This window comes from Rhinoraja longicauda, unplaced genomic scaffold (assembly GCF_053455715.1).
Source record: "Rhinoraja longicauda isolate Sanriku21f unplaced genomic scaffold, sRhiLon1.1 Scf000465, whole genome shotgun sequence".
Taxonomy (NCBI): domain Eukaryota; kingdom Metazoa; phylum Chordata; class Chondrichthyes; order Rajiformes; family Arhynchobatidae; genus Rhinoraja; species Rhinoraja longicauda.
Window position 1 is genome coordinate 23,723 of NW_027601682.1, and position 63,778 is coordinate 87,500.

The following is a 63,778-nucleotide window of genomic DNA, read 5'->3' on the forward strand; positions in this document are numbered from 1 at the left end:
TTCCAAACTAGAACATAGAAACATAGAAAATAGGTGCAGGAGTAGGCCATTCGGCCCTTCGAGCCTGCACCGCCATTCAATATGATCATGGCTGATCATCCAGCTCAGTATCCCGTACCTGCCTTCTCTCCATACCCCCTGATCCCTTTAGCCACAAGGGCCACATCTAACTCCCTCTTAAATATAGCCAATGAACTGGCCTCAACTACCTTCTGTGGCAGAGAATTCCACAGACTCACCACTCTCTGTGTGAAGAGCCCCAGCTATTTCAGTCCAGTAAATAGCCCTCAGTGTGCTGGGAATGGATAAGAACATAGAACCAGTGTTAGCGGGTTATCAATGACTCTTGGGCCGAAGGGTCTGTTTCCATGCTGTATCTCGAAAACTAAAACTAAAAAAACAATAATTACCTGTCCATTTATCTCTTCTTTTCTCAGCATTCAAAAACCCAAACATTCGTTCTAGATGAAGCAGTGATTCACTTACATTTTTTCCATCTAGTGCACTGCATTCAGCGTTCACAGCAGGTTCATCCACCCATTGCAAAAGTAAGCACAGACTGGGTGATCTCTGAAGACCATTGAGTCTGTGGGACCTCTAGTTGCCTGTCCCTTTAACTGTCGCCTTGTCCTTCTGTTACCCTGTTACTCACTCCCCATTTGCCCCCCACTCTATAGCTCATTCCCTTTGCCCACTGCCACTCTGACCCTTCTGCCTGTGGCCTCCAGCAGTGTAACAAAAGCTTTAGGATCACCACCTCATGTGCCATCTTGGGTAAGTTGCAGCCTTGTCAGGGCTCAGTGTCAAATTGTCCAACTCTACATTGCTACTCAGACTAGCATTCCTTCTCACCTCTTCATTCTGCTGTCCATTCCAAATCGCCCCTCATTTAGACGTTAACCCCCCCCTCTTTGCCCCTACTATTGTTCACTCCTCATTTCCCCTCAATATCATTCACTCCCCATCTCCCTGCAACATTGTTCCTCATCCCATCTTTCAGCTCCCATTGCTCCTCACCCTGTTATTCACTCCCCATTGCCCCATATAGGTTCAGAAGTGATAGGAGCGGAATTAGGCCATTCGGCCCATCAAATCTACTCTGCCGTTCAATCATGGCAGTTCTATCTTTCCCTCTGAACCCTGTTCCCCTGTCTTCTCCCCAAAACCCCTGACACCCATATTAATCACTACTGTTCACTCCCCATTGCCTCACCTTAATACTTCCTCTCCATTCCAGCACCAACAGATATTCTATACTTCCCCACTGTCCTATTCTTCATCAGTTTACTTTTCATTGCCCTATACTCTGTTGTTTCTCTTCTCTTTGCCCCGCAGTTAGTCCGATCAATAAACTCCCAATGTCTCTCAATCTGCAAGGTAACTTCCTATTTCCGTTAATTAGTCATGCCACTCCAATTTCCCTCAAATTCTACTGCCCCATGCCCCACCACTCCAGGGTCCATTTGCCTGGAATAAACATCTTTCTTCCTGCCTCAGAACTGGGCATTAATAATCTGCAGCTCATAATCAACAAGGCTTACCTTGGCAATCGTGAACATCTGCTGGTATGATTGATGGAAGAAGAAATGTCAATGGGAATTTATTACCAGCATGTTTGCTTCACTTACACACTGTGGGCAGGCTCTATTCTATTCATTATTGCCACACTAATTATCTTGCTTTCAAGAAATGCAGAAGGAAGCATTCTATCAGCATGGCGTGTAAATGTACGAGCCAAATCTCACAGGTCGTTCAGTTTAGTTTAGAAATACAGTGCAGAAACAGGCCTTTTGGCCCACTGAATCCGCACCAACCAGCGATCCCCACACATTAACACTATCCTACACACACTGGGGCCAATTTACACTTATACCAAGCCAATTAACCCACAAACCTGTACGTCTTTGGAGTGTGGGAGGAAACCGGAGCATCCGGAGAAAACCCACGCAGTCCCGGGGAGAACGTACAAACTCCGTAGAGATAGCAACTGTAGTCGGGATCGAATTCGGGTCCCTGGCGCTGTAAGCGCTGTAAGCGCTGTAAGGCGGCAACTCTACCGCTGTGCCACCGTACCGCTCCTATGAGCGATGGTGACACTGAACAGACGTCAGCTACATTGCAGGGAGGATATGGGGCAGGCTGTGTTTGGGGTGAGGAGGGGGGGGAAAGCAAGGCGATGGATGAACTGAGGGAAGGGTCGATAAAGACAGAGGCGGAAAAAAATGAAATATTTAGGCATGAAAGAGTGGAAGTTCAAAAAGGTGTTTCAGAAAAAAGGCCAAGAAATATCACTGCTGCTTCACAGTTCTTTCCAACAACTCTTACCAACTTCTACAGAGGCACTGTAGAAAGTATACTATCGCAGCTTGGTTTGAGAACAGCTCTGCTCAAGATTACAAGAAATTGCAGGGAAATGTGGATGCCAACTTGTTCATCACACAGACCAGCCTGCCCACCAGTCTTCCAACCTACCTCACTGTGGGCACTGGACTTTTTATCTGGAACTGTAACACCACAATGCGGTAAAACTACAGTCTGCACTCTGATATTTTTCTCATTGTACCACCTATTGTACGTATGTACAGTTTGATTGTGCTCATGTACAATATGATTTGATTTGACTCGATATCAAGCAAACAATAACTTCACTGTATTTTGGTCCACATGACAATAATAAACCAATATGAATACCAATAAAAACAGTAAAGCCTTTACCAAAAGTACGTGCTTTTCGAGTCAAGGTAATACAATATAAATCAGGGAATAAGAGGTATATGTTTGAATGGTAATACAATGATCAAGGGGAACATCAACCTATATCCAGACTGGGAAAATCTAATTAGCCGTAATAATGAGTAGGTCAAATTTCTGGCATGTGTAACAATTCTCATATTCCAGATTTGTATTGTATAAACAATAAGGGAATAGATCATTTTAATATCGTGCAATAAATTAAGGTTAATTAATAACCTGGTAGTCAAGGAGCCCATTAAGAATAAGTGATCAAAATACAATAAATTTATTTATAAAGATTGAAACTGATATAGTTGAATCTGAAACCAGGGTGTCAGAGGCATGTGGCATGGATTGGCTACAGTTGACTGGGTAACTGCATTAAAAGATATGGCCATTAAGGGACTAACACAGCTAACGTTAAAGTATTAAAGCAATAATATATAGCTCACTTGTTTTATAATGGAAGGTTACAAAATAGTTTACAAATCAGATTATTCGGTAGGAAATGTAATTCTTCTGCTTATGAGAGAGGGAGAAAACAAGGAACTAGAGCCCAATTGGCCATGATTCTGCTTCTTGACATTCCAGGCAATGATCACTTCTCTGTTGCCTTTATCCCATTTTTTTGTTTTTCAGGATCATCTCCCTTCCTTTTCCATTTGCCATCTCCTCTGAAAGTTTGGTTTCCTGGAATTCCCAATCTCAATTAGCTTGCAATCACATCAATTTAACAGTTATTTCGATTTAGTTTAATTTAGTTTGGAGATACAGTGTGGAAACAGGCCCTTCGGCCCATCGAATCCACGCCGACCAGCGATCACTAACACTATCCTACACATGAATGATGAATGAATGAATGAATACTTTATTGTCACACGTGACAGGTCACAGTGAAATGTTTGCTTGCATACCCAAAGTATGCAAATAGTCGCCCATGAAGTGCGCTTATATCTGCGCCAGGTCCCCCTTGGTTCTCCCCCCCACTCCCCCTCCCCACGCTGGGTCCCCATTGTTCTTCCCCCTCCCTCAAGGTGGTCCCCCCAAACCGGGTCCCCATTGTTCTTCCCTCATCACAGCATCCCCCCATGTCGGGTCCTCCTTAATTACTTCGGGACAGTAGGGACAATTTACAATTTTTACCGAAGCAAATTAACCTACAATCCTATACGTCTTTGGAGTGTGGGAGGAAACAGGAGCATCCAGAGAAAACCCACACAGTCATGGGGAGAACGTACAAACTCTGTACAGACAGCACCTGTAGTCAGGATCAAACCTGGGTCTCTGGTGTTGTAAGGCAGCAACTCTACTGCTGCGCCACTGTGCATATCTACTAATTTCTATTGAGTCATTCATTCATCTATTGTGCCATGAATACTATATGTAGTCATGTAAAGTGTCTTCCATTATATCTTCTTCCCATTTTCTCCTACTCTGACTTAATAATCATACGGTACATGGCGTGGTTAAGTTAAGGGTTAAAGAATGCAGAAGCCATTCACATGCTGGTACTTTTAATGATTATGATAAAGATCTTTGGTTTTGCAATTACTTGGAGACATTACTTGGAGAAATTCTGCAGAACTGATACCAGGTGTAAATATTTCTTTCTTCCTTGATGTATTTCCCCCCCCCAATATTGAAACTGTTGGCACAATCATGTTCTTTAGAAAGACTGTTTACAATGGCAAGCCAGTCCAAACCAGTGTAGTGTGGTCATTAAGATAGCAGAGACAAGTGGGAATGAGCAATTGGTTGTAACATTGGAAGACTGCAGGGTACAGGAGGATTTAAAAGGTCAAACACATTCTTTAATGGCTGTGACATTTTGACTCGTAAAATCAATGAAATCAAGTTTATCTGCTGGACATTCCTTTGGATGTTAATTTGTCTTGGGATTGAGGGATGAAGCTCAACATATGGATTTAAGATTAATACATTTATTCCTAATAGGCATTCCCCAGGAATGAAGGATAACTTTCTTCCATGCTGGTTAGTATACCAGAGGGGATCTTTCACAGACTGTGGAATAAAGTCATGAGGCCAGGTGGGTGAGTAATTTGAAGTGGTGTAGTCTTTTTGCCATTTATCATGGTTCATACATATTCCCGATGCCTGACTTTGAGCTTAAAACCAATCTAAAAGTTTCCTTTTCACTTTAGAGGGCAGGAGTCTAGTTTAGTTTAGAGATCCAGGCCCATCAGCCCACTGAGTCTGTGCCGACCAGCCATCACCTATACACCTATACACTAGTTCTATCCCACATACTCAGGGCAATCTACGGAAGCCAATTCACCTACAAACCTGCACATCCTGGAATGTGGGAGGAATGTGGAATGCGGCACGGTAGCGCAGCGGTAGAGTTGCTGCTTTACAGCGAATGCAGCGCCGGAGACTCAGGTTCGATCCTGACTACGGGTGCTGCACTGTAAGGAGTTTGTACGTTCTCCCCGTGACCTGCGTGGGTTTTCTCCGAGATCTTCGGTTTCCTCCCACACTCCAAAGACGTACAGGTATGTAGGTTAATTGGCTGGGTAAATGTAAAAATTGTCCCTAGTGGGTGTAGGATAGTGTTAATGTACGGGGATCGCTGGGCGGCATGGACTTGGTGGGCCGAAAAGGCCTGTTTCCGGCTGTATATATATGATATGATATGATATGATAACCCATGTGGTCACAGAAAGAACGTACAAACTCCGTACAGACAGCACCCGTAGTCAGGGTTGGACCTGGGTATCTGGCGCGGTAGGGAAGCAACTCTACCACTGCACCCCCTGAGTCAGTAGGATGTTGCTTTTTTTCCGCCAAGGATGCTTTGACTCATCCTTGAGTTTTTCCCAGTTTAGAACAGTACATTTGCTTTGGGAGTCTGGTGTTGGGCATGCAAATGACTGGATGCCCAGCAGAGCCGACTGATTACAATTAGGCTCTCAGTGCTGGGGCTGCTGGCCTGGGAGACGACCCCCAATGGCAGTTTTGAGGATTTTGTGAAGATGCCACTGGTCGCATCGTTCCAGTGCCTTGAAGCATCTCATGTAGGAAGTCCAGGTTGAGAAACATCTGAGGTTGAGAGGGATCATGGCTACACACCACCCAATGAGATTTTATTAGGTTTGAGATTTTGATATTTAGACATCCCGAAACGTCACCTACTCCTTTTCTCCAGAGATGCTGCCTGACCCATTGAGTTACTCCAGCACTTTGTGTTTATCTTCGGTGTAAACTAGCATCTGCAGTTCCTTCCTACATATCCTTTTCCTCAATTGACCAAATGAGGAACTGGCCCTTTGAGGATGTTGGGGAATTTCAAAGACTGTTGGGAAGTTAGGAAAGAGGAGAATGGACTGCAGACCATGTTACCGGAGTCCAAGAGTATCCAGAGACCAGTGCTGTGAATACTCGGCAACTATGGCATGTTGTTTGCACAGAATTTAGGTTGTAATAAACATGATATTTTACACAACAGAATGTTCTGGATTACCTCAGCGGGTCAGACAGCATCTGGGGAAGGAGTGGATAGGCAATGTTTTTAGGTCGGGACCCTTCTTCAGGGACTGAGTTACTGCAGCTGGAGTCTCCAAGACCAACATCCACTGACCCATTCACCTCATTAAAAAAGCCATTAAAAAAGTCATCTTGTAACATGTTACGCTGACAATATAAAGAAGGGGACGGCACGTTGGCACAGCAGCAGAGTTGCTACCTTACAGCTTGCAGCTCCGGAGACCCGGGTTCGATCCCGACTACGGGTGCTGCCTGTACGGAGTTTGTACATTCCCCCCCCGTGACCGCGTGGGTTTCCTCTGAGATCTTTGGTTTCCTCCCACACTCCAAAGACGTGCAGGTTTGTAGGTTAATCGGCTTGGTGTAAGTGTAAATTGTCCCTAGTGTGTGTGGGATAGCGTTAATGTGCTGGGATCGCTGGTCGGCGCGGACTCGGTGGGCCGAAGGGCCTGTTTCTGTGCTGTATCTTTAAACTAAACTAAACTAAAAATAGAAAAGACATGCTGCAAATCCAATCCAGGACTGAGCAGGAGCCAGCGCTGCTGTCGCAGCTGCGGCTTGCCTGCAGTCCGTCTGTCTTTTGTGTTTTTTGTTGTTTTTGTATGAATTGTAGTTTTAATATGGTGTAGTGTTTGTATGTTATGTGGGGGGGAGGGGGTGGGAGGGAACGGGAACTGTAAAAAATTCTCTCTCCCGAACGGAGACACGACCTTTGTTTCTGTGTCGTGTTTCCGTTCCCGTTGCGGCCTACCACCGGCCATGCACCTGGGACCACCTGGGGCTCTGGTTCGCAGAGCCCGCGGCCCGGACTCACCACCTGCGGCGCTGGCTGCCTGCGGATGCTGCGGGAGCGGCTGCGACTCGTCTCCAGAGGCTCCGGCGCGGGCCGCGTGGATGTCAGAAGCCCACAGGCCCCTGGGTGGGGGCCGACATCGGGAGCTCCGGCAGCGGCAGAGGCAGCTTGTTCGCCCGCCCCGAATCGCGGGGCTTGGGTCGGCCCGCCGCGGACCTTTCACCGTCCGGCGCGGCCTGGAATAGGCCGTGGACCTTTCACCGTCTGGCGCGGCGCTCCAATGTCGGGAGCCCCGACGTGGCAAGTTCAACAGCCTGACCTCGGGAGAAGACGGCAGGGAAGAGAAAAGACATTTTGGCCTTCCATCACAGTGAGAAGCAACTGGAGGAGACTCACTGTGATGGATGTTTCTTTTGTTTGGTGTTAGTGTGTGATTGTATGTGTTATTGCATTTTTATTGATTATTCTTATTGGTCTTAGTGTTTCAACTGCGGGTAATGTTTCATTTCACTACACATTTATGTGTATGTGACAAATAAACGACTATTGACTATTGAGGGAGTGCTCTACTGTTAGAGATGCTGCCTTTTGAATAAAACTTTAAATTGAATCCTCATCTGTGTTCTCAGTGGGACATGAAAGATTCCCCAACATTCATCTGAACCTATTCTTCCATTGACTGCAAGTCCTCTCGTGGGAAGCATTAAGAACATGACTCACAAACCACTGTTTTTAATGCTCTTGCCCTCGAGACTGATTGATTCATAAATAGAAGTAATAGGACGAGAGAAAAAGAAATACAAGCAGCCCCTGTTCAATATTCTGGTCGTGCAAATTAAATTTAAGATTATATATCCACAAAGTTATTTCTACTGCAAGATATAAACGCTATCTGCTTTGTATTCAAGTGGAAAGATTTTATCTTTGACCTATTCCATACTCTGGCAATTGATTGAGCAAATGCACAGTTCATTTATGTTTGAGCTTGGTCTTCATTCCAGACCTTCCTTTGTGAGACGAACTATATTGATTTCAAACACCTTGTAGTACCTAGGATTCATTGTCAATACAATCTATGACAATAGACAATAGACAATAGGTGCAGGAGTAGGCCATTTGGCCCTTTGAGCCAGCACCGCCATTCAATGTGATCATGGCTGATCATTCTCAATCAGTACCCCGTTCCTGCCTTCTCCCCATACCCCCTGACTCCGCTATCCTTAAGAGCTCTATCTAGCTCTCTCTTGAATGCATTCAGAGAATTGGCCTCCACTGCCTTCTGAGGCAGAGAATTCCACAGATTCACAACTCTCTGACTGAAAAGGTTTTTCCTCCTCTCAGTTCTAAATGGCCTACCCCTTATTCTTAAACTGTGGCCCCTTGTTCTGGACTCCCCCAACATTGGGAACATGTTTCCTGCCTCTAACGTGTCCAACCCCTTAATAATCTTATACGTTTCGATAAGATCTCCTCTCATCCTTCTAAAATATAACAAAAGTTTCCAGCTCGCTGGAAGTTTCTAATTCCCCTGAGCCAAATGCACTTGAGTCATGAAGGACCTGCCATCAAATTCCCATCAATTGATCCAGTAATTTGGATTTTGCACAGGTCCTGGGAATGAGAAGTAGCCAACAAGGTAACACAGATGGGAGGGTTAGTGATGAGTTGATGTTTCAAAATGTATAATCGGTGTATTAGATATGTTGAATGTTCAGCAATTAATGGAGAGGTGGAATCAAACACTCCTTGAATAGATATCCACTGTCCTCATCTGTTTCAAAGAAACCTCCATTTCTCAAGAAAAATACATTGACCTGTCTCAATGACTATTGACCAGCTAAAACAATAAACATAACAAAGTGTTTCGGGCAATCTAGACCTCTTACAATTTTCAGAGTGGTAAATTAGATCTACAAAGGACATCGTCTCTCCTGCACTGCATTCAGATCTGACTACCTTTGCAAAAAAACCAGCTTTGTCAGGATGCTTTTCATTGACCCACTCAATACCGAACAAGCTCATCCCTAAACCTCTGGACTTTGACCTTGGAGCCTCCATCTGCAACTGGCTTCTGCATCCTGACCAGCAGATCTCCATTTGAATTGGATGTAACATTCCCCCCACCTTGGTCCTCAACACTGTTGCCCTTAGGGTTGTGAGCCTAGTCCCTTGTTCTGCACCCGGTACATTTGTGACTGGGTGGCAAATCTCAAAAGTTGCCGACGATACCACCATTGTCACCTGGATCAACAACAATGAGATGAAGCACGGGAAAGAGGTTGGGAACCCTGTGTCACGGTGTCAGAACAACAACCTAGACCACAAGGTAGACACAAAGATGTTGGAGTAACACAGCGGGTCAGGCAGCATCCCAGGAGAGAAGGAATGGGTGACATTTCGGGTCAGTCTGAAGAAGGGTCTCGACCCGAAACGTCACCCATTCCTTCTCTCCTGAGATGCTGCCTGACCCGCTGAGTTACTCCAGCATTTTGTGTCTACCTTCAATTTAAACCAGCATCTGCAGTTATTTTCCTACAAACCTAGACCACAGCGAAGATAGACGCAAAATGCTGGAGTAACTCAGCGGGTCAGGCAGCATCTCTGGAGAGAAGGAATGGGTGACGTTTTGGGTCGAGACCCTTCTTCAGACGATGTCTCGACTCGAAAAGTCATCCCATTCCTTCTCTCCAGAGATGCTGCCTGTCCTGCTGAGTTACACCAGCTTTTTGTGTCTAACTTCGGTTTAAACCAGCATCTGCAGTTTCTTCTTGAATGAGGAGGAGATAAGACTTTGCCTTCCATCACAGTGAGGGTATGCCTAGAGCAATCACTGTGATGGCTGTTTGTGTAAAAATTGTATCTGTGTGTCCTGTGCTTTTTGTTGTCTACTGCCGGACCCTGACGTGAGAGGACGCTGGCGTTGTTTATTCGCCGCTTTTCCGTCAGGATAGTTTGTCTGTTTGTTTTTATGTTAATTGTTTTTGTAAAGCGCTTTGAGCACCCAATAAGGCCCTATATAAAATAAATGAATTATTATTATTATTATTATACAGTGCAGGTATCTCTTTCATAGCCTTCTGCTGCTGCCATGTTCCCTTACTATTAACTCTACCTAATTTGGTTATTCTGTCATTGTACTTTAATAATTACTTCAGATTGCTGTTTAATCTTGCACCATTTTGCTGCTTTGCACTCATAATTGTAATATTTAATTTAGTTTAGTTTGGAGATACAGTGTGGAAACAAGCCCTTCGGCCCACCAAGTCCGCAATGACCAGCGATCCCCGTACGTTAACACTACCCTACGCACACTAGGGACAATTAATTAAAAAAAAATACCAAGCCAATTAACCTACAAACCTGTACGTCTTTGGAGTACGGGAGGATACCGAAGATCTTGGACAAAACACACACAGGTCACGGGGAGAACGTACAATCTCCGTACAGACAGCAACGGTGGTCAGGATCAAACCCGGGTCTCTCGCGCTGTAAGGCAGTAGCTCTAATGCTATACCAACATGCCGCCTTACCTATTGTAGTACTTATCATTACTGTATGTATGTTATTTACTCTGTGAGCTTCAAAGCAACAAGAAATTTTTAATTGCACCCTGGTGTATATGACAATAAACTAAGATGATTCTGAGTAAAATGCAAAAAAGTGCTCGAGGTACTGAACAGGTCAGGCAGCATCTGTGGAGGAAATAGACAGGTGACCATTCCCTCCACAGATGCTGCCTAACCTTTTGAGTTCCTCCAGCACTTTGCATTTTGCTCAAGATTCCATCATCTGCAGTTCCTTGTATCTCTAATGTGAATCTGGATTTCATTCTAAACAAATGTATTTATCTGCATTATTTAAACATCCACGTTTGGAATGACTGATGCCACAGGCTTAGATCTGCCAAGATGAACGTTGAGCATCTCCCTCGTGGTGAGTTATCTATCCAGCCAAGCTTTACCTCCTGTTAATTGCAACCGCACAGAATAAGCAGAATAAAATCATCCACGATGCTGCAGAATCATTTTCATTTGAACTAGTAGGTTTCTATAGACAAATTCCCACAAAGACGTGTAATGATTTCTTAGCTTCTAATTCACATAATAGATAAGGGCACCAAAAATAAAAGATATACAAAATTATAAAATGTCAGTGTTTAATCTTCACATGAGTATACAACTCACTTCACATATGCAAACCCTTTTGCCAAAGCCCTAGTTCTCATTTGTCTTCATCATCCCCCAACCTAATTTTGAATGCATACACAGTCTCAGCCTGAAGCACTAATGGTTGGCTGGTATTGTTTTCCGGGTAGCCTATGTTTTATTTGGTGAATGTGCGATCACAGATACCTTCAACTGTCCAGATCAAATCATCCTGTCACACCCAAGGTCACTTCCTGACCTATTTATCGATCCAGGATTTATATAGACTCGTGGATCAGCGTTTACTGAAATGATGTGCTGACAATCCTTGCAAACTGCATGATCAATGGGAAATCATTAACAACAAAGCATCTCCAGCTTTGACCACACAGTCCAGAGATATTCCTCAAAAAATGAGACAGATCAAGACTTCAATAGACAATAGACAATAGACAATAGGTGCAGGAGGAGGCCATTCGGCCCTTCGAGCCAGCACCGCCATTCAATGTGATCATGGCTGATCATTCTCAATCAGTACCCTGTTCCTGCCTTCTCCCCATACCCCCCAACATCGGTGGTGCAGCGGTAGAGTTGCTGCCTTACAACGCCAGAGACCTGGGCTTGATCCTGACCACGAGTGCTGTCTGTACAGAGTTTGCACGTTCTCCCTGTGGCCGCGTGGGTTTTCTCCGGGTGCTCCGGCTTCCTCACACACTCCAAAGACATACAGGTTTGTAGGCTTAACTGGCTTGGTATAAATGTAAGTTGTCCTTAGAGTGTGTAGGATAGTGTTTGTGTGCGGGGATCGCTGGTCGGTGCGGACTCGGTGGGCCGAAGGGCCTGTTTCTGCATTGTAGATTAATAACAGATTTATTTTTTCTAAGCATCTACTGATGATGGAATGAAACTGACTGTGTGTGGAGTGAATGCTAATGGCCTGGGCTTCTCCTACCCTTGGGTGAATGGCTGATGTCTTCAGCCACATGCCTCTGCTCGGGAGATTTAAATTAAACAGCAGCTTGGAGAAACTTTAATCTGAACATGTTTCAACTTCCAGGGGAATAGATGAATGGGCAGATCTATTCTGAAAATCAATGGTGAGTGAAATTGGATGATGGTAAGACAAGACTATTGACCAATCCAGTTGGTGTCCTGCTGAGACAGCAACCATAATGTAGAGCCACAGAGTCACTGGGCAATGAGAATAGTTTGCATTATTCATAACACATCAAATGTCTCCAGACGTTTTCATTCAGTTCGTTTTTTGATTTGGTGGCACATCAGTTTTAAAAGTCTCGACCAATTTTTCCAATTCCTCAGATAGACACAAAACGCTGGAGTAATTCAGCGGGTCAGACAGCATCTCTGGAGAGAAGGAACAGGTGACATTTCGGGCCGAGACCCTTCTTCAGAACCAGCATTTGTAGTTTTTTCCGACACATCTCGTCTTTTCCAATTCCCCTGTCAACTCACCCTTTCCCATCTCTATAGCATCTTCCATCACTAGAATCATCCAAGATCTCTGTCATCCCACAACCCCCCGTCTGCCCTCATTTTTTGCCTCAAACCCAGCAGTATCTCAGGAGGAATTGTGTATCTCTGGGCCTCAAGAGCTCTGGAATTGCTTCTGCAAACCCTTTTGTTGCTCTGCTCTGTGTCCTTCTTTAAGGCACTCTCTAAAACCTACCTCTTTGACCAAGCTTTAGATTATATCATATCATATCATATATATACAGCCGGAAACAGGCCTTTTCGGCCCTCCAAGTCCGTGCCGCCCAGCGATCCCCGCACATTAACACTATCCTACACCCACTAGAGACAATTTTTACATTTACCCAGCCAATTAACCTACATACCTGTACGTCTTTGGAGTGTGGGAGGAAACCGAAGATCTCGGAGAAAACCCACGCAGGTCACGGGGAGAACGTACAAACTCCTTACAGTGCAGCACCCGTAGTCAGGATCGAACCTGAGTCTCCGGCGCTGCATTCGCTGTAAAGCAGCAACTCTACCGCTGCGCTACCGTGCCGCCCTATTATCCGACATCCGTTCCTGCGGAGCCCTCTGGGATTAATTTGCGATGCAATTTGCAATTTATTCTTCTCAGTGGTTCCTTGGACAAATTAAATTTCAAAGTCTGAAGAAGGGTCCCGACCCAAAACGTCACCTGCCCTTTTTCTCCAGCGATGTTGCCAAACACATTGAGTTACTCCAGCACTTTGTGACTATCTTAAATTTTCACTGATTGGACTGAGTGCCTGTCTCTTTGCAAAGCACAAATAATACAGAAAAAGACACAAAGTGCTGGAGTAACTCAACGGGTCAGGCAGCACCTCTGGAGAACAGGGGGTAAGTGATGTTCTAAGTCGGGACCCTTCTCCTCAAGGAACATAGAAACATAGAAAATAGGTGCAGGAGTAGGCCATTCGGCCCTTCGAGCCTGCACCGCCATTCAATGTGATCATGGCTGATCATCCAACTCAGTATCCCGTACCTGCCTTCTCTCCATACCCCCTGTTCCCTTTAGCCACATCTAACTCCCTCTTAAATATAGCCAATTAACTGGCCTCAACTACCTTCTGTGGCAGAGATTTCCACAGATTCACCACTCTCTTTGTGAAAAAAAGCTTTCTCATCTCGGTCCTAAAAGACTTCCCCCTTATCCTTAAACTGTGACCCCTTGTTCTGGACTTCCCCAACATCGGGAACAATCTTCCTGCATCTAGCCTGTCCAACCCCTTAAGAATTTTGTAAGTTTCTATAAGATCCCCCCTCAATCTTCTAAATTCCAGCGAGTACAAGCCGAGTCTATCCAGTCTTTCTTCATATGAAAGTCCTGCCATCCCAGGAATCAATCTGGTGAACCTTCTCTGTACTCCCTCTATGGCAAGAATGTCTTTCCTCAGATTAGGAGACCAAAACTGTACGCAATACTCCAGGTGTGGTCTCACCAATGCCCTGTACAACTGCAGCAGAACCTCCCTGCTCCTATACTCAAATCCCCTCGCTATGAATGCCAACATACCATTCGCTTTCTTCACTGCCTGCTGCACCTGCATGCCTACTTTCAAGGACTGGTGTACCACGACACCCAGGTCTCGTTGCATCTCCCCTTCTCCTAATCGGCCACCATTCAGGTAATAGTCTGCTTTCCTGTTCTTGCCACCAAAGTGGATAACCTCACATTTATCCACATTATACTGCATCTGCCATGCATTTTCCCACTCACCTAACCTATCCAAGTCACGTTGCAGCCTCCTAGCATCCTCCTCACAGCTAACACTGCACCCCAGCTTCGTGTCATCCGCAATCTACAGTACTTTGAAGAAGTTCTCCTCCACCTACAGTTCATTGTTTCTACAAATAATAGAAACATAGAAACATAGAAAATCAGCGCAGGAGTTGGCCATTCATCCCTTCGAGCCAGCACCGCCATTCAATATGATCATGGTTGCTCATTCAAAATCAGTACCCCGTTCCTGCTTTCTCCCCGTATCCCCTGATTCCATGAGCACTGAGAGCCATATCTAAATCTGTCTTGAAAACACCCAGTGAATTGGCCTCCACTGCCTTCTGTGGAAGAGAATTCCACAGATTCCCAACTCGCTGGATGAAAAGGTTTTTTCCTCATCTCAGTCCCAAATGTAATACCCCTGATTCTTAATGCAGGTGAGGAAAGCCCGGGTAAGTTCATGGATTGCACTAGAACTCTCTCATTCTGAGGGCATAAGAATGTGAGCAAATTTAAAAGAAAAGGGGCAATTGAAGTTTTAATGACGTGGAAAATAAATGAAAAAAACCTCCAGTATCCAAGCAATTATGTTTGCTCCTTTTGGTCTCAGCCCAGTGTGTTTTGACAAGTCCTGATGTTGTTGCATCCAGTGCCGCAGGGCTCAGCTTCACTCTATTTAGTGTTTATAGTCTAATGGACCAATCCTTTCAGTGTCCTGAGGTGGTCAGAAGTATGCACATTTCATTCTGAAAGGAAATTAAATCCCTCTGGCAGTTAGAAATTCAGAGCACGGGGCGGATTCAGCCATGCCTGCACAAGGCGATAGAGATTCCAGTTCTGGAGAGCAGAATAACTAACACTGTACCAGCGAGGAGGGAATATCATTAGACTTAAAGCAGCAGTATATGCTAAAGCTGCAATGTGCATTGGGTGCGCACAACAGAAGGAAAAGGAATAAAAGCTAATGCCTTGGTAATAAAGACAGTGTTAACAGGCAATGTTTGCAAATCTAAAACCCCCAAGTGACTTGCCTTTCACGAAAATCAAGGACTGCACGTCCTTAAACACTAATTCACAGCAGGCTCACAACCCATGAGGCAGGGAAGGGAGATGAGACAAGGGAATTCTAAAAATTGACTTGATGATACAAGTAAACACTCAATGCGTCTGGAGCTATAATTTTAAAATAATATCTTTCTGCTTGTTTTAAATGGACTAAGGCTCCAGCAGTGAATTTTCAATGTGCCTGAGTCTTCTCAATACTAACTCCCTCACTCGCTGTGAGCGGGTACATGGGATGAACAGGCTCCGACAGAAATTAAAAGAGAGAACACTTAGGGAAATGTAGGGCAGCAACAAGACATTGCAGATGCCGGAATCTTGAGCAAAAAATCAATGCTGGAGGAATGTTGAAATGTACAGAACAGTGAAAGGCTCGGATAGAGTGGATGTGGAGAGGATGTTTCCACTAGTGGGAGAGTCTAGGACTAGAGGTCACAGCCTCAGAATTAAAGGGCATTCTTTAAGGAAGGAGATGAGGAGAAATCTCTTTAGTCAGAGGGTGGTGAATCTGCGGAATTCTTTCTACAGAAGGCTGTGAAGGTCAAGTTAGTGGATATTTTTAAGGCAGGGATAGATATTGATTAGTGCGGGTGTCAAAGGTTATGGGGAGAGGGCAGGAGAATGGGGATAGGAGGGAGTGATAGATCAGCCATGATTGAATGACGGAGTAGACCTGATGGGCCGAATGGCCTCATTCTGCTCCTATCACTTATGATATTATGATCCGCTGAACACATCTTAGTTGTGGCAAGTAGCATCTATGGAAGGAAATGGACAGATGTTTTGGGCTGGGACTCTTCTTCAGACTGGCTGAATCTAAGGCAGTTAGCTTTTATCCCCCTCCCTTCACATTCCCCTATCATTGAACTTCTCTCCTCCCTTTTTTTGTCTCACATCCCTCCTTCCTTGCCCATCAGACTCCATCATCCTCATCCCCTAGCTACTCCACCAAACATCTGCCCAGCCTCTGCTGTTATCCCCACCACTCTCTCCCCCACCTGACTCTCTTCACCAATCCATCCCTCTCCACCTGGGTACCCCTCTCGCGCCAACACTTGTCACACCCCTCCCTCCTCACCTTCGAACTGTTACTCTCCCCTCCACTCTTTCAATACAGAGGAGAAGTCTCAACCCAAACCGTTGATTGTCCAGTTACTTCCACGCTTGCTGCCTCATCCGCTGAGTTGCATCAGCAGATTATTTGTTGACAATGTCCTTACAAGCATGTCTCCACAGATTCCCAACTCGCTGGATGAAAAGGTTTTTCCTCATCTCAGTCCTAAATGTAATACCCCTGATTCTTAATACAGGTGAGGAAAGCCCGGGTCTGTGGTAAGTTCATGAATTGCACTAGAACTCTCTCATTCTGAGGGCATAAAAATGTGAGCAAATTTAAAAGAAAAGGGGCAATTGAAGTTTTAATGACGTGGAAAATAAATGAAAAAAAACTCCAGTATCCAAGCAATTATGTTTGCTCCTTTATCCCAATGTCCATGTCATCTTTTGTCAACCACTTCCTTGTGTTCATTTACACGCACTCAAAATGAATTAACGTCAGTACATGTATGACACAGAAAATAACTCTGAAGACTTGAGATGCATGGAATACTGTCTGAATTGGTGTCTGACCACATTATCTTGCACCGGGCCCATAGCAGAAGCGTCCATGTCACGGGGCTGGAAACTGGAAGTGTCCTGAGCGAATTCTGCTACCACCACCATCTATGGCAGCGGCTGACTAGCAGTCTGTCCGTCTTTTTTTTGTTGAGTGTCGGTGTTGGGATGATTTTTATATATATTTTTTTGGTTGTGTATGTGTGGGAGGGGGTGGTGGTGTGTGGGGGGTGGGTGTGGGTGGGTGGGTGGGTGTGGGGAACTTTTCTCTTCCTCACGGCGCGGGGTGCGGCTCGGCTGCGGGGCCTAACATCCCCCGGTGCGGCTCGGCCGCTGGACTTTACATCCCGGTGCGGCTTGGCCGCTGGACTTACATCGCCCGGTGCAGCTCGGCTGCGGGGCTTTACATCGCCCGGTGCAGCTCGGCTGTGGGGCTTAACACCGCCCGGTGCAGCTCGGCTGCGGGGCTTAACACCGCCCGGTGCAACTCGGCTGCGGGACTTAACACCGCCCGGTGTGGCTCGGCTGCGGGACTTTTCACCGCTGGTGCGGCTCGGCTGCGGGACTTAACACCGCCCGGTGCGGCTCGGCTGCGGGACTTTTCACCGCTGGTGCGGCTCGGCCGCGGGACTTAGCTGCGCAAGGCTTGGTCGCGGGCCTTTCATCGCCCGGTTCGGCCGCGAGACGTTTCAGCGCCCGGTGCGGGGACTGTGCGGGTCGGTCGGGGACGAGCTGTCTGTCCGTGGGCGTGGGGAAGAGAGTGGAAGTTTTGTTGCCTCCATCACAGTGAGGGGGTGTTTGGAGTCACTGTGATGGACGTTTGTGTTGGGGTTATGTGTCTTGTGTTCTTTTTTTTTTCTATGACTGCTATGTAGTTTCGTTCGGTACTTCGGTACCGAACGACAAATAAAGCTCTGTTATTGTACAAGTGATGGCTCCCACTGATTGTCGCCGGAACCTTTTGTCCTTTTCAGGACGGACGATGACAGCGATGTAACATTTGAAACATGGACGATGGACACAAAAGAAGAAGATCTTGCACTCATTTGAGAGATCATACAATTGGGTTTCCTTCGACAGGGCCAGCAGAGGGATATACACAAAGTGCTGGAGTAACTCAGTGGCACAGGCAGCATCTCTAGAGAGAAGAAATGGTTGAGGTTTCGGGTCGAGACCCTAAACATCACCCATTCCTTCTCTCCAGAGATGCTGCCTGACCCCGCTGAGTTACTCCAGCATTTTGTGTCTGTCTTTAATTTAAACCAGCATCTGCAGTTCTTTCCTACACAGAGAAATCTGAACAAGTTTTAAAAGAAGCCTGGAAGAAACACATGTTCCTACGCTGCATTATTTGGTGGCTGACTTGTTATTTTTTGTAATGCAAAACTCTACACTCTGCTAGTGGCTTTACTCCAGTAGTGCATCATTGCATTCATACCTGATAGAGCTTGGTACAGTCAAACTCAGAGAACAAAATGGCAGCAATTGAAGCAAAAAAACAATGTTTTGAGGAAGAGATGTGTTGAGTCTTCAGACCAGTGAACAAGAATGATACTCATATTCAGTAAAGTCATCCAATTCAGTCGTCTGAGAAGATACTTATTTTATATCAGAAACTATGCCAGAAAGGTCTGTGCAGATCATATATTGAAAGCAAGGCCATATTGAAGCAAAGTATGAAGACAAACTAATTCCCGATAGACACAAAATTCTGGAGTAACTCAGCGGGACAGGCAGCATCTCTGGAGAGAAGGAATGGCTGACGTTTCGGGTCGATACCGTTCTTCAGACCCGAAACGTTACCCATTCCTTCTCTCCAGAGATGCTGCCTGTCCCGCTGAGTTAATCCGGCATTTTGTGCCTCTCTTCGATTTAAGCCAGCATCTGCCGTTCTTTCCTAAACATACCTAACTAATTCCTGACGTTGATATGGAGTCAACAATAGTTCAATAGTCACAGAGCAGGAGTGAGTGAAGCCGAGGTGTTGAACGCTCCCATGTGTAAGAATGGGGACAAGCTTGCTACTAAGGAGGTTATAGTGACTGTCAAGCCCATTCAACCGTTTGAACTCATAAAGACTGATTACAGCTGGGAAACGTTAAGGAAATGAGCCATTTGATCAGAGGATAGAGTGATGCCATCATGTGTGAATATTAGACAAGCTTAAGAGTTTAGGCGTTAGAGATACAGCTCAGAAACAGGCCCTTCCAGCCCACCAAATCCACACCCACCATGCACTAACACTATCGTACACACTAGGGACAATTTTACTATTTTACCGAAGCCAATTAACCTACAAATCTGTACGTCTTTGGAGTGTGGGAGGAATATCAAGAGAAAGCCCACATGGTCATAGACAGAACGTGCATACTCCAAGCAGACAGCACGCAGAGAATTGCCGTTTTGATAGAGTTACTGGGTCTCTGCCTCTGTAAGGCAGCAACTCTACCGCTGCGCCACAGTGCTGCCCAGCATGACATGCAGTGAGTTCCTTGCTGATAGAGTTTGAATATACATTCTTTCTCGAGATTTCTGTAGCCTGTCAACGTTATTGAAGGAGGTTAGCATAACTCCAACAGTATTTAATGTGTAGGAAGGAACTGCAGATGCTGGTTTAAACCGAAGATAGACACAAAACGTCACCCATTCCTTCTCTCCAGAGATGCCGTCTGTCCCGCTGAATTACTCCAGCATTTTGTGTCTATCCAACAGTATCGAAGCCTCACTTCAAGAAACATTACAAAATCCTCTGAGTATTTCATATAGCTCCAATCTATTGCCTCTCGTACTTCAAAATTCCAAAGAATACAGGCCCACACTACTCAAATATCCTCCCATTTCCCTTTCACCCCAGTAGTGCACCCAATATTACATTTACTTGAAGACAAACCTTCCTTGGGCAAAGAAAAATGACCCAACATGGCGTCAACTTAGGGTACAGTCACAAAGGGCTCCTTTATAATTGCAGCAAGACTTCCTTAATTTAATAACCACAAAGGGAAAGACACCATTTGGTTTGCTGATTGGTTGCAGTGGCTGCAGGCTAACTTTGAGTAATTCATGTATTGGAACCCAAAATCTGTCTGAATATCACATTCCAGCAACGACATGTATTTCAAGTTGAAGGTTGATATCACGGCAATGTTTTGGACCTATGCAAAACACTGTTACTGAATGATTTTCAGAAGCACTTAAATTAAAATCTGGCCCTGGGCCAAATATGCTTCCCTCAGCTCAATAATCCAACTCAGGCAAAATGCCAACACTAACCCAAATAAATCAATGACACTTGACACTTTGACATTAGAGCCATTCAGAAAGGCTTTACTTTAAATGGTCTGGGACTAGTGTCGCAGTGCATCGAATAACTAGAATGAATGCAGGGCTTTAAACTAAATAGTGGATGTAAGGGTTTAGGTAAAGAGAAATTTAGGATATTAAAGAGAAAGGATAACATTTCGGAACTGAACAGCACTATGGTTAAATGAACGGGAGTTGTTCAGGCCAGAGCAAAGGAATAAGAGTGTGTTAGTAACCAGGGTCAAAGGAGTGACAATGGTGTAAAATCAAAATTAAAGGCTTCTTAAAACTTTGTGTCTGAATGCATGAAGCATTCCAACATAATAAGTAAATTAGTAGCACAAATAGTGATGAAGGATTGTAATATCACAGCCATTACAAAGGCATTACAAAGGTGAGGTGACCAAGGTGGCTGGGAGATGAATATTTCAGGATACCAGGCATTTTAGGACAATTGGGATAAAGGAAAACCAGGTGGGCTACCTCTGTTAGAAAAGGATCATGGGGAGACATGCGAAAATCTGAAAAAGGAATGAGTTTGGAAAGAGATAAGAAACAACAAAGGAATCGATGGAAGTAGATCCCATATGATGGCAATGCCTCCAGGCAAAGTATAATTCAAAAGGTGGGGGTTGTTACAAAGGTAATGCACGGGCGACTTTAATCTTCACATAGATTGTGCACATCACATTGGTTAAGGTAGCCTAGGGCAGGGGCCTCCAAACTTTTCAGCATGAGGGCCACATTATATATTTGGTACATTTTTGTGAGCCGTAGGAAAAAATAAAGAAATGTCAGTTTTATAAAATTAATGAGGCACCAAATAAATAATATTCAATTTTTTAAAAAAGAAGCTTGAAATATTGGAATATATATATACGGTAGATATACAATTATTTATAAAACAGAAAAAATACAGTGACCACCAGTGGGCATGCAGTCAGTATAGAAATATATGATATAATGACAGAGTGAACACATGTGTGTCACTTTCGCAGTGATTCACCGGTGGGCACTCCGCTAAGAAATCATTACAATTTAAGATTATTATTAAGTCAGCAGCTGTATACAAGCCCTCAACTTGATAGCCTACCTGACGTGTAAATTCAGAAACTACCGCCGACACCGGCCCTGAAGACTGGAGAACCGAGGAGGAGGGAGCCGCTGGCGATGACGGACACGATGAGTGGGCCTGTAGGAGAGGGGTGAGGCCTCCAGCGCCTGCAAGGTCGGCTGCAGAAGGCGTTTCCCCCCGGGACACACAGGCGGTCGGTCGGGCGAGGGGAGGGACGTCGATCGCCGGACCGAGCCAGTTGAGGGCGACGGAGGAGGCCCTGCAGCAGCCTGGGGCTCGCCTGGATCGGGAGCCGCTCCAGTACATCCAGCGGGCGGACCCGACTTTGGACTTTTTGTAAACGGCGCCAAAATATGGTGGTGACTTGTGCACGTGTGATAATTCCATTGTGCAGTGCACACGTGACAATAAACCACCATTCATAAAGGCCGCTAAAAAAAAAAGTTCCCACGCTACTACAGAACCCGCAGCACGGAACGTGCTTGCTGCGGGCCCGATAAAATCTTGTGGCGGGCCCGCGGGCCACAGTTTGGAGACCACAAGCATAGGGGATGAGTTCATGGAATACATTCAACACAGTGTTACAGGGCAGTATATTGTAGACCCAGTCAGCGATCTGGCTATTTTTTAGTTGTGTGCAATCAATGAGCTTGCAGTAACCAGTCCTCTGGGCAAAAGTGATCATAATATGATACAGATTGAAAAACTTATGTTGGAAGAAGTTAAAGGAGACATTTCATCACAAAGAATAGTGGAATTTTGAGTATTGAGAGAATATTTCCACACCAACAAAGGCTGATTAAAAGAAAATTGATGAAGGGGTGAAAATATAATATGAGAACAATAGGTGAAAATATAATATGGGAAAGAACTGGCAAGCAATATGAAAACAGTCGAGCTTTGACAAGGAATAAAGTAGCAAAAGTAAGCACTGTTCCTTTGGAAGTTGATCTGGGAATTAGCAACAGTGGGGGAAGGAAATGTCAGAGATGTTAAACTAACATGTTGCACCTGTGAACAAATTAAAAGTATGCCCAAAAGTGTAGAGAAATAGAGGGCAAAAGAGAGAGTGGAACTTAATATAATCTTAATACCAAGGGGAAATTGCTAAGCAGACTAATCGGTCTCAAGATTAAAAATCTCATGAATCTGATCAGTCTCATATGGCTCCAGAAGAAAACACCGTGGGTAGGTTCATTGATATTTCATAGTCCCTGAGATTCTGAGAAGGTGCCTGTGGATTTGAAAACAGAGCTAAAAAAGACACAGGTTGCTGGAGTCACTCAGCAACTCAGGCGGAATCTCTGATACTTTGGTAGAGGAAACAGAGGGTGTGGATTATTGAATGCTAATACATGGTCTTGATTTCGTGTGCAAGAAAAACATAAAGTTACGGGGCAGGTACAAGAAGTAATTGGGAAGGTAAATGCAATGGTGCTCATTATTGCCTGATGGGGTGCAAAATTAGGGATGTCTTATCACAACTTTACAGAGCATTGGTGAAACGACTAATGGTATACATTTGCTTACTAATGTAGTTGGGAGGGGGCCATTTGGCCCAGCAGGGCCATACAAGTTTCCGGCAGAGCAACTCATCAGTCGAATTCTCCACGTTATTTCCCCATTGAGTCAAAACTTATTCTCTCTCACATTCTAAATGATGGTTAGTTAACATTTGTTTTGTTACCATGGAGATGCCTTTGGCCTAGGAAAATCTACTGTTCAAATAGATGAGGAAAGCTTCCATCACATCCACCAGGGAGCTGATTAATGAGTCTGTTGGATCTGAGGAGGGTGCCCATGCACAGAGCTGAAGTCCACAAGCTCATAATGCTGGTCAGAGTACAGCCCCGAGCCTTGCATCTCAGACCCACATGCGCCCCAGCCTTCTCAACACCACCTCTCCCGGACAATCCTGGCACATTGCCTCAGTGGCCCACATGTCGAGCCATGTGGCAATGAGATCACTTGAACCATTTCACTGCTGTGGGAGTATCAAAGGTGGATTAAGCTCGTTGCTCTGTCCTTGGCACAGCTCAGCTGCGGGGAGGGCAGGAGTTTGCACTAGTAGTGTTGTCAATCACGCATCTCTGTCTCTCAATATTTGGCATGTAATGCTAAACACCATGCCTTTTAGTATTGCATCCCCTGGGCCTGTATTCGCAGGAGTTTAGAAGGTTGAGGGGGGACCTCTTTGAAACTTACCAAATAGTGAAAGGCCTGGATAAAGTGAATGTGCAGAGGATGTTTCCACTAGTGGGAGAGTTTAGGACCTGAGGCCATCGCCTTAGAATAAAAGCGAGTACCTTTAGAAAGGATTTTATTCACAAAATGCTGGAGTAACTCAGCAGGTCAGGCAGCATCTCAGGAGAGAAGGAATAGGCGACATTTCGGGTCGAGACCCTTCTTCAGACCTTTAGAAAGGAGGTGAGGAGGGATTTCTTTAGTCAGAGGGTGATGAATCTGTGTAATTTATTGCCACAGAAGGCTGTGAAGGCCAAGCCAATGGATATTTTTAAGGCGGAGATTGACAGCTTCTTGATTAGTACGGGTGTCAGGGACTATGGGGAGAAGGCACGGTAGCGCAGCGGTAGAGTTGCTGCTTTACAGCGAATGCAGCGCCGGAGACTCAGGTTCGATCCTGACTACGGGTGCTGCACTGTAAGGAGTTTGTACGTTCTCCCCGTGACCTGCGTGGGTTTACTCCGAGATCTTCGGTTTCCTCCCACACTCCAAAGACGTACAGGTATGTAGGTTAATTGGCTGGGTAAATGTAAAAAAAAAAAAAATTTGTCCCTAGTGGGTGTAGGATAGTGTTAATGTACGGGGATCACTGGGCGGCACGGACTTGGAGGGCCGAAAAGGCCTGTTTCCGGCTGTATATATATGATATGATATGATATGATAAGGCAGGAGAATGGGGTTGAGAGGTAAAGATAGATCAGCCACGATTGAATGGCAGAGTAGATTTGATGGGCTGAATGGCCTAATTCTGCAACTATAACTTATGAACTTATAAGCTCCCGTTCCTGAGAGTGCATCTTGAGTACGAAGCATGGAACCAATGTGTTCAAGGTTGAGGTAAAAGAAATTGTAAGAAGGGAAATCAAGGGCCATGGGAGACAAGATGAACATAAAATACTGGAGTAACTCAGTGGGGCAGGCAGCATCTCTGGAGAGAAAGAATGGGTGACGTTTCGGGTCGAGACACTTCTTCAGACTGGTCTCGGGAGACATGGCAAGAAAATGGAGCTGAGGCCAGCTGTCAGTTTAGCCTTAGATTTTATGGAATCACCAGGCTCCAGCAGCCTGCGAGACCACTCCTCCTCCTACTTCTTACCTTCTTATTACCCAGTGACAAGTTGAGTTACAGCAGAACACTACTCACTGAAGGTAGAAGTGTATGAATTATTTAACACTCGCAAAAGACCCAGGATGTAATATTCCACAGATGGGTAGTTTATCACAAAACTAGAGGTTATCTCCTTGCAGTAAAGTGCTCTCCCCTTCCTTTGAATGTCACAGTGCCTGGAACTTAGAAGGATTATTTGAGTGAGCAGACTCTGCCTGGAGCATTCCCTACGGCATGATATATCACACTCCAACAGCCGACCAGAGCAGACATCCCCCTGACATGCCAGTAAATCAGGGGAACATCGTGCATTCAATTCTGACAAAGGTAAATTTAACCATGATTAATTTAATCTGAAACCAGATTTGAATTCACTTGCAAAGGTTCTCTGAGATAATGTCCCCACCATAGTCCTATATTGAAAAAAAATTCTGCCCAACGGTGGCGCAGCGGTAGAGTTGCTGCCTTACAACGCCAGAGACCCAGGTTCGATCCTGATTGCAGGTGCTATCTGTACCGAGTTTGTATGTCCTCCCTGTGACCTGCATGGGTTTTCTCAGGGGTCTCCGGTTTCCTCCCACACTCCAAAGACACACAGGTTTGCAGGTTAATTGGCTTGGATAAGTGTAAATTGTCCCTAGTGTTTGAAGGATAGCGTAGGTGTGCGGGGACTGCTGGTCGGCGCGGACTCGGTGGGTCATAAAGGCCTGTTCTTTAAACAAAACTAAACTGACTCCGAGTACATTTACTCAGGATTCCTGGTGTTCCTGAGAGGCTAAGTTTCTAAGTGTTTCTCCTACAAATATGAGAAAGGAAACGATGTTAGGTTGATATTTTCAAATCTTACACATGCTACAAATTTGTTCAGTATCTTTCCATGGGCAAAGTTGTTGAATACTTGAATGAGAAAGTAGTTTTGATTAAAGATGTTACAGAGAGACAGGGACGCAGCTGAAGTTAAGACCTGGGCATTAATCATGCGCTGGAGATAGTGATGGATGACGATTTGTAAATGACAAGGCAGATGCTGCAAATGTTAAACTTGAGACTGCAATAATCTTCCTCCTGATGAGTCAGATTAATCAGGAAGCATTAAACGAGACAAAGTGAGAGCACAGCTTCTACTGAGAGAGATTAAGCAAGACATTTCTTAAAATGGAAACACCCCAATGGCTTGTCTATTTCTGTCCTGAGGCTTCCGCTGGTATCACTTACTGGATGGAGTTGTCCATTCTGGACACGGTCAGAAACGCAGCCAGGTTGGCAGTGTAGGAGGAACACACGATGAGAGTGAAGAGCCACCAGCTACCCATCACAATCCGCATGGCAAACGAGTTCATGGGTGAGTCTCCACCTGCAACCAGAACATTCATTGAAGCGTTGAGATGGTAAGAACATGTCAAATAGAAGCAAAAGCAGGCTGTGTGGTCCCTCGAGCCTGCCCCTTCACTCAATGAGATCAGAGCTGATCCTGTTATTTACTGTTCAATCTCCCCATTCCTTAACTCCCTCACCTGCCAAAAACCTATCAATCCCGGCCTCCGATATCATCACTGATGGAGCATCCCCAGCCTGGGATCAAAAATTCTAAAGATTTAAAACCTCTGAGTCAAGATATTTCTCCTCATCTCAACTCGTATTGCCGTTCCATTTATTCCATATCTGCCAATCTTACCCACACTGCCTTTATCACTTGAAATTTTCTCCAACTGCCTTTACCACATTGTATTTTCCTCACAACGCACCACCTGATCTGAATGTCACAGCTCACTGTTTACCTGATGCGGGCTGACCTTGGGAGAGGCTTCACACCCTCCTCACCAGTTCATTAATTAAACTGGTACCAGCCTCTGTTGCACTTATGGAAAAATAGCATGCGTCCCTGAAATAGACCTGTTTATTCCCACTCCCCGAGTTAGTCTTTTAATTAATCCTCTATTTATTTATTGACAATGTATTTCTGTAATTCCATGAGTCTTTATTCTATGTGACTAACATTTGTGAAATATCTTCTCAAATGCCTTTTATAATATTCAGATTTACAACATCTTCTGCTTCCCATTATCCACCCAGTTAGCAACATCCTCGTAAAGCTTAATTGTATTTGGCAAACTTGATTTTATTAAACAAAAGTCACCTTGGTTCTTAACAATCCTACTAGGATTTGATAAATGCCCTGTTACCACATCCTTTACATTGAATTCTAGCATTTTGTTGCCAGCCAATTTCAGGCAAGCTGGTCTATTGTTCCCACTGTTGTCAAACTACTGAATGGTCTTCCTATAAATTAGGGTGAGATCTCGATCTTCCAACCTACCTTATTGCAGACTTCAGCTTTTAATCCATTAATTTTAACATTTTTTGCCTCACAGATTTCATTTATCTGAACGTTTCTCTTATCATTAGTTTATCATTATTTCTTCTCTGTTATTTACATTAGTCAGCCAAGTAATATTGGGGAATGATATAGATTTCATGAAGGATTTATACATTTATTTTATCTCTGCTTCCTGATCAGAATTTCTGATTCCTTGCTCACTGCCTTCAACTTTTTAAGCACTTTTTATAGTTATTGAAATAGACCTTTCTTCCCAAGATTGATCTTGTGAAGGAGTTGTGTTGATTAGTAACATTCATTAAATATATAAATGAAATGATCTATGAGATACTACTGTTCAGTAGGAAAGAAATGAAAATTCATACTTTGTAGTCCATTAGTGGTATCAACAAACACAATTGATGTATACCAGTACTGTGCACTTGGCGATCGTTTCACTGAACACCTCCGCTCAGTCCGCCTATATCTACCTGATCTCCTGGTTGTTAAACACTTTAACTCCCCCTCCCATTCCCACACCGACCTTTCTGTCCTGGGCCTCCTCCACTGTCAGAGTGAGGCCCAGTGCAAATTGGAGGAACAGCACCTCATATTTCGCTTGGGCAGCTTACACCCCAGAGCTATGAATATTGACGTCTCTAACTTCAAGTAACCCTTGCTTTCCCTCTCTCGCCATTCCCCCTCCTTCGTAGTTCTCCCACCAGTCTGACTGTCCCCCTGTTTAAATGTTATTTTTGTATGCTTCATTGTCACCTTCTTCTAGCTAACAATGATCTATTCTACATCTTCCTTGAGCTGCATCCCATTTGATGTCTCGTTTTCACACCTTACACTCCCTTATCTCTGTGTCTACCTCTCCCCTGACTCTCAGTCTGAAGAAGGGTCTTGCCCCGAAACGTCACCTATTCCTTTTCTCCAGAGATGCTGTCTGTCCGACCCACTGTTACTCTAACTTTATGTGTCTATCTTCGGTTTAAACCAGCATCTGCAGTTCCTTCCTACACATTATTGTCCACCTGTATTATGAATCAGATTATTGTAACAACAATGTTCACTAGGAGTGTGAAACAGTAGTGAGCCAGCAGTGCACTAATACCAACAGGGTTTGTCAGTGTCACACAACAATGGTGGCGCAGCGGCAGAGTTGCTGCCTTACAGCGCCAGGGACCCGTGTTCAATCCTGACTATGGGTACTGTCTGTACACAGTTTGTACGTTCTCCTGTGATCGGTGTGGGTTTTCTCCGGGTACTCCGGTTTCCTCCCACCTTGTATACACTGGACTTTAGAAGGTTGAGAGGGGATCTTATCGAAACATATAAGATTATTAAGGGGTTGGACACCTTAGAGGCAGGAAACATGTTCCCAAAGTTGGGGGAGTCCAGAACCAGGGGCCACAGTTTAAAAATAAGGGGTAGGCCATTTAGAACGGAGATGAGGAAAAACCTTTTTCAGTCAGAGAGTTGTAAATCTGTGGAATTCTCTGCCTCAGAAGGCAGTGGAGGCCAATTCTCTGAATGCATTCGAGAGAGAGCTAGATAGAGCTCTTAAGAATAGCGGAGTCAGGGGGTGTGGGGAGAAGGCAGGAACGGGGTACTGATTGAGAATGATCAGCCATGATCACATTGAATGGTGGTGCTGGCTCAAAGGGCTGAATGGCCTACTCCTGCACCTATTGCTTATTGTCTATTGTCTACTCCAATGTTTGTAGGCTAATCGGCTTCGGTAAAATTGTAAATTGTCCTTGGTAGGCAGGAGAGTGTTACTGTGCATGGATCGGTGGTCAGTGTGGATTCAGTGGGCCGAAGGGCCTGTTTCCTCACTTTATCTCGAAACTAAAACAAAACTAAATGAAACAAAAGGGTTACCATTATAGTGTGTGAGCAGTGTGCGTGCACTAACAGTGGACACCAAATCATGCTCCAGCAGTGCGTGCCAGTATAGTGTACCAGCAGCATATACAAAGATCATGCACAAGCAGTGTACAGAGTACAGAATGTCAGCCCCGTTACACACCGGTAGTTTTTCTATTAAACTGTATTTAATTCAAAGGCAATTCCATTTTGTGGATACTGCAGAACTATCATGAAACTGATACAATGGAAATTAGATGCAGATTTAAGTTTTCTGAATAATTTAAAGAAATAATTCTTTCCTTCTGTGGCTCCAGCCACAATACACAAATTAAATACATTAGTAACATTATCACTAATTTACATCCACCAATTAGGATAATTGCAAAATCGACTTATCTTTACAATTCAAAGTCTGGCAGATCCGCTTTTTGCAAAAAAAATGACTTCTATTATGTTAATAAGATGCATTAATGTAAATTAGAGTTGGCTTCTCCCTGTCACTGTCTTGGGATCGTGAATTTGAACAGGTCTCAACCTGCTCTGATCAATGAAACTTTCAACGTTGAGTAATTGAATAACCTAGAATTCATTGGGGCACAGATTAACTCCCTGGGTACAATTAAATTTAGCCTGCAAAGTAAAATAATACTTCTACAAATGCATTTATAACACGAGTTTCATGGAAAAGGCTTTTTTTAGCCATGGAAATAGTTTTTATTGACTTGCATTAGATGTACCATCACTGTTGTCTGGGTGATGCCTGATAGAAAAATCTGTCTCCACACCACATTGTGGCAAAGGTCACAATTTCAATTCTCTTTGAAAAATACTGATAGATCAGTTTTCACCATCTTCTCAAGGAGAGTGTTTCAGATCTCAGCAACTTTCTAAAGGGGAAGAAGTTTTCTTGACCTCCTTTCGTTCTTTTGTCAATGATTTTCAATATCTGGCCTCTGGTTGTTAAACCATTTGCCAGAGGTGATCTGGTTTTCTTTATTTGAGATCAAAATCCCATCGAAACGTTAATCAAAAAAATCGACCTATCTAGCCTGTTGTACCACAACAGGTGAAATGGGCACCAGGTAATTAGCAACCCCGCTGTTTCGTTTCTTTCTTTGTGAATATCAATAAAGTGTAAAGGTCAATGTTAAAGGTGATGATCTTCAGTTTATCTTCAATTTTCAAGGTGAAGGGGAAAAGATTTAATACGAATCTGAGGGGTAACTTTTTCACACAAAGGGTGGTGGGTGTATGGAAAAAGCTGCCAGAGGAGGTCGTTGAGGCTAGGACTATCCCAACATGTGAGAAACAGTTAGACAGGTACATGGATAGGACAAGTTTGGAGGGATATGGACCAAGCACAGGCAGGTGGGACTAGAGTAGCTTGGACATGTTGGCCGGTGTTGGGAGGTTGGGCCGAAGGACCTGTTTCCACACTGTATCACTCTATGACTCTACTGTTGAACGGTACTTCTTAATGTTGCTGCAAACAGCACTGTGACACCTTTGTGCCTTAGTACTTGGCAACTTGATTTCTCCCTATCTGCTGGGGGAGCTCAGTGTTCAAGGGCGGGATTACGATTCTCGGGACACTGCATACATATCTGAAAATAAAACTGTTTCTCATTGTTCCAAAAGTCTTCAATAAAAGATCTGCTTTGAGCGAGCGAGGATCTGAAAGTAGCAGTCAGCTTCTAAATTCATACCTTGCATTCTCCATAAATTAATCAGGAGCTGAGAGAGCAGACTGCCGAATGTTTGATGCCTTGGGACACCACTGTATTACTTGGTAACCAGCCTGATGTGAACTTAGTGGACTGCAATGGCTCTGCGCCAACATTGGTGCTTGCCATTTACTGCTGATGTTACTGGGAATTGGGGAATACTTGATGGAGTGTAGCCAGGAACACAACTCTTGGCTCTAGAACTAATGCAAACTTCTTTCTTCAAATTACACTTCTGATTGTCTATTATTCCTGTGGTCTGAGGGTCTTTGTTTAATTTACAGGCTTATCCATTAATCTTCAATGTGTTCTACATATTGGCCGTGGGCTACCTGTACTATGCATGTTAAATTAATAAAGCCATGCTGCTTAATAATCAATCAAACAGTTCCTATAAAACATTTTTTTTTCTCTCCTTGTTCCCATGGATTAGAACATAAGGAAAGGGAACGGGGTGAAGACATTTGGCTCCTCACACCCGTTTGGCCATTTAATTAGATCAGGATTGCACCTCAACCTGTTACTGTCTGATTCTAACACCGTGAATGTTCTTGCTTTCATTGCTGCATCTGCCTAAAACAGCATCTACAGCCCTCAAAGGTATGGGAATTCCACCCACTCACAACCATCTTCCCATTTGACATCCTTCCCTCAGGCTGTCTCGCTCTGCCACATGTTCTGCTATTCTTACTTCTCCCTCACTCACACAAACTGGTTCCTGGTGTTTTCGCTCATGGGCCATTTCACGCCCATTCAATTCACGCACTATTTCCCAGTCAAAACTGTGAGCAGATGTTCGAGAGTTACCTTGCTGGACAAATGCTCCGTAGACCAGCCAGATGGCGGTGTGCAGAGTGCTGGCGTTGGAGGCCGGACTCTGAGAGTGCGTTGGAGTCTGCGCTCGGACCAACTGCACCCGATTGAGCACAAAGATCAGGACCCCCACCAGTGGGATGGCAGCGGCAATGCAGGCCCACACTGCAAGGTCAAAGGGGGCAAAGACTGAGAAGATGTTGATCTTTTCTTCCGGCTTCTTCACGAGGATGCCAATTGAATAATCCATGTAGCGCTTGCTGAAGTCCACAACACTCTCTCTCTCCGGAGTGATGGTTATTGCTGACACTGCTATGTCTGCTTTCTGTGGACAAGAAGATAGGCAAAGGTTATCATCCTGATATCTGGACTTTAGCAGCAAAAGCCCAGGTCTCACTATTCAGCCTGACTACGTACACTCACTCAGCCATTATAGCTTGGTTCCTTGATTTCATTTGCCCTTCCTTCTTTTATATCACTCAATCTTCTCCCATCTAACACATTAATTTCTATTTACAATCTCCAGTGACTAACTGCCTATGCCCGTCAGGGTTATTTGCCGACCATCCACATTATCACAATTCTTCACATTTCCAGGAATGAGCTTGTTTGTTCAAGTTCATTGATATTCTGTTCTCATTGAAGGAAAGGACCTTTCCACAATTATCTTGTCAATCAGCTCAGCCTGCAATGTCTTCATAAGTTCATAAGTGATAGGAGCAGAATTAGGCCATTTGGCCCATCAAGTCTACTCCGCCATTCAATCATCGCTGACGTCTTTATCTTTCTGTTATGCAGCTCGTCCAAAGTTTGCAGTTCAAACCCCACTCTCGGATTAGAGCACATAATCTGTGGTAAAAATATTGAGCCAAATTCCCAATGGTTGAAATTTCACCTCATATTCCTGACTGAATGAGCAGCCAGCAGACTTCATTATGTCCCTTTACAGTGGATAGATATATATATCATTTCAAATCTGATGTACAGTTTGATTTCAAGTGATAGACAATAGACAATAGGTGCAGGAGGAGGCCATTCGGCCCTTCGAGCCAGCACCGCCATTCAATGTGATCATGGCTGATCATTCTCAATCAGTACCCCGTTCCTGCCTTCTCCCCATACCCCCTGACTCCGCTATCCTTAAGAGCTCTATCCAGCTCTATCCAGCTCTTGCAACACAATAATCTCATTAAGTTGATTTCTCCAATTTTACGTAACCTCTAACAAAACATCCCTCCCCCACAAAACAACCCTTTCTCCCCCCACACCCACTTTCTCCTCACCTCCCCTGTGCCCCGCATGGACTTGCATCTAACTCTCCCCTCCCCTTCCCTCTCCAGCCTTCCACAATTCTTCAATCCATTTGTCTCACACTTTCTGTCATTTCATCTCTGGCCTTTGTGTCCAACCATCTATCTATCACCCTCCCCCCCCCCCCCCCCTCACCCCACCTCCCACCCCCGCACCCCATGCCTGTGTTCACCCCTTATCTGTCACTCTCTGTCTTTCCCCTCCTCTCTTCTAGCTTTCTCCCACCCTCTCTCCCCCCCCCCCCCCACAATCCCACAATCAGTCTGAAGAACGGTTCCGACCTGAAGCATCACCTATCAATGTTCTCCTGGGATGCTGCCTGGCCCATTGAGTCACTCCAGCACTTTATGTCATAGAAACATAGAAAACAAATATTTTTTGTGTCCTTTTTGTAAACCAGCATCTGCAGTTTCTTGCATCTGCAGTAATCTAATTGATAGTTTTGTGACTGAGATACATGAAGGAATAAAATTCTTCTGAAGAGTGCTCTGACAATGCTCCTGGATTATGTCCTTGCCCTGAACTCCATTAATACACCGGTACATTCATGGACGCACCTATGCTGCATCTGTGATGCTGGTCTCTAAGCCAAGAGTTATTTATGCCAAGGACGAACCTGCCAACAACAATCTGGTAATCAAGGAATAAGTGGAATAAATGCTAATGATGGTGCCACTGGGAGAGGCAAATAACATCAAACTGCCTGGCATATAAGAAAGCATGTAATTAAATAAACAAATGCTAAGACGAGATCTAAAACCAGTCATTTTGATAAAGTAATTGGAACGCATTCAAGCTTTATCGTTGTGAATTAAATATCACCTGAAACTATTAATGAAATAATGGTTTTGCAGTCACTTGTAATGGAACCATAAATCCACTTTGAAATTATACTTCTGCCACTTTTACTTTGGAAGCAGCAGGAAGTTGCCTGATGTGTGGGTCTGAATTTCTCCCCCTTGTTTTCAGCTCCCTCCCTGGCCTCACTGCTTCTCTCTCTCTTCAATCCTGCAAGTCCTTGTCTTCTGGTTCATTCGGGTTTATTGGCAAGTAAGAATTTCATCATTCTATCTGGAACATATGACAATAAAACACTCTTGGCTTGACTCCTATTCAATGACCAGGCCCTGCATTATCCTTGATAATAATTGCTACTTCATTGGCAGTCAATGTCATCCATTGCCAAGGTGCCAACTTGAGTAATGCTGAGGCTCTATATGGCGCTGGTCAGGCCGCACTTGGAGTTCTGTGAGCGATTCTGGGCCCCATATCTGGGGAAGGATGTGCTGGCTCTGGAGAGGGTTCAGAGGGTTTTTTTAAAAGAATGATTCCAGGAATAAGTGGGTTAGCATATGATGAGCGTGTGACAACATTGGGCCTGTACTTGCTGGAGTTTAGAAGGTTTAGGGGGGTCCTCATTGAAACCTACAGAATATTGAAAGGTATAGATAGAGTGGATGTAGAAAGGATGTTTCCACTGATGGAAGAGGTTAGGACCAGAGGTCTTTGCCTCAGGATTAAAGGGTGTTATGTTAGAAAGGAGATCAGGAGGAACTTTTTTAGTCAGAGGGTTGTTAATCTGTGGAACTCATTGCCATGAGTAGAGGCCGCCAGTGGATATTTTTAAGGCAAAGATAGACAAATTCTTTATTAGAAGGGTATCAAGAGTTATGGGGAGAAGGCAGGAAAATTGAATTAGGGGGCAGAGATCAGCCATGATTGAATGGCAGAGTAGACTCGATAGGCTGAATGGCCTAATTCTACTGAACATGTGAGCTTCTAATTCTCTCCTTCAACATCACCTTTCTCTTCTTCTCGGCTAATATCATCAAAGACCCACAGAATCCTGACCATCTAATTTCATCCCTACTACTGGGAAGGTCCAGGAGCTACAAAGAAAACTTGAAACTTGTTGGAAGGGTAGTGTCTCCCCTGTGGAAAGGGTCAAAGAATAGCTTCTTCCCGGCAACCATCAGGCTTTGAACATTCCACAACACTAACATTAGCAACTGTGAACTTCAATGCAAGTTCATGTTCATTAAATCTCGGAGTAGAAATGGGCACATTCGACCCATCAAGTCTGCTCTGCCATTCAATCATGGCTGATCTATCTCTCCCTTTCAACCCCATTCTCCTGCCTTCGCCCCATAACCCCTGACACCTTCACGAATGAAGAATCTGTCAATCGCTGCCTTAAAAATATCCATTGGCTTGGCCTCCACAGCCGTCTGTGGCAATGAATTCCACAGATTCACCAGCCTCTGACTAAAGGCATTCCTCCTCATCAGATAATGCAATGTGTCTTTGGCTGCAGTACTACTCCAAAGACGTACAGGTATGTAGGTTAATTGGCGGGGTAAATGTAAAAATTGTCCCTAGTGGGTGTAGGATAGTGTTAATGTACGGGGATCGCTGGGCGGCACGGACTTGGAGGGCCGAATAGGCCTGTTTCCGGCTGTATATATATGATATGATACTTTGATGTTTTTTGCACCAGTATTAAGGTTATTTACTAAGTACATTTTTAGATTATTTCCCAATGTATTACATTTACAGCCTTGTTAGGCTGTGGCAAATAAGAATTTCATTGTTGCTACATATGATAATCAAACACCCTTGACTGGACTCCTGAAACACTATCTGCACTACTACAACTTTAACCCAGATTACTGTATAATTTGTTGATCTTGCTATTACCATACGTGGTTCAAAGTTGTATCTGACAATGCTCCTGCTAAATGCTTTAGGGCCTTTTATCACATTAAAGTTGCTCTGAAATGCATGCTTGCCCCCCTAATAATTAGTGTTACCTACATGATTTTGCTCAGCGACTCTGTCATGAGAAAGAATTGTCTTGGTTACATCCCACGCCTGTTACTGATAACCATATCCATACTCCACAAGCACATTTTTAGTTGCCTGAAACATTCTCCAATATTTCACAATGGTATTGTGAAAATCTCATTGGGTTGGCTCATTAACCGTATGACATTTAAAACTCCAGAGAGCTGGTAATTGGAGGGTGGCCACAGATTTAAACAGCTTGGTTTCAAGTAATTTGATGAAGAAAATCATGTTTAAAGGACTGTAGCCTTCAATTTAAACCATCAAACATTAAGGGTATGAATGCTTAACATGTTAATATGAAATTCTCCCCCCTGTTCCATTAAGAGAAATTAAACAATGAATTAAAAGTGTAGTAATATGTGTAAATTGAAGAAAATGTTCAAAAACATTATATTTGAAAGATACAAAATATGTGATCAGCACTGAGAAATAACTGACATGACAGAAATGATGGTTGTGTTTCTTTCTATGTTTTGTTTATGTGCTTCTGACTTATGATGTTGTGGGTTTTTTTAAAATTATATTTTGTTAAGTATTAAGCGAAGGCACAATAAGCTGTGGCTTCTGCCTACACCTTTTTTTTCGGTCAGAAAATATCATGTGTGATTATATTGTTTCATTTTTGATACAATGATTTCATACTATTTAACTTTCACAACTGTATGGTCAATGTGTTGTATTGTACTGGCCGGTTAAAAAAAATAAAAATAAAAAATAAAAATAAAGAAAGAGAAATTATTCAATTAATCGACACGTGTATTTCTCAGCGATCGTTGACAGTTGATACACTGATTCCAATTTCTCATCTCCAAAGTTTGGCCACAACGGGGCATTCTGGCAGGACATTTTCTCTGTTGACAGGGAGGCTTCTGGCCAAAAGGCCTATGGCATCTCAGCTGTTTGAGGTAAGAGTCCCAGCCGCTCCATTAAAATGGGAGTCAGACCATTAGAGTCATAGTCATAGAGTCCTACAGCACAGAAAGAGGCCCTTCGGCCCATCGTTCCACGCCGCCCGTTACCAAACACAGTCTAATTTTAATCCCATTTTCCCGCATTTGGACCGTAGCCCTGAATGTTGTAGCATTTCAAGTGCCCATCCAAATGCCTCTTAAACGTTGTGAGTGTTCCCGCCTCCACCACCACCCCAGGCAGTGAGTTCCAGACTCCAACCACCCTCTGGGTGAAAAAGTTATTTCTCACATCCCCCCGAAACCTCCCTCCCCTTACCCTGTATCTATGTCCCCTCGTTGTTGAACCTTCCACCAGTGGAAGAAGTTCCCCGCCATCTACCTTATCTATGCCCCTCATGATCTTGTACACCTCGATCATGTCCCCTCTCAGCCTTCTCTGCTCCAGGGAAAACAACCCCAGTATGCTCAGTCTCTCCTCATAGCCGAGGCCCTTCATCCCTGGCAGCATCCTGGTGAATCTCCTCTGCACCCTCTCCATTCTTGGACCATATCAGTTGATGGTTTCCAGAGAGGGATCAGCAAGTGGACTGCCATCCTTCTGTGTCTGGAATCATCAACAATGCAATGTCTCTGGCAGAGGAACAAGAAAAGCTGCAAACACTTTTTCTAAAGAGTAAGTGAAAATAAATGAAAATTTGAGAAAAATGCAAAAAGCCAGTATCTTCTTTAGATGGATGTTGCCAGAGATGCTGCCTGACCTGCTAAGTTACTCCAGCACTTTGTGTCTATCTTTGGTACAAAAAAAACAGCATCTGCAGCTCCTTTATACACTCTTCTTTAAATGAAAACTGTTGCCTGCTGACTTTGACATTGACCTTTAAGCTGATGAATTATAGCTACGATGCATCTAACCCTTCTGTCCTTGCTAACTTTTAAGAAGCAATAAACGCTGAGAAAGTTTCAGCAGAACTAGTCCCACCACACAATGACACGAAGCATCCTGTAATACTCTTCCATGATTCCATGTGGGTAACCGTAACATGTTCTCCTTCCCATCACTAAATGACTCCATCTCATGGAGGCAGAGATTAATGTTCTACCATAAATGATTTATCTTTTCTACTAAATAGACACCACTCCATTTTGAGAAGATCTTTGTTGAAGGGGAGTTCTCCAGTTAATTTATTGTCAAGAAAATGTCCAACTCTCCTGCCCTTGTTCTGTGCCTGACTTTGGTCCTCTGTTTCGTGTCTCAGCCAACTGCAGACAGGGATGAATGATAGAGTTGCCTTCTGCTGTTCTGAAATCACTGTGATTCCAGGACTGGTGTCACATGGACAAACGTGTGGCCATCAGCTAACGCATGGGAAGATCACGGATAAATCTTCATTATTTTTTCTGATGGTAACGGGCAGCAATCTCCACAGCTCTGCTAATAACACGTGACAGAAGATCTGAAATAATGTTTTTATCTATCCTGAGGCTCAGCACTTCCGTATTATTGAATAGGCCGGCACCATGGCGCAGCGGTAGAGTTGCTGCCTTACAGCGTCAAGGACCCGGGTTCAATCCTGACTACGGGTGATGTCTGTACGTTCTCCCCGCAACCTGCATGGGCTTTCTCCGGGATCTTCTGTTTCCTCCCACACTCCAACGATGTGCAGGATTGTAGGTTAATTGGCTTGGTATCAATGTGAAATTGTTCCTAGTGTGTAGGAGAGTGTTAATGTGCAGGGATCGCTGGTCGGCGTGGACTTGGTGAGCCGAGGAGCCTGTTTCCACGCTGTATCTCTAAACTAAGCTAAACTAAAATTGTGCAGGACTCCCTCAGTAATGCCTGTCGAACAGGATTACATTTTTTCTGTGCACTGCTCCTCTGACAGCTCTAGGCCTTTTCAGCATGACCTTCCCAAGCACCCTATTTCCCTGGTATTGCTTGTGAGCACTGCATCAGACCATCTGTGTTGCCTCTGCGCTGTTATTATCTTCACCTCAAGCACATAGCTAAGTTAGTAGCATGGAACGCACACTGTGTCTAAGATGGTAACCGCTCGATAGACAGTAATAATGGCACAGGGAGCTGCCCTCTCATTTATTTAGACTCATGCACACACACACACCTTTCTTTTGGGTTGGATTATTATGGTTTACACACTATTACTAATTCCCCAAAGTCAAGCTGCCCAGGTGTGCAAACCTTTGAGCCCTAAACCTATTGTTACCTTTCTTTAGCCTTTGCTAGGATCTTTCTTTAATTTTGTGTGGTGATGCTGTTTTGTGCTGAAGAAACGTCCCGACCTGAAACGTCAACCATCTATGTTCGCCAGAGATGCTGCCTGATCAGTTAAGTTACTCCAGCACTGGGCGTTCTATGCTACTAACTTGTACAAGCCCATTTTTGGCCTGAAGAAGAGTCTCGACCTGAAACGTCACCCATTCCCTCTCTCCTAGATGCTGCCTAACCTGCTGAGTTACTCCAGCATTTTGTGATACCTTCTATAGTAAAATTCAATCAGTAAATTCAAGATGAGTTTATAAAGGAGTGCTCACCTTGTTAATGAGTTCACCAATCATTCCATTCCAGGATCCATTAGGAAGTTGGCTGCCATATTTATGGTCCGTAGCTTGATAGATCTCATACTTAAATCCAAGATTCTTTGCAAGGGCATCCAGGACGTCAATGGAAAACCCTTTGTAGCGCTTTGGTTGTCCCAAGATGTTTTCAGCAACCATGACAAAGGGTTCCTCCTGTGGGTACACACACAACACGCGCACGCACGCACGCACACACACGCACACACACGCACACGCACACACACACACACGCACACACACATACAGACACGGACACAGACGCACACGCACACAGACACACGCACGCAAGGTTGAGGAGCATACAGGCAACATTAAGCATTAACACCTTCAAACTAGGAAAGAGCTACACCTGGGGCCACAACCGTCCAACCGATGTTTCACAAGAAGTCTAATCTTCCTCACTCTATAAGTCAGGTCATTCATGGCCAACATCAATATGTCTTGTTTAAGCCTTGATTATTTTATTGGATTGGTGTATTGCTTTTGGAAAAAAAAATATTTGTGCCAATGAGTTAACAGTTCCTGGAACCCACTGATGTGTATGAATATCAACCTAATTATAAAATAAAAACAGAACCTACTGCATTGACTCAGCAGGTGAGGTGGCATCGTCACACAGAGAATGGTGGGTGGCTGGAACATGCTGTCAGAGGTAGTGATGAAGGCAGATATGATAGTGGCCTGGAAGAGGCTTTTGGATAGGCACATTGAAATACTGGGAATGGCGGGGTAGACAATAGACAATAGGTGCAGGTGGAGGCCATTCGGCCCTTCGAGCCAGCACCGCCATTCAATGTGATCATGGCTGATCATTCTCAATCAGTACCCCGTTCCTGCCTTCTCCCCATATCCCCTGACTCCGCTATCCTTAAGAGCTCTATCTAGCTCTCTCTTGAATGCATTCAGAGAATTGGCCTCCACTGCCTTCTGAGGCAGAGAATTCCACAGATTTATTGTACAGGCAGAGGAGATTAATTTAACTTGGAACCATGTTTATTAGAGACTTTGTGGGCCGGAGAGCCTGTTCCTGTGCTGTGCTGTTCTATGTATCGGTGAGAAAAGAAATGGATGCCGTTTCAACTCAAAGACCCTTTATCATTTCCCACCAGACTTGCTAAGTATTCCGAGTATCTTCTGTTTTTAGATATGCAACATCAGCAGGTTTTTTATTATTTTCATGATCATTAATATCCTGGCTATCCCCTTGATTGACATTAATCAGTTTCTGAAATGGTTTTAAGGAGTGAGTTATGAAGGTAAAAGTAAAGGTAAACCAAGAATATTGAGCCCTTTTTTAGGTTCCTGATAAATATCCTAACCTGCTGGATCTGAAAGACAGCTCACTCACACACACTGGTTACCAGGCAAAACATGGCATTTCTTTTAACCTCCTTGAGGTTTTTGACAAGCCTTTGAAGGTTGCTAGTTGGAGGTGGAGGTTAGGAAGGTGGGACTCCAGAGGCAAGAGGACATGGTCGACATGAAGGATAGGGAGATGAGGCAACGTGACATTGCAGCGGATTGTGATGCAGTGAAATCTTGGAAAGGCAATATAATGACAGGGTGGCAAGGCAGTGCATCGGTAAAGTTGCTGCCTCACAGAGCTCGCAGCGCCGGAGACCCAGGTTCGATCCCAACTACGGACGCTGTCTGTACAGTTCTCCCTGTGACCTGCGTGGGGGTTTTCTCCGAGATTTAAAAAAAATGTTAGTTTAGTTTAGAGATACAGTGCAGAAATAGGCCCTTCGGCTCACCGAGTCTGCACCGACCAGCGATCCCCGCACATTATCACTGTCCTACACACACTAGGGACAATTTACATTGATACCAAGCCAATTAACGTTCACACCTGTTCGCCTTTGGAGTTTCGGTTTCCTCCCACACTCCAAAGACGTACGTACAGGTTTGTAGGTTAATTGGCTTGGTGTATGTGTGTGTAGGATAGTATTATTTCTGGATGCTTTTTAAAAATTTAGTGTTATTTAGTGTTATCCCTGGATGCTTTCAAGAGAGAGTTAGATAGAACTCTTAATGATAGCGGAGTCAAGGGATATGGGGAGAAGGCAGGAATGGGGTACTGATTGTGGATGATTTGCCATGATCACGGTGAATGGCGGTGATGGCTCGAAGGGCCGAATGGCCTACTCCTGCACCTATTGTCTATTGTCTATGAATGTGCGAAATTTGCTAGTCAGTGTGGTCTCGGTGGACCGAAGGGTCTGTTTCCGCGCTGTATCTCCAAACTAAACTGAACTAAACTTGTCAAGTCACTGGAACGTGACTGAGGACTCAAGCAACGGGAATGATGGACTTGAGCAAAGGGAACGATGAGGATAATAAGAGTGATGGGGCTGTTGGGAGTGATGGAATACAGTACTTGAGTTGTGGAGTAGGATTGATGGGAGTGATAGATCCCGTGGGGCAGTGGACCTGGCTTGGAACTCTTTTAGAAGTGGATCGCACTAATGTGGAGATCTCTGTTTACCAGAATGGTGACCACTTTCAGGATGACTCCTTGCATGTCACTTTCCAAGCGTCGCTCCTGGAGACTCCCGTTCAGACCTCTCACTGGATCCCAAACAGCCAGCTGTGGAGGAGATGATAAAAAGAAACAATCGATAAATGAATCAGTGCTAGTTTTCTGTGAGCAAGGCAGAGGAGAGATGTCAAATCCTTTATTAGATCTTCTTTTCCCAGATTTGCTTTTGTGAGACAACTGAATGATTGACAAGGATTCTCAATAAAGATTGTGAGTCTAAACTGTGTCAGGCTCAAATCCATCAACTGCATTGATTCTCAATCTAAACTCAAACCAAAGAACCACAGAGAGAAAGATGTTTTCATAATTTGATTGATGCATGAACCAATATATTCTCAGAGACATTGCTTGCTCCTTGGTTGTGCTCAGCCAGTTGAATAGAAATAGTTATATATCCATTTATATCTCACGCTGCCTCGGCAAGGCCAGCAGCATAATCAAGGACGAGTCGCACTCTGGCTACTCCCTCTTCTCTCCTCTCCCCTCAGGCAAAAGGTACAGAAGTGTGAAACGCACCCCACCAGATTCATTGACAGTTTCTTCCCAACTGTTATCAGGCAACTGAATCATCCTACCACAACCAGAGAGCAGTGCTGAACTACTATCTACCTCTTTGACAATAGACAATAGACAATAGACAATAGACAATAGGTGCAGGAGTAGGCCATTCGACCCTTCGAGCCAGCACCGCCATTCAATGTGATCATGGCTGATCATTCTCAATCAGTACCCCGTTCCTGCTTTCTCCCCATACCCCCTGACTCCGCTATCCTTAAGAGCTCTATCTAGCTCTCTCTTGAATGTATTCAGAGAATTGGCCTCCACTGCCCTCTGAGGCAGAGAATTCCACAGATTCACAACTCTCTGACTAAAAAAGTTTTTCCTCATCTCCGTTCTAAATGGCCTACTCCTTATTCTTAAACTGTGGCCCCTGGTTCTGGACTCCCCCAACATTGGGAACATGTTTCCTGCCTCTAACATGTCCAACCCCTTAATAATCTTATACGTTTCGATAAGATCCCCTCTCATCCTTCTAAATTCCAGTGTATACAAACCTAGTCGCTCCAGTCTCTCAACATATGACAGTCCCGCCATTCCGGGAATTAACCTAGTAAACCTACGCTGCACGCCCTGAATAGCAAGAATATCCTTCCTCAAATTTGGAGACCAAAACTGCACACAGTACTCCAGGTGCGGTCTCACTAGGGCCCTGTACAACTGCAGAAGGACCTCTTTGCTCCTATACTCAACTCCTTTTGTTATGAAGGCCAACATTCCATTGGCTTTTTTCACTGCCTGCTGTACCTGCATGCTTCCTTTCAGTGACTGACGCACTAAGACACCCAGATCACGTTGTACGTCCCCTTCTCCTAACTTGACACTATTCAAATAATAATCTGCCTTCCTATTCTTACCACCAAAGTGGATAACCCCACCAGATTCATTGACAGTTTCTTCCCAACTGTTATCAGGCAACTGAATCATCCTACCACAACCAGAGAGCAGTGCTGAACTACTATCTACCTCTTTGATGACCCTCGGACTATCCTTGATCGGAGTTTGCTAGCTTTACCTTGCACTAAACTTTATTCCCTTATGTAAATGGCTCGATGGTAATTCATATTTTTTTCATATTTCAGATACAGCGCGGAAACAGGCCTTTTCGGCCCACCAAGTCCGCACCGCCCAGTGATTCCCGTACACTAACACTATCCTATAGACACTAGGGACAATTTTTACATTTACCCAGTCAATTAACCTACATACCTGTACGTCTTTGGAGTGTGGGAGGAAACCGAAGATCTCGGAGAAAACCCACGCAGGTCACGGGGAGAACGTACAAACTCCTTACAGTGCAGCACCCGTAGTCAGGATCGAACCTGAGTCTCCGGCGCTGCATTCGCTGTAAAGCAGCAACTCTACCGCTGCGCTACCGTGCCGCCCTACGAGATCTTTGGTAATCATGTTTCATCTTTCTGTTGACTGGATAGCACACAAGCTTTTCACTGTACCTCGCTCGGTACACGTGACAAACTAAATAACCTACATAAACTAAACATAAAACACTCACATTAACGGAAAAGATTTGCATCACTGTAGAATGTGAGTGTGGACTCGAACTTCCTCAAATGAACATTTTAAGATGATAAGCACTTATTTTTACATTTTTAATTAATCATGGTATTTTGGCTTCTAATTTAATGTATGTATCTAACAATCTAAAAGTTTACATTGTTTGATTAATCTCAATGAGGCGGCCACACAGGAGAACTGAGCAGGTGTGGTGAATGCAAAGGTTTTATACCATAGCCCTCTAAACTTGTCCTATCCATATACCCGTCTATCTGTTTCTTAAACATTGCAAAAGTAGCTGTATATAACCCCGGTGATTACCACTGCGATAGTACCTTGGTCCTGGCTGTATCCAACCCCCCCCCCCTCCCTCAGGCCAGTAAGCTACTGCCTTACAGCGCCAGATAACCCAGGTTCGATCCTGTCTACAGGTGCTTGTCTGTACGGAGTTAGTACGTTCTCCCCGTAACCCGCGTGGGTTTTCTACGAGATCTTTGGTTTCCTCCCACACTCCAAAGACGTGGAGGTTTGTAAGTCAATTGGCTTTGTACAAATGTACAATTATCTCTAGTGCGTGTGGGGTAGTGTTAGTGTGCGGGGATCGGTGGTCGGTACAGACTCGATGGGCCGAAAGGCCTGTTTCCGCGCTGCATGTCGCACTTTGTAATGTGGTCACAAGGACCTGCAGAGGGTGCTTTATAAACAAAGACACAAGAGTGCTGGAGCAACTCAACGGGTCAGGAGCATCTCTGGAGAACATGGATAGCTGGTGTTTCGAATCGGAACCCATGTGATCATTTCTCAACTCCTTCAATTGTCAACACCACAGCCCTGTGACTTTGGATCACACCTGACTCAGCACAGACAGACCTCATTTGTAAAATAAATTTAGTTCGCCTGTACTTTAAAGATGTTTGAGACTCAATGAAAATAAACTGTTGCTGCCAATTGACCAGGGAATACACCATAAATGTGCATAAGCGCATCCACGGCATCGGCTTTAAGCGACGTGCTCCACGCGCCATTAACGAGATCCGAAAGTTTGCTGAGAAGGAAATGGGGACCCCTGATGTCTGTATTGATACTCGTCTAAACAAGGCTGTTTGGGCTACAGGTGTAAGGAATGTTCCATATCGCATTAGAGTGCGTTTGTCTAGAAAACGTCATGAGGATGAGAACTCTCCAAACAAACTCTACACATTGGTAACCTAGGTTCCTGTTACATCATACAAAGGTTTACAGACAGTCAATGTTGATGAAAACTGAACCCCCGAATGTTTAGGAAAATAAACAGTAACTTGATTTTCTGCCTGGTTGATGTTTAATACATTTATGACGTACAGCTATAAAATTGAAATCACATGCAGATTTTTTTTTTAAATTCTCACAATCCAGAGTGGTGCATTGTGGAAGGGTTTTCAAATTCTGATTCATGTAGAAAGTTTACATGCTCTTCTCTGATGTTTGATTTTTGCATATGATTTACAGATATTAAACACCATTTGAATGGAAGTAGTGAAATAACTGGAGAGAGTTGCTGCAGCTGACCGGAGATAGACCAGGACCATTGACCAGCGGCAGATTCAAGAGACCATGGCCAGGGCCATTGTTCTGAGCTTGTCACCAGTGGTTATGATCAGGATCAATTCCGAGCTTTGCAACCATCACTGGCTAACTGCACGAGGAAGCAACTACTTGAGTAAATGCATCAGCTACTGTTTAGAAACCTCTTGGCAAGTTGGAATAAAAAATACCTTCAGTTTACAAGTTTGTTTAGTTTAGTTTAGTTTAGAGATGCAGCGCGGAAACAGCCCCTTCGGCCCATCAAATCCGTGCCAACCAGCGATCACCGTAAACTAGCATGATCCTACACACTAGGGACAATTTACAATCTTTTAATGAAGCCAATTAATCTACAAACCTGTGCGTCTTTGGAGTGTGGAAGGAATCTGGAGCACCAGAGGAAGCCCATGTGGTCACGGGGAGAATGTACAAACTCTGTACAGGCAGCACCCGTAGTCAGGATCGAACCTGGATCCCTGGCACTGTAAGGCAGCAACTCTACCGCTGCGCCATCGTGTTGCCCCAAAGTGGGTCATTCGTTTCGTGACTCTGAGATATCATGTGATCAATAGAGTCGCTACTGAGATGTTGTGGTGCACAAAACACAGCACCTAAATTGAACACAATCTGTTTTAATAATGATACTGGTTAGACAGGAAGATGGCTAAAACGACAGCTGTAATGAGGGTTGGGATTCTTCTGGGAGGTGGTGAAAGCAATCAAAGGGTTCAAGCTGGTTGCCTTGTTATAAATCCTGCTCAGGAGGGAAAGAACATATGGGACACTGAAGAATGTTGATGAACACTTTCTCTGAAAGACTGAAATACTGAAACACTTTCTCTGTTTTGAAGAGGAATCGTGGTGAGACTATATGCCCTGTTGGACATAAATAAAACACGAGGGAAGTAGGGCAGATTAGATCATGTCTCAGATATGAATTTAATTCTAATACTAAAAATTTTATCCATGGGCAAGGTTTTTTTGTGATGGGACATATCGGTATGGTATACCAGCATCTCTAAAAAGTTACATGTCCATATATTTAGAATTTTTTACATTACAAAAACAAAAATCTAATTTTAAAAAGTTACATTTATGGATTAACAGATGGATAGGCAATCTGGTCTTCAAGCAACTTATCGGACGATGATGCACCATAGACATCAACAGCAAGGAACAATATGCACACTAGTTCCTTTATAACTCCAAAAAAAGACTCTCCATTGGGAACGGCTAATTGACGTGCAGGAGTCACGTACATCACACGGTCCAAAAATTGATGTTGTTTTCTTGAATTTCCCATTCCTGCTCCACTGATGTTTGTATATATTTGCCTGCCTTGCTTTCCTTGTTTACATGGAGATTCAAGGGTTTCAAATTTCTTGGCCAAATATTGGCAAAGAATGGGTCAGGCTTCAGACAGAATTGTGAATGAAACCTCTCGGCAAAAAACCTTAATCATGCTTTGTAGGTTGTCAATCATCCCAGAATAAAAATAACAAATGAAAAAAAGTGACAGAGCAATTATTATTCCTCTCCTTTGGTGCCTAGCTCATGATTACTGTTCATGCCTCAGGGGAACAAGACCCACAATGCTCACTCTGAATTAGTTAGCATAATATTAATGTTAACATTACAATAGATAGAGTCGTATTGTCATAGAGTGATACAATGTGGAAATACCCAATTTGCCCACACCGGCCAACATGTCCCAGCTACACTAATCCCACCTGCCCGCGTTTGGTCCATATCCCTCCAAACCTGTCCTATCCATGTGTACCTGTCTAACTGTTTCTTAAATATTGGGATAGTCCCTGCCTCAACTGCCTCCTCCAGCAGCTTGTTCCATACACCCACCAACCCTTTGTGTGAAAAATTTACCTCTCAAATTCCTATTAAATATTTTCCCCTTCAACTTGTGTCCTCAGGTCCACGATTCACCTACTCTGGGCAAGAGACTCTGTGCATCTACCCGATCTATTCCTCTCATGATGTTATAAACCTCTATAAGATCGTCCCTCATCCTCCTGCGCTCCACGGAATAGAGTCCCAGCCTACTTAACCTTTCCCTATAACTCATACCCTCTAGTTCTGGCAACATCCTCAAAAATCTTCACTGTTCCCTTTCCACTTGATGTGGTTCTTACATAAACACCCATTGCACCTGTACCAAATTCCTCTGGATTAACAAGTATTTTCAAAACACAACAGAGATCTTGAATTACTCTGTTTCAAATTTCCACCTGATTAGTCCTTATATCATTCTAATTTACTGAAGTTGAAAATTTGTTTCGGCTGTATACCGGGAGGAATTTTTGCCCTGTCAGTTCCAGTACAGAATGTGGGATAGACCATTTAGGACTCAGATAGTTAAAAGTCTCTTCACTCAAAAGGTAGTCAACCTTCAGAACTTTCTATGTCTGAAGGTTCTGCTAGCTCAGTCAATAAATATATTCAAAGCAGAGAATGGTAGATTTCTAGATGTTAAAAGGATTAAGGGACGTGGTGCTGGTGCTGGAAATTGTTGCAGAAGTATTGTGGGATTCTCTGCCTCAGAAGGCAGTGGAGGCCAATTCTCTGAATGCATTCAAGAGAGAGCTAGATAGAGCTCTTAAGGATAGCGGAGTCAGGGGGTATGGGGAGAAGGCAGGAACGGGGTACTGATTGAGAATGATCAGCCATGATCACATTGAATGGCGGTGCTGGCTCGAAGGGCCGAATGGCCTCCTCCTGCACCTATTGTCTATTGTCTATTGTCTAGATCACTCATGATATTGATCGAAGGGCTGGGTGACGTACTGTAGCTCCCATGTCTTATGTTCTTCTATCAGAGCTTTCTCTGGAGAATGCGACCACGAAACATTTCAGCATCTGCTTCTGAACAAACATGATCTGACTCCAAAGTCCTGACACAAGACCCATGCAGCTAAGACCTATTTAAGCCAGAAGTACAGAGTAATCTCACTGTCAAGTCCATAATCAGCAGGTCATTGTGTTGGTGTCTAACAGCTTTAGTTTAGCTTAGTTTAGAGATACAGCCTGGAAACAGGCCCTAACGGCCCACCAAGTCCATGCTGAACACCGACCACTTGTTCACACTAGTTCTACGTTATCCCACTTTCTCATGTACTGCCCACAACACTGGGGGTAATTTATGGAAACCAATTAACCTGCAAACTTCGCACATCTTTGGGATTTGCGTGAAAACTGTGGCATTGGGAGGAAATCACGGACATGAGCAGAAAGGCGGCACGGTGGCGCAGCGGTAGAGTTGCTGCCTTACAGCGAATGCAGCGCCGGAGACTCAGGTTCGATCCTGACTACGGGCGCCGTCTGTACGGAGTTTGTCCGTTCTCCCCGTGACCTGCGTGGGTTTTCTCCGAGATCTTCGGTTTCCTCCGACACTCCAAAGACGTACAGGTATGTAGGTTAATTGACAGGGTAAATGTAAAAATTATCCCTAGTGTGCGGAGGATAGTGTTAATGTGCGGGGATCGCTGGGCGGCGCGGACTTGGTGGGCCGAAGGGCCTGTTTTCGTGCTGTATCTCTAAAAAAAAAAGTGCAAACTGCACACTGACAGCACCCGGGATCAGAATCAATACCAGGTCTCTGATACTGAGAGGCGGCAGCACTGTGCTCCACTTAAAGCTTATAGAGACAAATTCTGAAAGGAGGGATGCAGAGAAGGAAACAAAAGATAGAAAGGGAAGCGGGATAGCAAACAGTAACGAGAAGGAGAGATGATGACAGGATGAAGGAAAGGAAGGAGATCTGGTGAAAGGAATGGAAAGACGGGTGGTGATATGAATTACTAGAGGTGAAAGAATGAAAAGAGATGGACAGAGTGAAGGAAGAATCGTGTCAGAGAGAGGGAGAAATGGAATGAGACCAACAAAAAGGCAAAGAAAGAATGGAAAAAAAAAATCATAAAGACAGCGAGAATTGGGAAAAAGAGATTGGTAAGAATGCAAATATACAATATAATTTTCAACTAGGAAGGAATAGGAATAGGAAACCTTCCTATTTGAAAATTATCATATACATCATATAGTTTATAGAACCTCTGCAATTCAAGTTACTTATTTGAAATTAAATACTTGCTATTTTTCTCTATATAATAATAATAATGATAATGTATTTTATTTATATAGCGCTTTTCATATACTCAAAGACGCTTTACAGAGATTTAGAGAACATAGGGAAATTAATAAATAGATAAATAAGTAAATAAATAAACGAACAGAGAAAGGAGACAGAAGGTGAGGTGACCTTCAGTGGTTGAAGGCAGTACTGAACAGGTGAGACTTCAGCGATGTTTTGAATGTGGTGAGTGTGGAGGAGTCTCTAACGTTTTGGGGTAGTGAGTTCCATAGGGTGGGAGCAGCGATGGAGAAAGCCCTGTCCCCCCAGGATCTGAGTTTGGTCCGGATGTGGGGGGATAGGAGATTGGCAGCAACAGAGCGGAGGGTGCAGGTGGGAGTGTGCCTGTGGAGGAGGTCGGTCAGGTAGGATGGGTCCAGGTTATGGAGGGCTTTGTAGGTTATGAGGAGGATTTTGTACTGGATTCTCTGGGGGATGGGGAGCCAGTGGAGTTTATAAAGGACGGGGGTGATATGGTCACGGATCGGGGTGTGGGTGACTTCCCCACACTAGCATTAATCCTTTCTCTTTCTTTCCCAATAAATTGCTTCCATTATCATGAAACCTCTGTGAAAACACCTCTTAGCCTTTTAGATTCTAGAAAATGCAAGTCTAGTTTGTGCATTCCCTCAATAATTTCACCTTAAAGAGCCTGCCAACATTCTGGTGAATCCGCACTGCATTTCAGATGAGATCCAACATTGGTTTATAAAGGCTGACAATCCATTAACTTTTTTAATTGCTTCTCGCATCTAAACACTATATATGTTTTTTTTTGTGTGTGTTCAGTTACCCTGAAGCTTCTTCCCCTGCTATGCACTTAGCAATACTCAGATCAATCCTACTTTGCTCCAGAATGGATCTCAAACGCACCTCCGTTAAAACCATTTGCTGCAGCTTTTCTCTCTCGCTCACTCAGCGAATCAATCAATGTCCCTTTGTAGTTCCGTGCTTTTGTCTGCACTGCCGTTAAACTTTCTGCAAGTGGCAAACTTAAACGGTTGCCCTGGGCTGGTGGAGAAGTGGACCAGTGGGTATATTGACCTTATACACTACAACTTTAACACAGGCGATTAGAGCTTCATGCATGGTTCTGATCGTATAATGGCTCGAAGGCGCAGTGTGTCTTTTATTGCTCTGCTTCACCAGATGCAATAAGCGTGATGTACTAATTTCCACCCCAAAACAGAACTACCTTAATAAAGGAGATTAAGATATAATATGGAATTTCTTGTCCTTGACTTTTTCCCTTATGTTCTACAAGCCATAATATCTCCCCCAGGTCTCATGGACCTATCCTTAGTTGTAATCCTTGCAGTTAGAGTTGACAAGGTACATGGCTATCTCAAGCATCCAGCGGAGATCAGTGAGCATTCACCATGAGAAGGAGGGCCTGCCTGATTCCATTCCTCAATGAGAATGATTGTCAGTCCCAGCCAAAAATATCCAAGCAGGAGAGTGTAGGACTATAGGTCATAGCCTCAGAATTAAAGGACGTTCGTTTAGGAAGGAGACGAGGAGAAATTTCTTTAGTCGGAGGGTGGTGAATCTGTAGAATTCTTTGCCACAGAAGGCTGTGGAGGCCAAGTCAGTGGATATTGTTTAGGAAGAGATAGATAGATTCTTGATTAGTACAGGTGTCAGGGGTTATGGGAAGAAGGCAGGAGAATGGGGTTTGGAGGGAGAAATAGATCAGCCATGATTGAATGGCGGAGAATTCTTGATGGGCCGAATGGCCTAATTCTACTCCTATCACATATGACCTTATGAGCACCCCTCACCTACATATCCTAGCACCAGCGAACCTTCACCCTAGTCCTCCAAATCACAGAACCCTCTAACAATCCCCACCGGCCCCTGCCCTCTTCCTCTCCTAAACCCCCACAACAGCTCCAGTTCCAAGCACCCTAAACATAACCCCCATGGGTGCAGTTTTGAGGAAATTATTGGGCACAGTACAAGAGGAATCATGATTAGGTAAAACCCAAGACTTGATTTCAAGATCTACAAATTGCAGTGGGAAAACTGAATTTAGACGTTCCAGTTATCAAATGCAAAACTATATATCTGTTCAAAACATCCTTCCTTCAGAATGCGTGTTATCGGTTGGAAGGAGCGGGAAAGGACTATTCTTAGATGATTTCTGTTGAGATTATCTTCCTTGCGTTGCCACAACCTTTCAGTATCGCTCACTCGATACAACATTGCTCTTTTAATATTATCCAGATGACAATGCAGCTCGTACCTCAGTATTGCTGCTCTTACTATATAGCACTGGCTTCCTGTCCCTCTGACAGGACAGCATTCCTTCAGTAATGCCTCTCTGACAGTGCAGCACTTCCTCTGATAGTTATATTGATTCTCGGTCTGAAGAAGGGTCTCGACCCGAAACGTCACCTATTCCTTTTCTCCAGAGATGCTGCCTGACCCGCTGTTACTCCAATATTTTGTGTCCATCTTCGGTGTAAAACCAGCATCTGCAGTTCCTTCCTACACACTTCCTCAGGCATTGCAGCACTCCATCATTACTGCCTCACCCACAATGTAGTAATCCCTTAGTACTGCCTCACCCACAATGTAGTACTCCCTTAATACTGCCTCACCTACTATGTAGAATTCCCTTAGTACTGCCTCACCCACAATGTAGTACTCCCTTAGTACTGCTTCACCTACTATGTAGAATTCCCTTAGTACTGCCTCACCTACTATGTAGAATTAGTACTGCCTCACCCACAATGTAGTAATCCCTTAGTACTGCCTCACCTACTATGTAGTACTCCCCTTGTTTCCACCACTTCTACAATGCAGCACCCCCTCAGAAATGCCCCTCTTACTATGCATCACTCCCTCAGTATGTCCATCCTCAAAAGCTGGACTTCAGCAGTACTGCCCCACAGCAGAACAACACTGCCCGAGTATTGTCCCTCGGACATTAGAATGCTACCTGGTAGCACGCTTCCAAAAGTGCTGAGTTCCGTCAGTATTATCTGTCCACGCATGCAGCACTCCCTGAGGACCATCCCTTCAACAATTAAACACTCCTTCCTTTGACATTTTGTGTTCACCCTCTGAACTCTGGGTCGGCTCGAACCGTGTGGAAAAGTCCCAGAGAGTGGCCCGAACTCACAGCTCACTGAAAATGATTTAATCATTTATGCAGATCAGTGCGCTTTTGCTGGCTCTGCTGTGTGCAGTGGTTCACTTACCTGATTACTAACCCAACCAGGAAACCCATGCCAGGACTAAAAATACTGAGCTCCGTGGCAAACTCCCACCACAACAGCTGTGGATTTATAGGTTCAGTTAAATAAACTCAAACTTAAAATAATGCCCATTCTAGGAAGGAGAGACATTTCCCTGGGTCATAGGTAGGAATGTGACCTCTGGAATAGCCCAATACACTGATCAATTGCACCATGATCACTACTGAAATAGAAGAAGGATACAACCTCTAATTTAAACACGGCAAAGTTGCTCTGCACAGTATTTCCTAACTTGGAAATATACCATGGTTCCTTCATGGTCACTGGATCTAGATGGTATAATTCCCAAACCTAACATGCATGTCAGAGTATCTTTATCAGAGGGACTGCAGCAATTGATCTCCCGGCCGCCAAACACTTTAACTCCCCCTTCCCATTCCCACACTGACCTTTCTGTCCTGGGCCTCCTCTGTTGTCAGAGTGAGGCCTAACGCAAATTGGAGGAACAGCACCTCATATTTCGCTTGGGCTGCTTACACCCTGCAATGAATATTGATTTCCAAATGAATGAATGAATGAATGAATGAATGAATGAATGAATGAATGAATGAATGAATGAATGAATGAATGAATGAATGCTTTATTGCCACATATGACAAGTCACAGTGAAACTGTTTGTTTTGCACACCCAAGGTATGCAAAGAGTCACCACATAAAGGGCGCTGACAAAGTTACAAAGAAAGAACAAAGGTTCTCCGTTGTTCTCCCCCCCCCCCTAAGCAGTTCCCCCACATTAACTTCTCTAACTTCAAGTAACCCTTACATCCCCTCTCTCTCCATCCCTCCTCCACCATCAAGTTAAGTCAAGTCAAGTCAAGTTTATTTGTCACATACACATACACAACGTGCAGTGAAATGAAAGTGGCAATGCCTGCGGATTGTGCAACAAAAAAAAAAAATTACAATTTCAGCATATAAATTAAAATTAATACAGAAAAGAAAATTACCTGGAGTCATTGTACTAGTTTCACTGTTGTCCTGGTGAGTTTCATTGTCTGTGTAACTCGTTAACACCTGGCCCACAGCCAACAATGGACTGCTTCCTTGATCATCGTTGCTTTTTTTGCATATCTTTCATTCATTTGTTCTATATTTCTCTATATCACCGTCTCTATCTCTCGTTCCCCTTTTCCCTGACTCTCAGTCTGAAAAAGCGTCTCAACCCGAAACGTCACCTATTCCTTTTCTCCAGAGTTGCTACCTGACCCGCTGGGTTACTCAAGCTTTTTGTATCTATCTGTGGCAATTGGCAAGATGGCTTACCATCACTTTCTCAAGAGTAATTAATGAAGGGGCAATAAATACTGGCCTTGCCATTAACAGACACACTCCAAATAAAAAATATTTTTAAAATCCCGTATGTAAAGGGATATGGCTCATTTCTAAAGGTTTGTTAATTTGATTCTGGTTAAGTAGCAAGCAATAACTTGGAATGTTAAAGATAACGTAACGGAAACACAGCCATTAGAAAGAAATCATTTCACATCTAAAATGCGGTGATCGTTTTAAGTTGCAGCAAAACCTCTCTCGATTGTAAATGGATTTTAATGGGTTTTTGCCTTGTACAAAGACAGTAAATACCATGTGTTTTCAACTGATTACAATCCAAGGTGTTTGTCAGTCATTGTAGTCGGGTGTTTTTGAGCTTCTGGTCAATTTGTACTGCAATAACTCATTTATGTTGGTGTTGAATTATTTACTCCAAGTATATGTTCTAATTTATTGTTATCTGCTTCGTGTTTGCCTTGACTCACTGGGGAAGTGGCAGCATTATCGAACCTAAACAGAATTCAACAGCTCAGAAATAGTCCTAATCGGGATGCATCACAACATGTTTTGGGACCAGCTCCATCCAAGACCGCAAGAAACTGCAGAGAATTGTGGACACAGCCCAGACCATCACACAAGCCAACCTTCCTTCCATTGACTCTATTTACACCTCCCGCTACCTCGGCAAGACCACCATCATAATCAAGGACGAGTCTCACTCTGGTCACTCCCTCCTCTCCCCTCTCCCCTCGGGCAAGAGGTAGAGAAGTGTGAAAACGTACATCTCCTGATTCCCATAACATGCAGCAGGACAAGGGAAATTAGAATTAGGTCATACATATACAGGTCTTGCCAACAAACTACATTCCACAAAAGAATAAAACATGCAGAGACTTAGCTATCATTTCCCATTTATAAAGAATTTGAATCCAAAGTCATAGAGCCATAGACTTAAACAGCACAGAAACAGGCCCTTCAGCCCAACTCATCCATGCTGAACAAGATGCCTCTCTAAGCTGGTCCCATTTGCCCATGTTTGACCCATATCCCTCTCAACTTTTCCTATTCAAGTACCTGTCCAAATGCATTTTAAATGTTGTTATTGTATTTGCCTCAACCATTTTGTCCGGCTGATTGTTCCATATACCCACAATCCTCTGTGCAAAGTATTGAAAAAAATGGACTTTGTTGAAATGTTTGCCCCTGGGGTTGGGGAAGATAGTGAGGGGGTTATTATTTCAAACAGGGACACAGCATAGAATAGTAGTTGATGCCTGATACAGTAGTTGCTGATTAAGGGTCTTGACCCGAAACTTCACCCATTCCTTCCATCCAGAGATGCTGCCTGTCCCATTGAGTTACTCCAGCATTTTGTGTCTACCTTTGATGCCTGAGACACAATCAGCCACAATCCTACTAAACAATGGGACAAGCCCGTTAGGCCAGGTGATATGTTCCAGCTCATGTTTCCCAGTGTAAATCAGGTATACAATTACCCACAGTTTGGAAGAAGAGCCTTTAACTGAGGCTGGAGGAGATTGCTCAACCATATCAAAGGGCCAACTGATGAATAAATTGATGGGAATAAACCTTTGTAAACATTGATAGTAAACAAGGAAGAGCACCATTAACAATGTAAACTCCAAACTTAAGCAATTAATCTAAGCTAGCTGGAAGAGCCAGAAATGGAATGTTAAATTTGATGAGTTGAATAAGCAGTTGTTGAATTACGATCCGATCCGATAAGAACTTTATTTATCCCAAGAGGGAAATTTATCTGCCAACAGTCGTAAAAAAACAAGATACGTGAAGTTAAAGTGACGAGTGGAAAGGATTGGGGATGTGCAAAGATCTGGGAAAGGAGGGGGGAGTCAGTCTACCCCACGACAGAAGGGGGAATTTCACTCTGACTCCTATTTTTATTGAGGGAGTAGGAAAATAACTGCAGATGCTGGTACAAATCGAAGGTATCACAAAATGCTGGAGTAACTCAGCGGGTCAGGCAGCATCTCTGGAGAGAAGGAATGGGTGACGTTTCGGGTCGAGACCCTTCTTCAGATTGAAGGGGCTCGACCCGAAACGTCACCCATTCCTTCTCTCCAGAGATGCTGCCTGATCCGTTGAGTTTCTCCAGCATTTTGTGATACCTATTTTTATTGTTTAACTCAAGAGACATAGGCCCACTCCTCAGAAGTGTTTTCTTGTGACATATTAATTGCTTTGCCTCTGCTTTTTTCACTTGTAAGTACCTGATTGTAAAGTAACTCCATCTCCAGAGGCACGGAGATCTTCAGAATAGGAAAACTTTAAAGTCAAAAGTCTCCTTCAAGTCTTTGGCAGCAATAATCTGGCATCTATTAACAAGATGGGCTTGATGGGCTCTCCAGCTTGTGTCTGGAGGTGGAATGAGATTTCCTGCCCCAGGATTGAAACTCAACTGTTGATCAGATCATTCTGGGCTCCTTGCCAACTGCATCATCCACAATGGAAATAACCCAGAGATGAAGGGTGAAGGGGGATTAATGTGTTGTGAGCCTTCATCCTCAGGATTGGTCTCTCACAAACAAAATATATAGGACGAGGATTGGGTGATACTTTTATCCCTTTATCATTTAGCTCTGTTTAAAGCACTTAAAATTAATTTGAAGCTTTTATTTTACCTTCAATTTTCTGGTTGCAGCAACTCAAAGAAAATCCAATTTCCTTTCACTAACAAGCAAGCGATTGTTCAGGCAATTTTTTAGTCAATTTGAACAGCTTCAATATATTCATTGAACTTTTCCGGTATTAATTCCACCAAACTGAAGGGCAGTGCCAATTTGTTGCCGTTCCACAGCTTCATCATGATTTCAGGAAAGTTGGTTCCTTATCTTTTCCTTCCAGTCATCTCTCAATCTCCTCAGTACATCACCACCATTAATCTGAATTTACGCCACAAGTTGCCATTGCCAGTGCTGCAATTTGAGTTAGCTCGGGCACGTAATGAGATGCCTGTAAAGAGCAATCGCTGCCTCGAGTCATCTTAAAGACCGGTAAGATGGCAGAACCCTGAACTTGGAGGCACAGGCTGTTAAATGCTTGCTTACTCTCTGCAGCAATCTGCTTTTCCACACTTACTCCCCTAACTTTCTCCATCTCTGTCTCCACTCACTTGCAGTCACTGCCAATAAATCTAGATGTTCTGTTCATTTCCAATACAGGATTTCCATTATATCCCCGACCCACTGGGACCTCACAAACAGATCCCTTCTGCAGAAGGTAATTTCCCTGTCAAATGTACCTAAGCGAATTGAGAGCACACAGCAAACTGTTTACAAAATTTGGATGTACCAATGTAAAAGGTAATTTCTACTGACTCTGAATTAATAAACAATATAAACAATTTGAAATGGATGGTAGAGCATCATCTGTGAATGTAGGAACTCAGCAAATTCACAAAATAACCAGAGTTTTTGATTTGGTCTTCTATGTCAGTTATCTTGTAGCACTTTGACATAAACCTTCCAACTCTGACTGCAATTCTTCCCTTGAACATTGGCCATCATCCAAGCTTAACGTCAAGGATTTCTAGTGAAGCTCTTGTTAGACACAAAATGCTGGAGTAACTCAGCGGGTCAGGCAGCATCTCAGGAGAGAAGGAATGGGTGACGTTTCGGGTCAAGACCCTTCTTCAGACTGATGTTAGGGGAGGGGGCGGGACAAAGATAGGATGTTGTTGGAGACAGGAAGACTAGTAGGAGAACTGGGAAGGGGGAGGGAATAGAGAGGGGAAGCAGGGACTACCTGAAGTGGGAGAAGTCAATGTTCATACCGCTGGGATGTAAACTGCCCAAGTGAAATATGAGGTGCTGTTCCTCCAATGTGCACTGGGCCTCACTCTGACAATGGAGGAGGCCCAGGACAGAAAGATCAGTTTGGGAATGGGAGGGGGAGTTGAAGTGCTGAGCCACCGGGAGATCAGGTTGTTTGAGACGGACTGAGCGGAGGTGTTCAGCAAAACGATCGCCGAACCTGTGCTTGGTCTCGCCGATGTAGAGAAGTTGATATCTGGAACAGCGGATACAAACGATGAGGTTGGAGGAGGTGCAGGTGAACCTCTGCCTCACTTTTTTTTCCTGACCTTTGAATCGCTGCTGGGCTTTGGCGATGAACAAATGGAGTGTTTGTACGGTGTACAACAGTTTGTCATTATATTGGAGCCAACCCACCGAGGACAAAAAAAACCCAAACCAACCCCTCCCCTCCCCTCCCGCACCAAACCCCCCCTCCCGCACCAACCCCCCCTCCCGCACCAACCCCCCCCTCCCGCACCAACCCCTCCCCCCTCCCGCACCAACCCCCCCCTCCCGCACCAACCCCCCCCTCCCGCACCAACCCCCCCCTCCCGCACCAACCCCCCCCTCCCGCACCAACCCCCCCCCGCACCAACCCCCTTCTCCCGCAGCAACCCCCCCTTCCCGCACCAACCCCCCCCGCACCAACCCCACCCGCACCAACCCCCCCCACACCAACCCCCCCCCCTGCACCAACCCCCCCCACACCAACCCCCCCTCCCGAACCAACCCCCCCTCCCGCACCAACCCCCCCGCACCAACCCCCCCCTCTCCCGCACCAACCCCCCCTCCCGCACCAACCCCCCCCTCCCGCACCAACCCCTCCCCCCTGCACCAACCCCCCCTCCCGAACCAACCCCCCCCCCGCACCAACCCCACCCTCCCGCACCAACCCCTCCCCTTCCGCATTAACCCCTCCCATCTGCACCTTGGGGCGAGTTTCTGTGCCGGACAGAGAGCGCTAACTTAAATGACTTAAATGCAAAAGAACCAGCTGCTCCTTTCATATTCTGTGGATCCAGCTGGTACTTTCATCAAATGAGATGTGGGACTAAAATGTAGAAGTCCAAATTGGGAACCGTGGCACATCTTTGGTAACGGAACGTTTCTCGTATTTCGTATGGTCTATCCACCAGTGGAGAGGTGCTTCAAAAATCCAACAAAGGTTTCTTCAATCTTTCACACACATCAGATCTGCCTTTTTGACTCCAGCAAAGTGAAACGTGCCTGTGCATAAAGGCAACTCCTTTGCCACCCTCCTTGGAATAAATGTTACTCCTTATCATCTTGGCTACCATGGTAACAACTAGTCCCTTTTTGTTAGATTGGCCCGGAGTTAGCTAAACCATTGCCCTTAAGGACACAGCGAATGAGCCGTTCCCCACTGTCCAGGCATGTTGTGACATTAAATGAGGATACAGCTGATCAATGACTCACCTCCGTATCCATCAATACCTTTGGCTAACAGTAATCTACCAATCTCAGATTTAACGTTAGTGATTGACCTCACATGAATTATCATTTCTGGAAGAGAGTTCCAAACATTTAAACATCCTCCACATGTGTGCTTTTAACAGGGTTCGATATATAGAAGGAAGATAAAAAATGAAGCGTTACAGAAGGATTGTGGGAGAATTAGACTGATTAGGTTGATCTCATTGATGCACAAAGAATCACAGATGCTGGAATCTTGAGTAAAACACAAAGTGCTGGAGAAACTCAACAGGTCAGGCATCATTCCTGGTGGACGTGGACAGGCAATGTTTGGGTCAGTCTGAAGAAGGGTCCTGACCTGAAAACTTGTCTATCCATGTCATCCAGGGATGTTGCCTGACCCACTGAGTTACTCCAGTGTGCTGATTGTACAGAGAATCAGCTTGAACTCGGCAAGGCCACCCGCATAACCAAGGACAAGTCTCACACTCCCTCTTCTTCCCCCTCCCATCAGACAAGAGGTTCAGAAGTGTGAAAACACACACAACCAGATTCAGGAACAATTTCTTCCCAGCTGTTAACAGGCTACTGAACCATCCTTTCACCAACTACAGAGTGTTCCTGACTTAACATTTGCCTCACTGGAAACCTTTGAACTATCTTTAATCGGACTTTTCAGGATTTTATCATATCATATATCATATACATACAGCCGGAAACAGGCCTTTTCGGCCCTCCAAGTCCGTGCCGCCCAGCGATCCCCGTACATTAACACTATCCTACACCCACTAGGGACAATTTTTACATTTTACCCAGCCAATTAACCTACATACCTGTACGTCTTTGGAGTGTGGGAGGAAACCGAAGATCTCGGAGTAAACCCACGCAGGTCACGGGGAGAACGTACAAACTCCTTACAGTGCAGCACCCGTAGTCAGGATCGAACCTGAGTCTCCGGCGCTGCATTCGCTGTAAAGCAGCAACTGTACCGCTGCGCTACCGTGCCGCCCTTTATCTTGCACTAAACATTTTTCCCTTTTTCTTGTACCCGTACACTGTGGAACGCACGGTTGTAATCATGTACTGTCTTTCCGCTGACTGGTTAGCATACAACAAAAGCTTTTCACTGTACCTCGGTACATGTAACAATAAACTAAACTTAAGCCAATGGGCTGACTAGCCTCCTTCTACGCTTTATTACCCCCTGTGATTTTCTGAGTTATAATCAGTTTATAAATATATAGAATAATTCTGCACCCCCCAATCCATGGGAGATATGGTGAACCAATTATCCCAACTCTATTTCTGCCAATCAGTCATTTTTCAACAAGGCCCATCAATCGCCTTCAATTTCAGAGTGATAACCTTCATTAACATTCTCCTCTGAAGGACTTTCACAAATGTCATTGGAAACCCAAATAAATAACATCCAGAACCATTCCCCTGGCCACCACATCTGCCTCTTCAAAATTTTCAATCATACTTCCCAGATGTGACCTGGCCCTCATAAATCTATATTGATCTCTCTAGTCGACTGAAAGCTTTTAAAGAGTTCAGTTACTCTACTCAACCATTTACTCTAGTAATTACCTGATAGCAGATGTTAGATGAAACGGTCCCCGCAGTTCTCTGGTTTCTCCTTCTCAACGTTCTTAAATAGCACAATAGTGCAAATTTGGATATTAACAGAAGGGTTTCCAAATCAGTAGGCACAAAGAGTTAGAGTAACTCAGCAGGTCAGACAGGATCTCTGGAGAAAGGGAATAGGTGACGTTTCGGGGTCGAGACCCTTCCTCAGAAGAGGTTTGGATAATTATAAGTGGGACATCTGCAGTAGACTCACACGCTTCCTTCAAGACCATGCTTGGAGCCTCACAAGTGTGCATGACCAAGCGATCTTCTGCCTATCGCACACCTACTGAAAGGAGGTGTTGCTCCACAAGTCACAGGTTAGAAAGGATATGTATCCATTTGCGAAGTACAATCTCAGATGTGTCAGCTCGCGGTACATTTTACGATCTGGTTTAATTTTGAGTACCACTTCCCCCCTTGTGCTTTTGTTCCTTCGGGGAGGATTTCTTGCTGCCTCGCTCGCTCTGTGCAACTTGAAGAATCAGGGTAACATGGATTTCTGAGGGTTTGGTGCTGAAATTACAGCGGAATCCCTCCGAAATGTCTCCATCAATGTTCTTGATTTGGCACCACCAGGTCTCTTTGTAAAGAATGTTAAATTAAACTCGCCCTCGCAACAAGACGGAATCCGCACCTTTCCCTTTCGTGTTCCTAATGCTCCATTGCCTTCTCAGTTCACTGCATGTAATAACTCATCATCCGCTTTCCCCTAACCTTGCATTATTTTGAATTCAGTCGGCAATGGTTTCCCTGGGTAGCATCTCAAAATCTGTTTCACTGACAGAACTAATCAGCAGTACACACACAGGCTGTGCCAATAGTCAGGGAGAGTTTGTTTCCAAAATGCCTTCACTTCATAGAGAAAAAAAAACAACATTCCCCCTGCAGATCTGTTGTGAAGTAGAAACACGAGTGTAATCTCATTCATTGCCGTTTGAGTTTGTGGTGAGTGAGGCAAGTCATTAGCTGATGCCTGCCACTTCCCCACACTGTGCATTCCACTGCTAGTTGCTGTGATAATTGCTCAATGGGACAGGCAAGAGAGAATAAAGGCTGGTGGCCGTTTCTGGGCTAATAAGATGTCGACTCTGTGAGCAGTTTCATTTATAGGACTCACAGCAGATCTTTGTTTTCACTCCTCTTGCACAAATGGCTTCTGGAAATGCACACAGCTTTCTACGTTTGACAGAAACTGAAACGCAAAAAAAAGCAGATCAACTCAAAGTCTCTGAACTCTCACTTGAAAGCCAACAGGTCTGCTCGGGAAACATGTAAGTCAGTGACTGGGCTGGGTCGGGTGTATCTGTGGCTGAAACAAAGAACTACAGGTGCTGGTTAATACACAAAAGGACACAAAGTGTAGGAGTAATTCAGTAGTTCGGGCAGCAGCTCTGGAGGACCTGGATAGATCCTTCTGGGTCTCAGACCTTGAGTCTAGGAATCTGGTTCTCCAGAGATGCTGTCTGCTTGAGTTACTCCAGCTTTTTGTGTCCTTTTGTGTATCTGTGATTCTGCAGAGAATTACCGATGACATCAATTCACGGGACAAGACTGGGCATTGTAACCGGAGAGAAAGACTTGGCACATTTGGACTTCTGACACGGGCAGTGCACTCAGCATCGTGACTCCTTCTTCCAATGGGGTTGTCCGCCCCACGTTAAAAGTTGGGAGCGGGCTGGCTTTGCTAATGTTTTCCTTATTTCTAAATCTTAATGTATTTTATATCCTTTTGTTACATTTTTTTTTAAAAATGTTACAACTATTTATTGTGTGATGGACTGGGCTGCATTCTCAACTCTCTGTAATTTCTTGTGGCACACACGCACTTGTAGGTGTCTCTGTGTGTATGTGTATATAATATATATACCCATATAAAAATGTATACATGTAAATATACATATACGCATACACACACACATACACACACACACACACACATATATATATATGTGTGTGTGTGTGTGTGTGTGTGTGTGTATGCGTATAGATATCTCTATATATGTATATGTGTGTGTGTATATATATATATGTGTATGTTTTCATGTGTGTATGTGTGTGTATGTATATATATGTATATGTGTGGGCACACAGACACAAGGTGAAAAGATTTAATAGGAATATGAGGAGTAACATTTTCCACAGAAAGGGTGGTGGGTGAATGTGCATATAACATATATATAATGTGTATATAATATATATACCTACATAAAAATGTATACATGTAGATATACATATACGCATACACACACACACACACACATACACACATATATATATATATATTTGTGTGTGTGTGTATGTGTATAGATATCTCTCTATATGTATATGTGTGTGTGTGTGTATATATATATATATGTGTGTAGGTTTTCATGTGTGTATGTGTGTGTATGTATATATATGTATATGTGTGGGCACACAGACACACGGTGAAAAGATTTAATAGGAATCTGAGGAGTAACTTTTTCCACAGAAAGGGTGGTGGGTGAATGGAATACTGCCAGAGGAGGTAGTTGAGGCAGGGACTATCCCAACATTTAAGAAACAGTTAGAAAGGTATATGGATAGGACAGGTTTGGAGGGATGTGGACCAAATGCAAGCAGGTGGGATTAATGTAGCTGGGATATGTTGGCTGGTGTGGGCAAGTTGGCCTGTTTCCACACTGTATCACTCTATGACGTTGGTGTGCTTTATTGGCTGTACCATCAACATGGTTGGACCACGACAAATTGTCAGTGATATTTACACCAAGGAACTTGAAGCCCTTGGCCACATCCACTGCAGCACCCCTGATACATACTAGGTCACGTACTCCATCCCATTTCCCAAA

General features: G+C 44.2%; 2 protein-coding genes across 2 annotated transcripts in view; one reads left to right on the forward strand and one right to left on the reverse strand.

The window, feature by feature from the left end:
- The window catches only part of LOC144591006 (glutamate receptor ionotropic, delta-1-like), a gene marked incomplete at its 5' end in the record, with an annotated part of 25,103 nt that extends 23,532 nt beyond the window's left edge, over window positions 1–1,571 (forward strand). The window contains 3 exons of the mRNA XM_078395354.1: window positions 678–774; window positions 1,336–1,377; window positions 1,498–1,571. Coding sequence (XP_078251480.1) covers window positions 678–774; window positions 1,336–1,377; window positions 1,498–1,571 — 213 coding nt within the window. The remainder of the gene's footprint in view (window positions 1–677; window positions 775–1,335; window positions 1,378–1,497) is intronic.
- Window positions 1,572–9,239: 7,668 nt separating this feature from the next.
- LOC144591005 (glutamate receptor ionotropic, delta-1-like) lies at window positions 9,240–57,186 on the reverse strand. Its single transcript, XM_078395353.1, has 6 exons — window positions 56,983–57,186; window positions 41,689–41,790; window positions 39,159–39,356; window positions 31,534–31,864; window positions 26,026–26,164; window positions 9,240–9,318 (listed from the first exon to the last, which is right to left on the reverse strand). Exons 1-6 carry the CDS (start codon window positions 57,184–57,186, stop codon window positions 9,240–9,242), a joined length of 1,053 nt encoding a protein of 350 aa, XP_078251479.1.
- Window positions 57,187–63,778: the final 6,592 nt, after the last annotated feature.

Coding starts and splice junctions, on each gene's coding strand:
- LOC144591005 (XM_078395353.1), bottom strand. CDS start 57,186: ATGGAGAAAGTTAGGGGAGTAAGTGTGGAAAAGCAGATTGCTGCAGAG. Junction 39,357..41,688: donor TGAAAGTGGTCACCATTCTG/GTAAACAGAGAT, acceptor GTGTACCCACAG/GAGGAACCCTTTGTCATGGT. Junction 26,165..31,533: donor CGGAGCATTTGTCCAGCAAG/GTAACTCTCGAA, acceptor TTCTGGTTGCAG/GTGGAGACTCACCCATGAAC.